At 45.6% G+C, this 71,882-nt stretch overlaps 3 protein-coding genes across 8 annotated transcripts; 2 read left to right on the top strand and 1 right to left on the bottom strand.

The window, feature by feature from the left end:
• The first annotated feature begins 40,618 nt into the window (after positions 1 to 40,618).
• Positions 40,619 to 41,316, top strand: LOC125537089 (uncharacterized). Its single transcript, XM_048700384.2, has one exon. It carries the CDS (start codon positions 40,619 to 40,621, stop codon positions 41,144 to 41,146), a length of 528 nt encoding a protein of 175 aa, XP_048556341.1. The 3' UTR covers positions 41,147 to 41,316.
• A 3,802-nt stretch (positions 41,317 to 45,118) lies between these two features.
• Positions 45,119 to 54,398, top strand: ABCB29 (ABC2 homolog 12). Of its 6 annotated transcripts, none has more exons than XM_087544163.1 (16): positions 45,119 to 45,613; positions 46,547 to 46,705; positions 47,356 to 47,711; positions 47,807 to 47,890; positions 48,014 to 48,103; positions 48,231 to 48,934; positions 49,931 to 50,645; positions 50,860 to 50,946; positions 51,042 to 51,149; positions 51,241 to 51,507; positions 52,305 to 52,388; positions 52,761 to 52,977; positions 53,141 to 53,226; positions 53,459 to 53,646; positions 53,744 to 53,873; positions 53,958 to 54,398. In XM_087544163.1, the coding sequence occupies exons 7-16, from the start codon at positions 50,037 to 50,039 to the stop codon at positions 54,120 to 54,122; spliced, it is 1,941 nt and encodes a 646-aa protein (XP_087400289.1). In that variant the 5' UTR covers positions 45,119 to 45,613; positions 46,547 to 46,705; positions 47,356 to 47,711; positions 47,807 to 47,890; positions 48,014 to 48,103; positions 48,231 to 48,934; positions 49,931 to 50,036; the 3' UTR covers positions 54,123 to 54,398. The 6 variants fall into 6 exon arrangements, with proteins under 6 accessions (XP_087400289.1, XP_087400291.1, XP_087400288.1 ...); XM_087544165.1 differs by having other exon boundaries at positions 47,969 to 48,103; positions 48,588 to 48,934; XM_087544162.1 differs by having other exon boundaries at positions 48,014 to 48,934.
• A 287-nt stretch (positions 54,399 to 54,685) lies between these two features.
• Positions 54,686 to 63,199, bottom strand: LOC125538036 (protein transport protein SEC23 D). Its single transcript, XM_048701346.2, has 14 exons — positions 62,637 to 63,199; positions 62,503 to 62,565; positions 61,849 to 61,902; positions 61,568 to 61,740; positions 61,262 to 61,448; positions 60,926 to 61,071; positions 60,699 to 60,853; positions 59,890 to 59,971; positions 59,687 to 59,802; positions 57,543 to 57,638; positions 57,068 to 57,191; positions 55,896 to 56,164; positions 55,504 to 55,715; positions 54,686 to 55,235 (listed from the first exon to the last, which is right to left on the bottom strand). The coding sequence occupies exons 1-14, from the start codon at positions 62,968 to 62,970 to the stop codon at positions 55,024 to 55,026; spliced, it is 2,223 nt and encodes a 740-aa protein (XP_048557303.1). The 5' UTR covers positions 62,971 to 63,199; the 3' UTR covers positions 54,686 to 55,023.
• Between the last annotated feature and the right edge of the window lie 8,683 nt (positions 63,200 to 71,882).

The following is a 71,882-nucleotide window of genomic DNA, read 5'->3' as shown; positions in this document are numbered from 1 at the left end:
TGTTGGAAGATTAATATGATGGAAGATAGACCCGGGGGGCATAGGTTTCACTAGTGGCTTCTCTCAAGAGCATAAGTATTATGGTGGGTAAACGAATTATTGTCGAGCAATTGATAGAATTGAGCATAGTTATGAGAATATCTAGGTATGATCATGTATATAGGCATCACGTCCGTGACAAGTAGACCGAAATGATTCTGCATCGACTACTATTACTCCACACATCGACCGCTGACCAGCATGCATCTAGAGTATTAAGTTCATAAGAACAGAGTAATGCTTTAAGGAAGATGACATTATGTAGAGGGATAAACTCATGCAATATGATATAAACCCCATCTTTTTATCCTCGATGGCAACAATACAATACGTGTCGTTTCCCTTCCTGTCACTAGGATCGAGCACCGCAAGATTGAACCCAAAGCTAAGCACTTCTCCCATTGCAAGAAAGATCAATCTAGTAGGCCAAACCAAACTGATAATTCGAAGAGACTTTCAAAGATAAACCAATCATACATAAAAGAATTCAGAGGAGATTCAAATATTGTTCATAGATAAACTTGATCATAAACCCACAATTCATCGGATCTCGACAAACACACCACAAAAGAAGATTACATCGAATAGAGCTCCAAGAAGATCGAGGAGAACTTTGTATTGAGATCCAAAGAGAGAGAAGAAGCCATCTAGCTAATAACTATGGACCCGTAGGTATGAAGTACACTACTCACACATCACCGGAGAGGCCATGGAGTTGATGTAGAGGCCCTCCATGATCAATGCCCCCTCAGGCGGAGCTCCGGAAAAGGCCCCAATATGGGATCACTCGGGTACAGAAGGTTGCGGCGGTGGAATTAGGTTTTCGTGGTGCTCCTGGATGTTTGGGGGGTACGTGGATATATAGGAGGAAGAAGTACGTTAGTGGAGCAACGAGGGGCCCACGAGGGTGGGGGGCGCGCCCAGGGGGTAGGCGCGCCCCCCTGCCTCGTGGCTTCCTCGTTTGTTTCTTGACGCCCACTCCAAGTCTCCCGAATCACGTTTGTTGAGAAAAACACGTTCCCGAAGGTTTCATTCCGTTTGGACTCTGTTTGATATTCCTTTTCGGCGAAACCCTAAAATAGGCAAAAAAACAGCAATTTCTGCTGGGCCTCCGTTTAGTAGGTTAGTCCCAAAAATGATATAAAAGTGTAAAATAAAGCCCAATTGACATCCAAAACAGATAATATAATAGCATGGAGCAATCAAAAATTATAGATATGTTGGAGACGTATCAAGCATCCCCAAGCTTAATTCCTTCTCGTCCTCGAGTAGGTAAATGATAAAAGAAGAATTTTTGATGTGGGATGCTTTCTAACATATTTCTCAATGTAATTTTTCTTTATTGTGGCATGAATGTTCAGATCCTAAAGATTCAAGATAAAAGTTTAATATTGACATAAAAATAATAATACTTGAAGCATACTAACTAAGCAATCATGTCTTCTCAAAATAACATGGCCAAAGAAAGTTATCCCTACAAAATCATATAGTCTGGCTATGCTCTATCTTCACCACACAAAATACTTAAATCATGCACAACCCCGATGACAAGCCAAGCAATTGTTTCATACTTTTGATGTTCTCAAACATTTTCAATCTTCACGCAATATATGAGTGTGAGCCATGGATATAGCACTATATGTGTGGAATAGAATGGTGGTTGTGGAGAAGACAAAAAGGCATATCAACGGGCTATGGAGATGCCCATCAATAGATATCAATGTGAGTGAGTAGGGATTGCCATGCAACGGATGTACTAGAGCTATAAGTATATGAAAGCTCAACAAAAGAAACTAAGTGGGTGTGCATCCAACTTGCTTGCTCACGAAGACCTAGGGCATTTTGAGGAAGCCCATCACTGGAATATACAAGCCAAGTTCTATAATGAAAAATTCCCACTAGTATATGAAAGTGATATCATAGGAGACTCTCTATCATGAAGGTCATGGTGCTACTTGAAGCACAAGTGTGGAAAAATGATAGTAGCATTGTCCCTTCTCTGTTTTTCTCTCATCTTTTTATTTGGGCATTCTTTCTTTTTTTTGGCCTCTTTTCCTTTTTTTCGTCCAGAGTCTCATCCCGACTTGTGGGGGAATCATAGTCTCCATCATCATTTCCTCACTTGGTACAATGCCCTAATAATGATGATCATCACACTTTATTTACTTACAACTCAAATTTAGAACAAAATATGACTCTATGTGAATGCCTCCGGCGGTGTACCAGGATGTGCAATGATGCATGAGTGACATGTATGAAGAATTATGAACGGTGGCTTTGCCACAAATACGATGTCAACTACATGATCATGCAAGCAATATGAAAATGATGAAGCGTGTCATAATAACAGAACGGTGGAAAGTTGCATGGCAATATATCTCGGAATGGCTATGGAAATGCCATGATAGGTAGGTATGGTGGCTGTTTTGAGGAAGGTATATGGTGGGTTTATGGTACCGGCGAAAGTTGCGCGATACTAGAGAGGCTAGCAATGGTGGAAGGGTGAGAGTGCGTATAATCCATGGACGCAACATTAGTCGAAAAGAACTCACATACTTATTGCAAAAATCTATTAGTTATCGAAACAAAGTATTACGCGCATGCTCCTAGGGGATAGATTGGTAGGAAAAGACCATCGCTCGTCCCCGGCCGCCACTCATAAGGAAGACAATCAATAAATAAATCATGCTCCGACTTCATCATATAACGGTTCACCATACGTGCATGCTACGGGAATCACAAACTTCAACACAAGTATTTCTCAAATTCACAACTACTCAACTAGCATGACTCTAATATCACCATCTCCATATCTCAAAACAATTATCAAGTATCAAACTTCTCATAGTATTCAATGCACTTCTATGAAAGTTTTTATATTATTCCTAAAAGAAAATTTCCATGTTGTTCTAAAGGACTCTCAAAAATGATATAAGTGAAGCATGAGAGAACAATAGTTTCTATAAAACAAATCCACCACCGTGCTCTAAAAGATATAAGGGAAGCACAAGAGCAAAAACTATATAGCTCAAAAGATATAAGTGAAGCACATAGAGTATTCTAATAAATTTCAAATCATGTGAGTCTCTCTCAAAAGGTGTGTACAGAAATGATGATTGTGGTAAACTAAAAATCAAAGACTCAAATCATACAAGACGCTCCAAGCAAAACACATATCATGTGCTGAATAAAAATATAGCTCCAAGTAAAGTTACCGACAGACGAAGACGAGAGAGGGGATGCCTTCCGGGGCATCCCCAAGCTTAGGATTTTTGGTGTCCTTGAATTTTACCTTGGTGTGCCATGTTCATCCCCAATCTTAGGCTCTTGCCACTCTTTTTTCCATAATCCATCAAATCTTTACCCAAAACTTGAAAACTTCACAACACAAAACTCAAATAGAAAATCTCATGAGCTCCGTTAGCGAAAGAAAACAAAACACCACTTCAAGATACTGTAATGAACTCATTATTTATTTATATTGGTGTTAAACATAATGTATTACAACTTCTCTATGGTTTATAAACTCTTTTACTAGCCATAGATTCATCAAAATAAGCAAACAACACACGAAAAACAGAATCTGTCAAAAACAGAACAGTCTGTAGTAATATGTAGCTAACGCAAACTTATGGAACCCCAAAAATTCTAAAATAAATTTCTGGACGTGAGGAATTTATATATTAAACATATGAAAAAATAATTAACTAAATATAACCTTCGAAATAAAAATGGCAGCAATTCTTGTGAGCGCTAAAGTTTCTGTTTTTTACAGCAAGACCAAAAAGACTTTCCCCAGGTCTTTCCAACGGTTCTACTTGGCACAAACACTAATTAAACACAAAAAACACAACCAAAACAGAGGCTAGATAAATTATTTATTACTAAACAGGAGCAAAAAGCAAGGAATAAAAATAAAATTGGGTTGCCTCCCAACAAGCGCTATCGTTTAACGCCCCTATCTAGGCATAAAAGCGAAGATAGATCTAGGTATTGCCATCTTTGGTAGGCAATCCATAAGTGGCTCTCATAATAGATTCATATGGTAATTTAACTTTATTTCTAGGGAAGTGTTCCATGCCTTTCCTTAATGGAATTTGGAATTTAATATTCCCTTCCTTCATATCAATAATTGCACCAATCGTTCTAAGGAAAGGTCTACCAAGAATAATAGGACATGAAGGATTGCAATCTATATCAAGAACAATGAAATCTACGGGCACATAGTTCCTATTTGCAACAATAAGAACATCATTAATTCTTCCTACAGGTTTCTTAATAGTGGAATCCGCAAGGTGCAAGTTTAAAGAACAACCATCAAAATCACAGAAACCTAGCAAATCACACAAAGTTTTTGGAATCGTGGAAACACTAGCACCCAAATCACACAAAGCATAGTACTCATGATCTTTAATTTTAATTTTTATTGTAGGTTCCCACTCATCATAAAGTTTGCTAGGGATAGAAACTTCCAACTTAAGTTTTTCTTCATAAGACTGCAACAAAGCATCAACGATATGTTTAGTAAACGCTTTATTTTGACTATAAGCATGAGGAGAATTTAGCACGGATTGCAACAAGGAAATGCAATCTATCAAAGAGCAATTATCATAATTAAATTCCTTGTAATCCAAGATAGTGGGTTCATTGCTATTTAAAGTTTTAACCTATTCAATCCCACTTTTACCAATTTTTGCATCAAGATCTAAAAACTCCGAATTTTTGGGACGCCTTCTAGGTAAAGGTGGCTCATATTCAGTCCCATCATTATCAAGATTCATAATGCAAAACAAAGATTTAATAGGATACACATCAATAACTTTTATATCTTCATCTTTATTTTCATAAAAAAATCCGGCTTAGCGACCATCTTATTAACTAACGTGGCCTGCTTATCCGAAACTTCAGCAATTAATTTTTCGAGATGAGCAATCTGAGATTTCAAACCATAAAATACCTTAGACATATCATCAAGGTCTTTATTCATATAACCCATAAAGCTTTTTTGTTCCTTAAGCTCGTTCCTAAAGAAATTATTATGCTCAAATTATAAAGTCATAAAACTCCTGATGTTGCTTTTGATCTCTTCTAACCTTTTAAGGTGAAGATCACCAAATCTAGGTAGAGTCATCGTGACAAGCAAGCAATCAACACACAAGCAAATAGGAAATGGGAAAAAAGGGAGGCGAATGGAAAAAGAGAGGGCGAATAAAACGGCAAGGGTGAAGTGGGGGAGAGGAAAACGAGAGGCAAATGGCAAATAATGTAATGCGAGGGATAAGAGTTTGTGATGGGTACTTGGTATGTCTTGACTTGGCAACGGCGCTAGAAATCCCTCGTTGTCGGGAGTCAAATCTTGACTTGACTTGGCGAGAATCTCCCCGGCAACGGCGCCAGAAATCCTTCTTGCTACCTCTTGAGCACTGCGTTGGTTTTCGATTGAAGAGGAAAGGGTGATGCAGCAAAGTAGCGTAAGTATTTCCCTCAGTTTTTGAGAACCAAGGTATCAATCCAGTAGGAGATCATGCTCGAGTCCCACGCACCTACACAAACAAATAAGAACCCCGCAACCAACGCGATAAAGGGGTTGTCCATCCCTTCACGGTCACTTACGAGAGTGACATCTGATAGATATGATAAGATAATATTTTTTGTGTTTTTATGATAAAGAGAAATAAAGATGCAAAGTAAAATAAATGGCAATAGAAATAACTAAGTGTTGGAAGATTAATATGATAGAAGATAGACCCGGGGGCCATAGGTTTCATTAGTGGCTTCTCTCAAGAGCATAAGTATTATGGTGGGTAAACGAATTACTGTCGAGCAATTGATAGAATTGAGAATAGTTATGAGAATATCTAGGTATGATCATGTATATAGGCATCACGTCCGTGAAAAGTAGACCGAAACGATTATGCATCTACTACTATTACTCCACACATCGACCGCTATCCAGCATGCATCTAGAGCATTAAGTTCATAAGAACAGAGTAATGCTTTAAGGAAGATGACATGATGTAGAGGGACAAACTCATGCAATATGATATAAACCCCATCTTTTTATCCTCGATGGCAACAATACAATATGTGTTGTTTCCCTTTCTGTCACTGGGATCGAGCACCGTAAGATTGAACCCAAAGCTAAGCACTTCTCCCATTGCAAGAAAGATCAATCTAGTAGGCCAAACCAAACTGATAATTCGAAGAGACTTGCAAAGATAAAAAAATCATACATAAAAGAATTCAAAGGAGATTCAAATATTGTTCATAGATAAACTTGATCATAAACCCACAATTCATCAGATCTCGACAAAAACACCGCAAAAGAAGATTACATCGAATAGATCTCCAAGAAGATCGAGGAGAACTTTTTATTGAGATCCAAAGAGAGAGAAGAAGCCATCTAGCTAATAACTATGGACCCATAGGTCTGAACTAAACTACTCACACATCACCGGAGAGGCCATGGAGTTGATGTAGAGGCCCTCTGTGATCAATGCCCCCTCCAGCGGAGCTCCAGAAAAGGCCCCGAGATGGGATCTCTCGGGTACAGAAGGTTGTGGTGGTGGAATTTGGTTTTTGTGGTGCTCCTGGATGTTTGGGGGTACGTGGATATATATAGGAGGAAGAAGTACGTCGGTGGAGCAACGAGGGGCCCACGAGGGTGGAGGGCGCGCCTATGGGGTAGGCGCGCCCCCCGGCCTCGTGGCTTCCTCGTTTGTTTCTTGACGCCCACTCCAAGTCTCCTGAATCACGTTTGTTGAGAAAATCACGTTCCCGGAGGTTTCATTCCGTTTGGACTCTGTTTGATATTCCTTTTTGGCGAAGCCCTAAAATAGGCAAAAAAACAGCAATTTGGGTTGGGCCTCCGGTTAGTAGGTTAGTCCCAAAAATGATATAAAAGTGTAAAATAAAGGCCAATTGACATCCAAAACAGATAATATAATAGCATGGAGCAATCAAAAATTGTAGATACATTGGATACATATCAACGTTCCGCTCTATCGGCTAGGGTAGTAAAGGGAGAACTACTACGATTGTGTCCTGGTTTATCCGGATGAGCACCTCAGTAGAGAAAGCCGAAAACTGACTGTCATGATGCGGCGTGAGCCGGTCACCTCTTTGGAGGTTAAAATCTCTTGCGATTTTTCCGCATTATGCGATGGATCAGCCTTCACCCGATCAGGTGTCTACAGCATCCTAGTCCGACTAACAAATACTAGGGGTTGTGCCTACGTTTCTATTGTCAAACTCCTATGGCTAAGTGAGGGTGATAAAGCCACATAGTCCGATTACTTGGTTCGTTGTGCTAAACACCTCCGTCAAGGACCAATCTCTTGGATCAAGAGTGTTTAGTTTCCATCCCGAACACCCATGTACTACCTACGTGGGGGCTGAAGCCGACGACTGGCCAACTCTCAGATTTAATAAAAATGACCGCACAGGAGGTAAAATTCCAAAATAAACATCAAGCATTATATTACACATTATTACTTGTTTTCATCATACAGGGTGGGATAACATGAAGGTACTCATTCAAAGATATCTTTTGAGCACTGACCCTCTACAATGCGGGATCCCTTGAGGACATCATCAAAATACCGCTCCGGCGTGTGGTGCTCCTTGCCAGCGGGCGGTCCCTCGGTCGCGAGCTTGACGGTGTCCATCTTCGCCCACTGTATCTTGACCCGGGCGAAGGCCATCCGCGCACCTTCAATGTAGACCGACCGCTTGATGACGTCAAGCCGGGGGCAGGCATTGACCAGCCGCTTCACGAGCCTGAAGTAGCTGCTGGGTCTGACTTCGGCAGGCCGTAGTCGCATTATTAAATCCTTCATGGCTAGTTCGGCCACCCTATGCAGTTCCACCAGCTGTTTTAGCTGGTCGCTAAAGGGCATCGGATGTTCTGACGCAAGGTATTGCGACCAGAATAGCTTCTCCATCAAGCTCCCCTCTTCGGCTCGGAAAAAATCCGCAGCATCGGCAACACTACGCGGCAGATCCGCAAACGCTCCTGGAGAACTCCAAATCCGGGTCAGTAAGAGAAATCTTCTCTTCACATACTTGCTCTGCATAATAAATGTGACGCCCCCAATTCAATCGTACACTAATCATACACGCAAACGTGTACGATCAAGATCAGGGACTCACGGGAAGATATCACAACACAACTCTACAAATAAAAATAAGTCATACAAGCATCATATTACAAGCCAGGGGCCTCGAGGGCTCGAATACAAGAGCTCGATCAGAGACGAGTCAGCCGAAGCAACAATATCTGAGTACAGACATAAGTTAAACAAGTTTGCCTTAAGAAGGCTAGCACAAACTGGGATACAGATCGAAAGAGGCGCAGGCCTCCTGCCTGGGATCCTCCTAACTACTCCTGGTCGCCGTCAGCGGGCTGCACGTAGTAGTAGGCACCTCCCGAGTAGTAGTAGTCGTCGTCGACGGTGGCATCTGGCTCCTGGGCTCCAACATCTGGTTGCGACAACCAGGTAGAAGGGAAAGGGGGAAAAGAGGGAGAAAGCAACCGTGAGTACTCATCCAAAGTACTCACAAGCAACGAGCTACACTACATATGCATGGGTAAATGTGTAAAGGGCCATATCGGTGGACTGAACTGCAGAATGCCAGAATAAGAGGGGGATAGCTAATCCTGTCGAAGACTACGCTTCTGGCCAACTCCATCTTGCAGCATGTAGAAGAGAGTAGATGGTAAGTTCACCAAGTAACATCGCATAGAATAATCCTAACCGATGATCCTCCCCTCGTTGCCCTGTGAGAGAGCGATCACCGGTTGTATCTGGCACTTCAAAGGGTGTGTTTTATTAAGTATCCGGTTCTAGTTGTCATAAGGTCAAGGTACAACTCCAAGTCGTCCTGTTACCGAAGATCACGGCTATTCGAATAGATTAACTTCCCTGCAGGGGTGCACCACATAATCCAACACGCTCGATCCCATTCGGCCGGACACACTTTCCTGGGTCATGCCCGACCTCGGAAGATCAACACGTCGCAGCCCTACCTAGGCACAACAGAGAGGTCAGCACGCCGGTCTAAACCCTACGGCGCAGGGGTCTGGTCCCATCGCCCATTGCACACCTGCACGTTGCGAGGGCGGCCAGAAGCAGAACTAGCCCCCTTAATACAATAGCAGGCTTACGTTCCAATCCGGCGCGCGCCGCTCAGTCGCTGACGTCACGAAAGCTTCGGCTGATACCACGACGTCGAGTGCCCATAACTGTCCCCGCGTAGATGGTTAGTGCGTGTAGGCTAGTAGCCAGACTCAGATCAAATACCAAGATCTCGTTAAGCGTGTTAAGTCTCCGCAAACGCCGAACAGGGCCAGGCCCACCTCTCTCCTAGGTGGTCTCAACCTGCCCTGTCGCTTCGCCACAAAGATCCACTCGCGGGTACTCCTACGAGCCGACCCGTCTTTTAGTCATCACATGTATCATGTATAAGGTATATAGTATATACCTGCGATCACCTCCCGAGTGATCACGGCCCGATAGTATAGCATGGAAGACGGACAAGAATGAAGGGCCACTGATGATAAACTAGCATCCTATACTAAGCATTAGGATTGCAGGTAAAGGTAACAACAGTAGTAGCAAGGACAGGCTATGCATCAGGATAGGATTAACGGAAAGCAGTAACATGTTACACTACTCTAATGCAAGCAGTAGAGAGTAGAGTAGGCGATATCTGGTGATCAAGGGGGGGCTTGCCTGGTTGCTCTGGCAAGAGAGAGGGGTCGTCAACACCATAGTCGTACTGGGTAGCAGCGGCGTCGGTCTCGGTGTCTAGCGAGAGAAGAGGGGGGAGAAACAATAAATATAATGCAAACAAATGCATGACGATGCATGACATGGCAAAGCGTAAAGCTAGGTGTGCCCTAATGCGGTACGAGGTGGTACCGGTGAAGGGGGGAAACATCCGGGAAATTATCCCCGGTGTTTCGCGTTTTCGGACACATGAACCGGAGGGGGAAAGTTGCGTGTTCGGTATGCTAGGGATGTGTGGCGGACGAACGGGTTGCGTATCCGGATTCGTCTCGTTGTTCTGAGCAACTTTCATGTTGAAAATATTTTAATCCGGGTTACGGATTAAAAGATATGATTTTCTAAAGATTTTATTAATTTTCTGGAATTTAATTAATTATTTAAATTAATTCGAAATTTGGATTTATGACATCAGCATGATGTCATGCAGACGTCAGCAGTCAACAGAGTTGACTGGTCAACCTGACCAGTGGGTCCCATTGGTCAGTGACACATTTTAATTAAACAATTTAATTAACCTAATTAGTATTAATTAGGGGGTGGGCCCCACTGTCATACTAATTAATTAGCTAATTAACTAACCAGGTTAATTAGATAACTGTTGTTTAATTAGTTTAATTATTTGATTAGTTTAATTAATCAAAATTAATTAAGTTAATTATTTATTTATTTATTTATTTTTATTTTTATTTTCCTTTTCTTTTTTTCTAAAAAAGATACGTTCTGGGGGGGCCCTTTGTCATTGGCCCAGGGGGCACTGGCCCAGTGGTCAGTGGCCCATTGGGGCTAGCGGGTGCGGGCATGCGGTGATGCGGGCACTCGCCCGAACGGGCGCGCCTGGGAGTCGCCACGGTGCCGGCGCCGGGCGTCGTGCTCGCCGGCGGGCGCGACGCAGTGCACGGGGGGCGGCGGCAGTAGGTGGCGGTGCAGGGAGCGGCGGCAGTCAGGGCGACGAAGGCGAGGGGCACCGGCAGCGGAGGCAGCAGCAGTAGCCGGAGCAAGGGAGGTCCAGGCCGGCGTGGCATGCGCGGCCGTGTGCGCAGGCGCGCGAGAAAGGTAGGGGGTCGCGATGGCCGGCGGGGGCGCTCCGGCGAGCATGCGCAAGAAGCACCAGCGGCCACAGTCGGGCTGAGTAGGGCAGCATCGGGATTGGGCCGCAGAGCCACGGCGACGGCGAGCGCGGGGCGTGGCAGGGGCGCGTGAGCATGGTGCGGGCAGGGCTAGCGCGGGGAGGCGCGGTGGCTGCGACGCACGGGCGCGCGCGCGGCCACGCGAGTGCGTGCACGGGCACGGGACGGCGCCGGCGCGAAGTGACCGGGAGAGGAAAAGGGGGAGCTCACGGGGTAGGGTAGGGTTCGGGGCAGCGTTGCTCGGGGCGGAAGACGGGGATGGATGAGAGCAGGGTAGGCCGTCCGGCGAGGAGGTCCGTCGAGGAGGAGGGCGGCGAGGCGGTGTTCCGGCCGACGGGATCCGGGGGCGACGGGGTCGGGCCTCTCCCCGATCCAGATCCAGAGCGAGGGGTGGGGGAGAGCGAGTGGGGAGTGGGGGGAGTGTCGGTCGTGGGGGGATAATGGAGGCGGGGTGGGCCTCCTGGTGGCCTGGGTGTGCGGCCGAATGGGCCGGCCTACTGGGCCGAGGCCTAGGGGGTAGGGGGGTTTCTCTTTCTTCTTTTTTTATTTGTTTTCTGTTTTGTATTTTCTTTACTTTTACTTATTTACTTTTCTATTTTATTCCATTTTAAATCATTTAGGCATTTTCTAAAAATATGTTTGCTGCACTATAATTACCCTCGTAATATTCGGCAACCACCGAACATTTTGTTTCAACTTTTAAAAACTTTTATAATTTAACTTTATTTTAAATTTTGAATTTGAATTTTGGACCGGTTTTGATCTAACGATTGATTAGCAACAGTAACGTAGGTAACATGGCACCATTAGCGTGGGATTACTGTAGCTTAATTACCCGGGCGTTACAAATCTCCTCCACTACAAGAAATCTCGTCCCGAGATTTAGGATGTAGAAGGAAACAGTGCGGGGTATTCATCACGCGGGCGGTCCCCGCGTTCCCAAGTGGCTTCGTCTTCAGAGTGATTCGACCACTGGACTTTGAGGAACTTAATCGCCTTCTGACGTGTGCGGCGTTCAGCTTGGTCGAGAATGCGGACCGGATGCTCTTTATAGGAGAGGTCCTGCTGCAATTCGAGCACTTCATGATCCACTACTCGGATTGGATCCTTGAAGCAACGGCGGAGTTGTGACACGTGGAACACGTCGTGAACCTGGGAAAGGTTCGGCGGAAGTTCCAGTTGATATGCCACTTTTCCACGCCTTTCGAGAATAGTGAATGGGCCAATATAGCGAGGAGCTAGCTTGCCCTTGATCCCGAAGCGGTGAGCACCCTTCATTGGTGTAGCTCGAAGATAAGCCTTTTCGCCAGGTTGATAGACCATGTCTTGGTGATGACGGTCATACTGACTTTTCTAACGTCACTGAGCAGTCTTGAGATTCTCGCGAATAATGCGAACTTGTTCTTCGGCCTGTTGGATAATATCCGGACCGAAGAGTGGACGTTCCCTAGTTTCTGACCAGTTCAGAGGGGTCCGACACTTTCGTCCATATAGCACTTCAAAGGGGGACATCTTCAGACTAGCTTGATAGCTATTATTATAAGAGAACTCGGCATATGGAAGAGATTCCTCCCATTTCTTGCCGAAGGAAATTACACAAGCTCGAAGCATGTCTTCGAGAACTTGGTTGACACGTTCAACTTGTCCTTGCGACTGAGGATGAAACGCAGTACTGAACGACAGATGAGTTCCCATAGCTTCTTGGAAACTTGCCCAAAATCTTGAAGTGAATAAGCTGCCACGGTCTGAACTGATAACCAGTGGAATACCGTGAAGTGAAACAATTCTGGACATGTAGAGAGTAGCAAGCTGACTAGCAGTGATTGTCTCTTTGACCGCCAGAAAATGCGCAACTTTAGAAAGCCGGTCAATGACGACAAGAATAGCATCATTACCTTTCTGCGATTTGGGAAATCCAGTGACGAAGTCCATTTCAACATGGTCCCATTTCCATTCAAGAATAGAGATAGGTTGCAGAGTTCCAGTAGGCCTTTGATGCTCTGCTTTGACACGGCGGCAAGCGTCACACTCCGCAACATAACGAGCAATGTCCTGCTTCATATTAGACCACCAGAATCTTTGGCGGATGTCTTGGTACATCTTTGTACTACCAGGATGAATAGACAAAGGCGTATCATGAGCTTCTTTCATAACCTCTTTAGTCTGATCCAGGTTTTTCCTTGAACATGGTACCACTAGGCGGCCTTTGAAGTACAAGGCGCCATCATCGGCGATAGAGAAGAAGGAGGGCTTTCCTTCTGCTAGATGACGTTTAATCTTTTGGACTTCAGAGTCATAACCTTGAATAGTCTTTATACCAGCTACGAGATCTGGTACGACAGCCAGGGTATTTAGAGAACCCTTAGTAACAACACGAAGATTCATCTTCTGAAACTCTGGGGGAGGGGGGCGAGTGCTCCAGGAGGAACAATATGAAGGTTCAGCTTTCTAAATTCTTCGACAAGCGAGGGCTGAACTTTGTGAACCTGGAGGTGATTGCAGTAAGACTTGCGGCTCAAGGCATCAGCCATTACATTAGCCTTGCCGGGGGTATAGGATATACCCACATCAAAGTCTACAACAGTCTCCATCCATCTCTGCTAACGGAGGTTCAGATCTGGCTGAGTAAACAGATACTTCAGACTTTGGTGGTCGGTGAAGATTTCGCAACGATTACCGAGAAGGTAATGTCGCCACTGCTTCAGTGCATGAATGACAGCAGCAAGCTCGAGGTCGTGAACTAGGTAGTTTTCTTCGTGAGGGCGCAGTTGACGAGAGGCATAAGCAATCACTCTGCGCTCTTGCATTAGGACACAGCCTAATCCTTGACGGGAAGCGTCACAGTAAATGACGAAGTCCTTCTTAGTATCAGGTGGAGCAAGCACTGGGGCAGAAGTCAACTTGTCTTTGATCGCCTGGAAACTTTCCTGACACTTATCTGTCCAGTCGAACTTGACACCCTTATGCAACAGATTAGTCAGAGGCCTGGCAATCTTGGAGAAGTTCTCGACGAATCGACGGTAATAGCTGGCGAGACCGAGAAAACTTCGGACTTGCTTGACATTCTTCGAAGGAGTCCAATCGAGAATAGCCTGAACTCGTTCAGGGTTGACAGCAATACCATCCTTGGAGATGACATGCCCAAGATAGGTTACTTCGGGGAGCCAGAATTCACACTTGGAATACTTAGCATACAGTTGGTGCTCTCGAAGCTTTTCCAGCACAAGACGAAGATGTTCAGCATGTTCTTCCTCGTTCTTGGAAAATACAAGGATATCGTCCAGATAAACCACGACGAACTTGTCGAGGTAATCCATGAATATATAGTTCATCAGACGAGAGAAGGTGGCGGGAGCATTCGTTAAGCCGAATGACATGACGGTGTACTCGTATGATCCATACCAAGTCATGAAGGCAGTTTTTGGAATATCCTCTTCACGAACACGGATCTGGTGGTAACCCAACCTCAAGTCGAGTTTGGAGAACACTGATGAGCCAGCCAGTTGATCATAAAGATCATTGATCCGAGGAAGAGGATATTTATTCTGAATGGTAGCTTGGTTTATAGGACGGTAGTCTTGGACTAATCGGTTTGTCCCATCCTTCTTCTTAACAAAGAGAGAAGGTGCTCCCCAAGAGAGCAACTTGGGCGAATGAAACCTTTGATAAGTGATTTGTCGATTTCCTCCTTAAGATCAATGAGTTCATGTGGCGGCATCTTGTAGGGACGTTTGGCTATAGGGGTGGTGCCGGGTTTCAAGTCGATGATGAATTCGACAGCTCTAGCAGGGGGAATCCCTGGAAGTTCTTCTGGGAAGACGTCTTGGAATTCATGAACGACGGGAATGTTTTCAATGCCCTCGAGTGGTGCAGCGTTCAACGCATTCAAGGCATAAAGACGTGCCACGGCGTTCTGAACTAGATGAGCTTGGTAAGCAATTATTTCATCACAAGGGTGTAGCAGATGGACGACCTTAGTGGCGCAAACTATAGAAGCAGTATGCGCTTTCAGCCAATCCATTCCCAGAATGAGGTCGATGCTACAAGACTTCAGTATGATGGGAGAGGCAAGGAATTCCAGTCCTTCGATTTCAACGGGGACGTCATTGCAAATCATGGAGGTTCGACATTGGCCCGCGAGAGTGTGTACTAATAGCGAAGTGTTCAGGTCCTCGCTTTTAATGCCATGCATGAATGCAAAATCCTCTGACATGAATGAATGTGATGCACCTGTATCAAATAAAACAGATGCTGGTGCTGAATTTACAAGGAGTGTACCCATCACGGTAGCGGGCTGGTCTAGAACTTCATTGAGATCAACGTGGTTGGCATGAACACGACCATAAGACTTGGCATTGTTGTTTTGGGGCTGGTTGCTTCCACGGCCAGTTGCTGGGAGGGCTAGTTGATTCTGGTTCTGATTGCAATCCCTAGCATGGTGACCTGGTTGACCACACTTGTAGCACAGACCATTATTGGGAATGGGAACAGGAGCTTGGGGTGGCGGAGCTGGGAGCCTTGGCTGCCTAGTTGGAGGAGTAGGCAGACGAGGGGCAGCATAGGACTGCCTTGGGGCAGGTGCAGTTGGCTGGTACATGCTGTTGGGAATCCATATCTTACGCTTCTGCGAGGACGGGCCCGAAGATGAGCCCGTGTCACGGTTGCGCCTGTGAGAGCTCTGGTATTCCTGCAGACCAGTTTCGACATTGATGGCCTTGTTCACCAGGGTGGCGAAATTAGCAAAGTCATGCACTAGAAGTGCGAGCTTGATGTCATCTTGAAGGCCATCACGGAACTTCTCCTGTCTGCGTGCATCAGTTGCAATGTCTTCTTCAGCATAGCGGGACAAGTCAAGAAACTCCCGCTGATAAGCTTCAACAGTCTTGTTGCCTTGGATGAGGTTGCGAAACTCGCGCTTCTTATGGTCCATGACTCCCTGAGGAATGAAGCGAGCACGGAAGTCAGCTTGGAATCTGGCCAGGTGATGATTGTTCCAACTGGCAAAGTACGCCTGTGGCTGTCCCACCATTGAGTTGTGGGTCCCTTCAGGAAGAAGGAAGCAAAGGTGACATAGCTGGCAGGGGCTACATCAGTAGACTCCATCTCATAGGTGATGTCACGGAGCCAGTCATCAGCATCCAGAGGCTGAGTTGAGCTGCGGTACACAGTTGGGTTCAGGTGCATAAAATCCTGCAGAGTTACTGGGGTTGGCTGTTGGTTCATATTGGGGCGAGGAAACTGAGCCATCATATTCTCCATGAACTGACGATTCATCTCAAGCTATTGGATCATACCAGCCATGTACTCAGGCGTTGGTGGGAAGTTGCCACCACGACCACGACCACCTGGTCTAACCATCCTGCTAATATATAACAGGGGTAGTTCAGCATAGAGAAATTGCGAGGGCAAGAATCATTCATGATGAAACATGCATAATGAAGGGAACACGATAGATACTGCATAGTAGTTGGCATATCTTACAAAAGTGATCATGCATAGAGTTCGGTACACAGAGTTCAGTACACAGACTAAGATCATCATATGCGGCACGCAAGCTCGCGGCGAATGCACCTAACACTAACAAGCAAGCCTACATCAGTCCCACGCGGTACTGCGAAGGTAGCTGTAGCCTGAAAGATGGTAGTGTGGCATCGGGAACTCCACGTCGGCAACCTGGGGTCCGCGGGTACTCTGGTGCAGAACCCGACGCTTAAGTGGCAGAAGAGGACCAAGTGCGGGAGAGTAGCCTCCCACATCTGGCCAACCGACGCCCTGGGGCATCACGGTCCTGGCTGGGTAGATCGCAGAACGCGGCAGCTCACCAGATTGGACAGAGGGGTGCAACAGCGTCAGAGCACGATACAGGTGCTGACGGGTGGTGTACAACTCGTGGCGAAGAGCTCGGTTAGCTCTATCCAGCCCATCAGCATGCAGAACCAGGTTATGATGGTAGAAGGGCTCTCGGGTGACAGTGGAGTAGGCAGCAGTGTAGTATCCCTCCGCACCAACATCGGATGCGATAGCAATGTGCCTGAAGGGGGAGGTGTCCAACTCCTGATACTCTCCATGAAGACGTGTCAGAGCAACATAAGCAGCATCGTGGACCACCATGTCGATGGTCACTCCAACACCATGAGCAGTGTGCAGCACGATAGTGGAGTCATACTCCCGAGAGTAGAGGTGGACGATGGCACGGCACTGCTCCTGGTTGAAGTCCAGATACTCCTCATAGACGGTGTACTCAGGGTGCCAGCGATAACCCAGATAGGTCATCATCTCAACCAACACAGCAGGTGATCCTGAGGCACCAATGGCCGTCGTGTGGCGCACGACCTGTCTCGTGGGTTCCATCTGAAAACAAAGATGTTTTCACAGGAGTCAAATGACAATGTGGATAATGTTCAATATACTACTCTAATGAATAGCTAGGGCTTATCCAACTTTGGGGTGAACGTCGTCACGGGATCCTAATGTTAAAGTTAGTAAAATCGTTTAACCCGAGTAGAAGAGAGTTTAGAGTCCCAGAGTAAGGATCGAGGGGTAAAAGATCCTAATACCACCCAGATGGCGACATGGGCCCGTAAGGCACAGCCATGTTAGTAAAAGTTTTTGTAATGTCTAGACTCTACTTTGGCCAAGGAGTGTGGAAGGGGGATTCCTACAGGCAGTCGGCTCTGATACCAACTTGTGATGCCCCCAATTCAATCGTACAGTAATCATACACGCAAATGTGTACGATCAAGATCAGGGACTCACGGGAAGATATCACAACACAACTCTACAAATAAAAATAAGTCATACAAGCATCATATTACAAGCCAGGGGCCTCGAGGGCTCGAATACAAGAGCTCGATCATAGACGAGTCAGCGGAAGCAACAATATCTGAGTACAGACATAAGTTAAACAAGTTTGCCTTAAGAAGGCTAGCACAAACTGGGATACAGATCGAAAGAGGCGCAGGCCTCCTGCCTGGGATCCTCCTAACTACTCCTGGTCGCCGTCAGCGGGCTGCACATAGTAGTAGGCACCTCCCGAGTAGTAGTAGTCGTCGTCGACGGTGGCGTCTGGCTCCTGGGCTCCAACATCTGGTTGCGACAACCAGGTAGAAGGGAAAGGGGGAAAAGAGGGAGAAATCAACCATGAGTACTCATCCAAAGTACTCGCGAGCAAGGAGCTACACTACATATGCATGGGTAAATGTGTAAAGGGCCATATCGGTGGACTGAACTGCAGAATGCCAGAATAAGAGGGGGATAGCTAATCTTGTCAAAGACTACGCTTCTGGCCACCTCCATCTTGCAGCATGTAGAAGAGAGTAGATGGTAAGTTCACCAAGTAACATCGCATAGCATAATCCTAACCGATGATGCTCCCCTCGCTGCCCTGTGAGAGAGCGATCACCGGTTGTATCTGGCACATCAAAGGGTGTGTTTTATTAAGTATCCGGTTCTAGTTGTCATAAGGTCAAGGTACAACTCCAAGTCGTCCTGTTACCAAAGATCACGGCTATTCGAATAGATTAACTTCCCTGGAGGGGTGCACCACATAACCCAACACGCTCAATCCCATTCGGCCGGACACACTTTCCTAGGTCATGCCCGGCCTCAGAAGATCAACACGTCGCAGCCCTACCTAGGCACAACAGAGAGGTCAGCACGCCGGTCTAAACCCTATGGCGCAGGGGTCTGGGCCCATCGCCCATTGCACACCTGCGCGTTGCGAGGGCGGCCGGAAGCAGAACTAGCCCCCTTAATACAATAGCAGGCTTACGTTCCAATCCGGCGCGCGCCGCTCAGTCGCTGACGTCACAAAGGCTTCGGCTGATACCACGACGTCGAGTGCCCGTAACTGTCCCCGCGTAGATGGTTAGTGCGTATAGGCTAGTAGCCAGACTCAGATCAAATACCTAGATCTCGTTAAGCGTGTTAAGTATCCACGAACGCCGAACAGGGCCAGGCCCACCTCTCTCCTAGGTGGTCTCAACCTGCCCTGTCGCTTCGCCACAAAGATCCACTCGCGGGTACTCCTACGAGCCGACCCGTCTTTTAGTCATCACATGTATCATGTATAAGGTATATAGTATATACCCGTGATCACCTCCCGAGTGATCACGGCCCGATAGTATAGCATGGCAGACGGACAAGAATGAAGGGCCACTGATGATAAACTAGCATCCTATACTAAGCATTAGGATTGCGGGTAAAGGTAACAACAGTAGTAGCAAGGACAGCCTATGCATCAGGATAGGATTAACGGAAAGCAGTAACATGTTACACTACTCTAATGCAAGCAGTAGAGAGTAGAGTAGGCGATATCTGGTGATCAAGGGGGGGCTTGCCTGGTTGCTCTGGCAAGAGAGAGGGGTCGTCAACACCGTAGTCGTACTGGGTAGCAGCGGCGTCGGTCTCGTGTCTAGCGAGAGAAGAGGGGGGAGAAACAATAAATATAATGCAAACAAATGCATGACGATGCATGACATGGCAAAGCGTAAAGCTAGGTGTGCCCTAACGCGGTACGAGGTGGTACCGGTGAAGGGGGGAAACATCCGGGAAATTATCCCCGGTATTTCGCGTTTTCAGACACATGAACCGGTGGGGGAAAGTTGCGTGTTCGGTATGCTAGGGATGCGTGGCGGACGGACGGGTTGCGTATCCGGATTCGTCTCGTTGTTCTGAGCAACTTTCATGTTGAAAATATTTTAATCCGAGTTACAGATTAAAAGATATGATTTTCTAAAGATTTTATTAATTTTCTGGAATTTAATTAATTATTTAAATTAATTCGAAATTTGGATTTATGACGTCAGCATGATGTCATGCTGACGTCAGCAGTCAACAGAGTTGACTGGTCAACCTGACTAGTGGGTCCCATTGGTGAGTGACACATTTTAATTAAACAATTTAATTAACCTAATTAGTATTAATTAGGGGGTGGGCCCCACTATCATACTAAGTAATTAGCTAGTTAACTAACGAGGTTAATTAGATAACTAATGTTTAATTAGTTTAACTATTTGATTAGTTTAATTAATCAAAATTAATTAAGTTAATTAATTCTTTAATTAATTAATTAATTAATTTTATTTTTATTTTCCTTTTCTTTTTTTCTAAAAAAGATACGTTCTGGGGGGGGCTTTGTCATTGGCCCAGGGGGCACTGGCCCAGTGGTCAGTGGCCCATTGGGGCTAGCGGGTGCGGACATGCGGCGATGCGGGCACCCGCCTGAATGGGCGTGCCTGGGAGTCGCCACGGCGCCGGCGCCGGGCGCCGTGCTAGCCGGCAGGCGCGACGCTGTGCACGGGGGGCGGCGGTAGTAGGTGGCGATGCAGGGAGCGGCAGCGGTCGGGGCGACGAAGGCGAGGGGCGCCGGCAGCGGAGGCAGCAGCAGTAGCCGAAGCAAGGGAGGTCCGGGCCGGCGTGGCATGCGCGTGTGTGCGCGACCGTGTGCGCAGGCGCGCGAGCAAGGCAGGGGGTCGCGGTGGCTGGCAGGGGCGCTCCGGCGAGCGTACGCAAGAAGCACCAGCAGCTGCAGTCGGGCTGAGCAGGGCAGCATCGGGGTTGGGCGGCAGAGCCACGGCGACGGCGAGCGCGGGGCGTGGCAGGGGCGCGTGAGCATGGTGCGGGCAGGGCTAGCGCGGGGAGGCGCGGTGGCTGGGACGCACGGGCGCGCGCGCGGCCACGCGAGTGCGTGCACGGGCACGGGACGGCGTCGGCGCGCAGTGACCGGGAGAGGAAAAGGGGGAGCTCACGGGGTAGGGTAGGGTTCGGGGCAGCGTTGCTCGGGGCGGAAGACGGGGACGGACGAGATGCAGGGGAGGCCGTCCGGCGAGGAGGTCCGTCGAGGAGGAGGGCGGTGAGGCGGTGTTCCGACTGACGGGATCCGGGGGCGACGGGGTCGGGCCTCTCCCCGATCCAGATCCAGAGCGAGGGGTGGGGGGAGAGCGAGTGGGGAGTGGGGGGAGTGTCGGTCGTGGGGGAGGGGATAATGGAGGCGGGGTGGGCCTCCTGGTGGCCTGGGTGTGCGGCCGAATGGGCCGGCCTGCTGGGCCGAGGCCCAGGGGGCAGGGGGGTTTCTCTTTCTTCTTTTTTTATTTGTTTTCTGTTTTGTATTTTCTTTACTTTTACTTATTTACTTTTATGTTTTATTCCATTTTAAATCATTTAGGCATTTTCTAAAAATATGTTTGCTGCACTATAATTACCCTCGTAATATTCGGCAACCACCGAACATTTTTGTTTCAACTTTTAAAAACTTTTATAATTTAACTTTATTTTAAATTTTGAATTTGAATTTTGGACCGGTTTTGATCTAACGATTGATTAGCAACAGTAACGTAGGTAACGTGGCACCATTAGTGTGGGATTACTGTAGCTTAATTACCCGGGTGTTACAATAAAGGCCTTACCCGCCGCGATTTTCCTGGCCTCCCGGATTTCCTAGAGGGCGCCCTGGGCTTCAATCCGGGCATCGTGTGCGCTCTGGCGGGCCTTGGCAAGTTCGGAATCTTGATCCGCAACATGGCACTCCAAGGACTCGTATTTATTCATGGCGTCCTGGAGCTCCTGCTGGACCTCACCGACCCTGGCCTCATGCTTTTCACGGGCGGCTTGTTCCTTTGCCGCTCTCTCCTGGGCTTCGGCCAGTGCCTTCTTGAGGGCCTCCACCTCGGTCGCCGCCCCTAATAAATATCATGGCACTATGTCAGTATAAAAACATTCATCCTTTTCGGATATACACAAGGTCATTGCATACCTTGCTTATCTTCCAGCTGCTTTTTCACACGGCCGAGCTCTTCCTCGGCCCGCTCCAGACCCTGCTTTAGTCCGGAGACCTCAGCAGCATGAGAGGTTGCAGCCAGCAACGATGCCTGCTTATTCACATAAGACATTTTAGTTAGTCTCCTACAAAAATCACTTGATCCTCTATCCAGCTTTTCTTTCCGAACACCGGAGAGAATCTCAGGGGCTACTGTCTATACTATGACATTATTTTTATACAAATGCGTCTCTTACCTCAAAGCCTGTTAGAAGGCTTGTGCAGGCTTCGGTCAGTCTGCTCTTGGCGGACTGAACCCTCTCGACCACCGTACCCATGAGGGTACGGTGTTCCTCAACAATGGAAGCACTTCGCAGCGCTTCCAATAGAGTATCTGGTGCCTCTGGATGGACAAAGGTCACCAGTGGAATTGACGCACCTCCTTCTTTCGAAGGAGGCTGCCTGCCGGATTCCGAAGCCGTATAGGTCTCCGGTATCGTATTCGGCTGGGGGCCGAATTGGAGGTGGCCCCCATCGCCAGTCTCCATGGGGATCTGCTCCCCCATGTGTTCGGCGGCCGAGGTGTTATCCTCTAGCACCACCATGATGGCCTCCTGGGCCTCCCCCTGAGCCGGGAGTGTCCTTCGGGACAGCACTTCAGCGTCTTCCACAGTCTTGGGAGAGGAGGCCGCCGGAACGGACCGGCTGTCCATTACCTTCGGATCTAGCGAGTTTCCCGAAGATGAGGATCGCTCGAGTTTGAAACAAGCCGGACTGTAAGTGCATGATTCAACATGTTAAAACTATAAAGTAAAGGAGCTGGATATTTGTGTGCATCTTTGAGTACTTATGATTCGGCCAGGGGCTTATCCCGGGGGCGCCACTCGGAGTTGCTGTCAATGTCCCATGCGGGTCTATCCGTGGCGGAGGCCTTCCCCTTCTTGGACACCTCTGCCTCCAGATGCGTGGAGGCCGCCCTTTTCTTCCTTGCCCCATCAGGGGAGAATCGCTTTCCTCCTCTTCCTCGTCGTCGGTGGCGGGAGGGGAGTGGGTGTCGGCATCTTCGGACGTCGCGTCTGAAGTACCCTTATGGCGGAGACCACCCCTGGTCCCCTAGGCCTTCTTCTTGGCCTTCTTCTCCGGCGCTTGATAGGGCGCCGGAACTAGCATCTTCGTCGGACGCGGGATAGTCGGTTCTTCAGGCAATGGAGCCGAACACTGAATCTGCTCTACCTTCTTCATCCAGCCCTGAAACAATAAATAGGGAAGCTTAGACATCTTCTTTGAGTATGCAAGTAAAGGGTACACCTTGAAATACGGAAAACTTACCGCACTAGCGGGATGGGCCAGGTCATGCCCGCGGTCCTCGGTCATCGCCGGCCACGTCTCGTTGGCCTTGAAGAGCACCTTCCAGATGTCTTCATGCGTAGTGCCGAAGAACTGCTGCAGGGTTTGGTGCTTGGCTGGATCGAACTCCCATAAGTGGCAAGTCCGGCTTTGGCACGGTAGGATCCGGCGAGCAAGCATCACCTGGATCACGTTGACAAGTTTGACGTTCTTGTCCACCATGCGCTTGATGTGCGTTTGAAGTGCTGTCAGTTCATCTGATGCAGACTAGTCCAGGCCCTTCTCTAGCTAGGAGGTGAGCCGCATCGAGGCGCCGGACTGGAATTCGGGAGCCGCGGCCCAAGTGGCGTCGCGAGGCTCTGTGACATAGAACCACTGCTATTGCCACCCCTTGACGGTCTCCACGAAGGTACCTTTTGGCCATGTGACATTGGGCAGCTTGCTCACCATGGCGCCTCCGCACTCTGCATGTTGGCCGTCCACCACCTTCGGCTTCACGTTGAAGACCTTCAACCACAGTCCGAACTGGGGAGGGATACGAAGGAAGGCTTAGCACACAACAATAAATGCCGAGATATTGAGGAAGGAGTTGGGGTCCAGATTGTGGAAATCTAGTCCATAGTAGAACATGAGCCCACGGACGAATGGATGGAGAGGAAATCCCAACCCGCGGACGAAGTGAGGGATGAACACAACCCTCTCATGGGGCTCTGGGGTGGGGACGATCTGTCCCTTGGCCGGAAGCCGATGGGCGATTTCCTGGGCTAGGTACCCGGCCTCCCGGAGCCTGGTGATGTCCTTCTCCTTGACGGAGGACACCATCCACTTGCCTTGCGCTCCAGATCTGGACATGGCTGGAGTGCTTCTTGGAGGCGGAAAGGATAGAAGTTTGGGCGTTGGAGCTCGAGAATGGATGGGCAGGGAGGAAGAGCGCGTGGGTGAAAGAGGTGAATCCTTATCCCTTTATAAAGGCAATGAATATCAAGCGCCTCCCCACTCGCCTTAAAACTCGCCTATTCCCCAAGGGTCATGCCGGCACCGTGGTTGGGTTACCCACACCTGTATTGATGAGAATCCTGTAATAAGGGGACACGGTCTCTGCTTTGACAAGACGTGCCGATAAAACCGCATCTTGAAAAATGTAGCGGGAGGCTAAAAAACGGTTCGAAATAATGACCGGGCTATGACATGATGTCATGCTACAAAAGTTGTCAGTGGATCGAACTCATAAAATATTATACTCTTTGCGGATATATGTGGTGTTTGTTTTACATAGCCGGACACGTTCTCTGTGTTCGAGAGCTGTTTTGGAGTATTCGGAGGAGGAACCCGCCTTGCAATGTCGAAGACAACCTGCGCGCCGGACACCTCGTCATCGAAGCCTGGTTCAGGGGATACTGAGGGAGTCCTGGATTAAGGGGTCCTCGGGCGTCCGACCTATGTGACATGGGCCGGACTAATGGGCCATGAAGATACAAGATAGAAGACTTCCTCCCGTGTTCGGATAGGACTCTCCTTTGCGTGGAAGGCAAGCTAGGCGGCCGGATGTGCTATTTCCTTTCTATGTAACCGACTTTGTACGACCCTAGGCCCCTCCGGTGTCTATATAAACTGGAGGGTTTAGTCCATAGAGGCAATCACAATCTGACAGGCTAGACTTCTAGGGTTTAGCTATTACGATCTCGTGGTAGATCAATTCTTGTAACCCCCATACTCATCAATATCAATCAAGCAGGACGTAGGGTATTACCTCCATCAAGAGGGTCCGAACCTGGGTAAAACTTTGTGTCCCTTGTCTCCTGTTACCATCAACCTTAGACGCACAGTTCGGGACCCCCTACCCGAGATCCGCCGGTTTTGACACCGACAAGGGGGAAAGGAGAAAGAGAAGAGAGGGAGATGGAAAAGGGGGGCCACGCCCCCACCCCTTGTCCAATTCGGGTTGGGCTTGGGGGGCGCATGCCACCCCCTGTGGCTTCCTCCTCCTCTTCACTATGGCCCATTAGGCCCATTAACTTTCCCGAGGGGGGGCTTCGGTACTCTGAAAAATCCCCGAACCTCTTCGGAACCATTCCGGTGTCCGTATATAACCTTCCAATATATGAATATTTACCTCTCGACTATTTCGAGACTCCTCGTCAGGTCCGTGATCTCATCCGGTAATTCGAACAAACTTCGGTCACCAAAACACATAACTCATAATACAATCGAACGTTAAGCGTGCGGACCCTACAGGTTCGAGAACTATATAGACATGACCGAGACACATCTCCGGTCAATAACAAATAGCGGAACCTGGATGCTCATATTGGTTCCTACATATTCTACGAAGATCTTTATCGGTCAAACCGCATAACAACATACGCCATTCCCTTTGTCATCGGTATGTTACTTGCCCGAGATTCGATCGTCGGTGTCATCATACCTAGTTCAATCTCGTTGTCGGCAAGTCTCTTTACTCATTCTGTAATGCATCATCTCGCAACTAACTCATTATTCACATTGCTTGCAAGGCTTATAGTGATGTACATTACCGAGAGGGCCCAGAGATACCTCTCCGATACACGGAGTGACAAATCCTAATCTCGATCTATGCCAACCCAACAAACACCTTCGGAGATACCTGTAGAGCATCTTTATAATCACCCAGTTACGTCGTGACGTTTGATAGCACACAAGGTGTTCCTCCGGTATTCTGGAGTTGCATAATCTCATAGTCAGAGGAATATGTATAAGTCATGAACAAAGCAATAGCAATAAAACTAAATGATCATAATGCTAAGCTAACTGATAGGTCTTGTCCATCACATCATTCTCTAATGATGTGACCCCGTTCATCAAATGACAACACATGTCTATGGTTAGGAAACTTAACCATCTTTGATTAACGAGCTAGTCAAGTAGAGGCACACTAGGGACACTCTGTTTCTCTATGTATTCACACATGTACTAAGTTTTCGGTTAATACGATTCTTGTTGGGGAACGTAGTAATTTCAAAATTTTCCTACGCACACGCAAGATCATGGTGATGCATAGCAACGAGAGGGGAGAGTGTGATCTACGTACCCTTGTAGACCGACAGCGGAAGCGTTAGCACAACGCGGTTGATGTAGTCGTACGTCTTCATGGCCCGACCGATCAAGCACCGAAACTACGGCACCTCCGAGTTTTAGCACATGTTCAGCTCGATGACGATCCCCGGACTCCGATCCAGCAAAGTGTCCGGGAAGAGTTCCGTCAGCACGACGGCGTGGTGACGATCTTGATGTACTACCGTCGCAGGGCTTCGCCTAAGCACCGCTACAATATTATCGAGGATTATGGTGGAAGGGGGCACCGCACACGGCTAAGAATATGATCACATGGATCAACTTGTGTGTCTAGGGGTGCCCCCTCCCCCGTATATAAAGGATCAAGGGGAGGAGGCCGGCCGGCCCCTATGGTGCGCCAAGGAGGAGTCCTCCTCCTAGTAGGAGTAGGACTCCTACTAGGAGGGGGAAAGAAGTGGGGAGGGAGAAGGAAACGGGGGCGCCGCCCCCCCCCCCTCTCCTAGTCCAATTCAGACCAGGGGGGAGGAGGCGCGCGGCCCACCTTTGGCGGCCCCTCTCTCTCTCCACTAAGGCCCATATGGCCCATTACTCCTCCCGGGGGGGTTCCGGTAACCCTCCGGCTCTCCGGTTTTCTCCGAAATCACCCGGAACACTTCCGGTGTCCGAATATAGCTGTCCAATATATCAATCTTTATGTCTCGACCATTTCGAGACTCCTCGTCATGTCCGTGATCACATCCGGGACTCCGAACTAACTTCGCTACATCAAAACTCATAAACTCATAATATAACTGTCATTGAAACCTTAAGCGTGCGGACCCTACGGGTTCGAGAACAATGTAGACATGACCGAGACACGTCTCCGGTCAATAACCAATAGCGGAACCTGGATGCTCATATTGTCTCCTACATATTCTACGAAGATCTTTATCGGTCAGACCGCATAACAACATACGTTGTTCCCTTTGTCATCGGTATGTTACTTGCCCGAGATTCGATCATCGGTATCTCAATACCTAGTTCAATCTCATTACCGGCAAGTCTCTTTACTCGTTCCGTAATACATCATCTCACAACTAACTCATTAGTTGCAATGCTTGCAAGGCTTATGTGATGTGCATTACCGAGAGGGCCCAGAGATACCTCTCCGACAATCGGAGTGACAAATCCTAATCTCGAAATACGCCAACCCAACATGTACCTTTGGAGACACCTGTAGAGCACCTTTATAATCACCCATTTACGTTGTGACATTTGGTAGCACACAAAGTGTTCCTCTGGCAAACGGGAGTTGCATAATCTCATAGTCATAGGAACATGTATAAGTCATGAAGAAAGCAATAGCAACATACTAAACGATCGGGTGCTAAGCTCATGGAATGGGTCATGTCAATCAGATCATTCACCTAATGATGTGATCCCGTTAATCAAATAACAACTCTTTGTTCATGGTTAGGAAACATAACCATCTTTGATTAATGAGCTAGTCAGGTAGAGGCATACTAGTGACACTCTGTTTGTCTATGTATTCACACATGTATTATGTTTCCGGTTAATACAATTCTAGCATGAATAATAAACATTTATCATGATATAAGGAAATAAATAATAACTTTATTATTGCCTTTAGGGCATATTTCCTTCAGTCTCCCACTTGCACTAGAGTCAATAATCTAGATTACACAGTAATGATTCTAACACCCATGGAGCCTTGGTGCTGATCATGTTTTGCTCGTGGAAGAGGCTTAGTCAACGGGTCTGCAATATTCAGATCCGTATGTATCTTGCAAATCTCTATGTCTCCCACCTGGACTAGATCCCGGATGGAATTGAAGCGTCTCTTGATGTGCTTGGTTCTCTTGTGAAATCTGGATTCCTTTGCCAAGGCAATTGCACCAGTATTGTCACAAAAGATTTTCATTGGACCTGATGCACTAGGTATGTCACCTAGATCGGATATGAACTCCTTCATCCAGACTCCTTCATTTGCTGCTTCCGAAGCAGCTATGTACTCCGCTTCACATGTAGATCCCGCCACAACGCTTTGTTTAGAACTGCACCAACTGACAGCTCCACCGTTTAATGTAAACATGTATCCGGTTTGCGATTTAGAATCGTCCGGATCAGTGTCAAAGCTTGCATCAACGTAACCTTTTACGATGAGCTCTTTTTCACCTCCATATATGAGAAACATATCCTTAGTCCTTTTCAGGTATTTCAGGATGTTCTTGACCGCTGTCCAGTGATCCACTCCTGGATCACTTTGGTACCTCCCTGCTAGACTTATAGCAAGGCACACATCAGGTTTGGTACACAGCATTGCATACATGATAGAGCCTATGGCTGAAGCATAGGGAACATCTTTCATTTTCTCTCTATCTTCTGCAGTGGTCGGGCATTGAGTCTTACTCAATTTCACACCTTGTAACACAGGCAAGAACCCTTTCTTTTCTTGATCCATTTTGAACTTCTTCAAAACTTTGTCAAGGTATGTGCTTTGTGAAAGTCCAATTAAGCGTCTTGATCTATCTCTATAGATCTTAATGCCTAATATGTAAGCAGCTTCACTGAGGTCTTTGATTGAAAAACTCTTATTCAAGTATCCCTTTATGCTATCCAGAAATTCTATATCATTTCCAATTAGTAATATGTCATCCACATATAATATCAGAAATGCTACAGAGCTCCCACTCACTTTCTTGTAAATACAGGCTTCTCCAAAAGTCTGTATAAAACCAAATGCTTTGATCACACTATCAAAGCGTTTATTCCAACTCCGAGAGGCTTGCACCAGTCCATAAATGGATCGCTGGAGCTTGCACACTTTGTTAGCTCCCTTTGGATCGACAAAACCTTCTGGTTGCATCATATACAACTCTTCTTCCAGAAATCCATTCAGGAATGCAGTTTTGACATCCATCTGCCAAATTTCATAATCATAAAATGCGGCAATTGCTAACATGATTCGGACAGACTTAAGCATCGCTACGGGTGAGAAGGTCTCATCGTAGTCAATCCCTTGAACTTGCCGAAAACCTTTTGCGACAGGTCGAGCTTTGTAGACAGTAATATTACCGTCAGCGTCAGTCTTCTTCTTGAAGATCCATTTATTCTCAATTGCTTGCCGATCATCGGGCAAGTCAACCAAAGTCCATACTTTGTTCTCATACATGGATCCCATCTCAGATTTCATGGCTTCAAGCCATTTTGCGGAATCTGGGCTCACCATCGCTTCTCCATAGTTCATAGGTTCATCATGATCTAGTAGCATGACTTCCAGAACAGGATTACCGTACCACTCTGGCGCGGATCTCACTCTGGTTGATCTACGAGGTTCAGTAGTATCTTGTTCTGAAGTTTCATGATCATCATCATTAGCTTCCTCACTAACTGGTGTAGTGTCATAGAAACAGGTTTCTGTGATGTACTACTTTCCAATAAGGGAGTAGGTACAGTTACCTCGTCAAGTTCTACTTTCCTCCCACTCACTTCTTTCGAGAGAAACTCCTTCTCCAGAAAGTTTCCAAATTTAGCAACAAAAGTCTTGCCTTCGGATCTGTGATAGAAGGTGTATCCAATAGTTTCCTTTGGATATCCTATGAAGACACATTTCTCCGATTTGGGTTCGAGCTTATCAGGTTGAAGCTTTTTCACATAAGCATCGCAGCCCCAAACTTTCAGAAATGACAACTTTGGTTTCTTGCCAAACCACAGTTCATAAGGCGTCGTCTCAACGGATTTTGATGGTGCCCTATTTAACGTGAATGCGGCCGTCTCTAGAGCGTATCCCCAAAACGATAGCGGTAAATCAGTAAGAGACATCATAGATCGCACCATATCTAGTAAAGTACGATTAGGACGTTCGAACACACCATTACGCTGTGGTGTTCCGGGTGGCATGAGTTGCGAAACTATTCCACAATTTTTCAAATGTACACCAAACTCGTAACTCAAATATTCTCCTCCACGATCAGATCGTAGGAATTTTATTTTCTTGTTACGATGATTTTCAACTTCACTCTGAAATTCTTTGAACTTTTCAAATGTTTCAGACTTGTGTTTCATTAAGTAGATATACCCATATCCGCTTAAGTCATCTGTGAAGGTGAGAAAATAACGATATCCGCCACGAGCCTCAACGTTCATCGGACCACATACATCTGTATGTATGATTTCCAACAAATCTGTTGCTCTCTCCATAGTACCGGAGAACGGTGTTTTTGTCATCTTACCCATAAGGCACGGTTCGCAAGTACCAAGTGATTCATAATCAAGTGGTTCCAAAAGCCCATCAGATGGAGTTTCTTCATGCGCTTTATACCGATATGACCCAAACGGCAGTGCCACAAATAAGTTGCACTATCATTATCAACTCTGCATCTTTTGGCTTCAACACTATGAATATGTGTGTCACTACTATCAAGATTCAATAAAAATAGACCACTCTTTAAGGGTGCATGACCATAAAAGATATTACTCATATAAATAGAACAACCATTATTCTCAGATTTAAATGAATAACCGTCTCGCATCAAACAAGATCCAGATATAATGTTCATGCTTAACGCTGGCACCAAATAACAATTATTTAGGTCTAATATTAATCCCGAAGGTAGATGCAGAGGTAGCGTGCCGGCTGCGATCACATCGACTTTGGAACTGTTTCCCACGCGCATCGTCACCTCATCCTTAGCCAATCTTCGCTTAATCCGTAGTCCCTGTTTCGAGTTGCAAATATTAGCAACAGAACCCGTATCAAATACCCAGGTGCTACTGCGAGCATTAGTAAGGTACACATCAATAACATGTATATCACATATACCTTTGTTCACCTTGCCATCCTTCTTATCCGCCAAATACTTGGGGCAGTTCCGCTTCCAGTGACCAGTCTGCTTGCAGTAGAAGCACTCAGTTTCAGGCTTAGGTCCAGGTTTGGGTTTCTTCTCTTGAGTAGCAACTTGCTTGCTGTTCTTTTTGAAGTTCCCCTTCTTCTTCCCTTTGCCCTTTTTCTTGAAACTAGTGGTCTTGTTGACCATCAACACTTGATGCTCTTTCTTGATTTCTACCTCCGCAGCTTTCAGCATTGCGAAGAGCTCAGGAATAGTCTTATTCATCCCTTGCATATTATAGTTCATCACGAAGCTCTTGTAGCTTGGTGGCAGTGATTGGAGAATTCTGTCAATGACGCAATCATCTGAAAGATTAACTCCCAATTGAATCAAGTGATTATTATACCCAGACATTTTGAGTATATGCTCACTGACAGAACTGTTCTCCTCCATCTTGCAGCTATAGAACTTATTGGAGACTTCATATCTCTCAATCCGGGCATTTGCTTGAAATATTAACTTCAACTCCTGGAACATCTCATATGCTCCATGACGTTCAAAACGTCGTTGAAGTCCCGATTCTAAGCCGTAAAGCATGGCACACTGAACCATCGAGTAGTCGTCAGCTTTGCTCTGCCAGACGTTCATAACATCTGGTGTTGCTCCAGCAGCAGGCCTGGCACCCAGTGGTGCTTCCAGGACGTAATTCTTTTGTGCAGCAATGAGGATAATCCTCAAGTTACGGACCCAGTCCGTGTAATTGCTACCATCATCTTTCAATTTTGCTTTCTCAAGGAACGCATTAAAATTCAATGGAACAACAGCACGGGCCATCTATCTACAATCAAGCATAAACAAGCAAGATACTATCAGGTACTAAGTTTCATGATAAATTTAAGTTCAATTAATTTACTTAAAGAACTCCCACTTAGATAGACATCCCTCTAATCCTCTAAGTGATTACGTGATCCAAATCAACTAAACCATGTCCGATCATCACGTGAGATGGAGTAGTTTCATTGGTGAACATCACTATGTTGATCATATCTACTATATGATTCACGCTCGACCTTTCGGTCTCCGTGTTCCAAGGCCATATTTGTATATGCTTGGCTCGTCAAGTATGACCTGAGTATTCCGCGTGTGCAACTGTCTTGCACCCGTTGTATTTGAACGTAGAGCCTATCACACCCGATCATCACGTGGTGTCTCAGCACGAAGAACTTTCGCAACGGTGCATACTCAGGGAGAACACTTCTTGATAATTAGTGAGAGATCATCTTATAATGCTACCATCAATCAAAGCAAGATAAGATGCATAAAATATAAACATCACATGCAATCAATATAAGTGATATGATATGGCCATCATCATCTTGTGCTTGTGATCTCCATCTTTGAAGCACCGTCGTGATCACCATCGTCACCAGCGCGACACCTTGATCTCCATCGTAGCATCGTTGTCGTCTCGCCAATCTTATGCTTCCACGACTATCGCTACCGCTTAGTGATAAAGTAAAGCATTACAGCGCGATTGCATTGCATACAATAAAGCGACAACCATATGGCTCCTGCCAGTTGCCGATAACTCGGTTACAAAACATGATCATCTCATACAATAAAATATAGCATCATGTCTTGACCATATCACATCACAACATACCCTGCAAAAACAAGTTAGACGTCCTCTACTTTGTTGTTGCAAGTTTTACGTGGCTGCTACGGGCTTAAGCAAGAACCAATCTTACCTACGCATCAAAACCACAACGATAGTTTGTCAAGTTGGTGCTGTTTTAACCTTCGCAAGGACCGGGTGTAGCCACACTCGGTTCAACTAAAGTTGGAGAAACTGTCACCCGCAAGCCACCTATGTGCAAAGCACGTCGGGAGAACCGGTCTCGCGTAAGCGTACGCGTAATGTCGGTCCGGGCCGCTTCGTCCAGCAATACGGCCGAACCAAAGTATGACATGCTGGTAAGCAGTATGACTTATATCGCCCACAACTCACTTGTGTTCTACTCGTGCATATAACATCAACGTATAAAACCTAGGCTCGGATGCCACTGTTGGGGAACGTAGTAATTTCAAAATTTTCCTACGCACACGCAAGATCATGGTGATGCATAGCAATGAGAGGGGAGAGTGTGATCTACGTACCCTTGTAGACCGACAGCGGAAGCGTTAGCACAACGCGGTTGATGTAGTCGTACGTCTTCACGGCCCGACCAATCAAGCACCGAAACTACGGCACCTCCGAGTTTTAGCACATGTTCAGCTCGATGATGATCCCCGGACTCCGATCCAGCAAAGTGTCCGGGAAGAGTTCCGTCAGCACGATGGCGTGGTGATGATCTTGATGTACTACCATCGCAGGGCTTCGCCTAAGCACCGCTACAATATTATCGAGGATTATGGTGGAAGGGGGCACCGCACACGGCTAAGAATATGATCACGTGGATCAACTTGTGTGTCTAGGGGTGCCCCCTGCCCCCGTATATAAAGGATCAAGGGGAGGAGGCCGGCCGGCCCCTATGGTGCGCCAAGGAGGAGTCCTCCTCCTAGGAGGGGGAAAGAAGTGGGGAGGGAGAAGGAAAGGGGGGCGCCGCCCCCCCTCTCCTAGTCCAATTCGGACCAGGGGGAGGAGGCGCGCGGCCCACCTTTGGCTGCCCCTCTCTCTCTCCACTAAGGCCCATATGGCCCATTACTCCTCCCGGGGGGGTTCCGGTAACCCTCCGGCTCTCCGGTTTTCTCCGAAATCACCCAAAACACTTCCGGTGTCCGACTATAGCCGTCCAATATATCAATCTTTATGTCTCGACCATTTCGAGACTCCTCGTCATGTCCGTGATCACATCCAGGACTCCGAACTAACTTCGCTACATCAAAACTCATAAACTCATAATATAACTATCATCGAAACCTTAAGCGTGCGGACCCTACGGGTTCGAGAACAATGTAGACATGACCGAGACACGTCTCCGGTCAATAACCAATAGCGGAACCTGGATGCTCATATTAGCTCCTACATATTCTACGAAGATCTTTATCGGTCAGACCGCATAACAACATACGTTGTTCCCTTTGTCATCGGTATGTTACTTGCCCGAGATTCGATCGTCGGTATCTCAATACCTAGTTCAATCTCGTTACCGGAAAGTCTCTTTACTCATTCCGTAATACATCATCTCGCAACTAACTCATTAGTTGCAATGCTTGCAAGGCTTATGTGATGTGCATTACCGAGAGGGCCCAGAGATACCTCTCCGACAATCGGAGTGACAAATCCTAATCTCGAAATACGCCAACCCAACATGTACCTTTGGAGACACCTGTAGAGCACCTTTATAATCACCCATTTACGTTGTGACGTTTGGTAGCACACAAAGTGTTCCTCCGGCAAACGGGAATTGCATAATCTCATAGTCATAGGAACATGTATAAGTCATGAAGAAAGCAATAGCAACATACTAAACGATCGGGTGCTAAGCTAATGGAATGGGTCATGTCAATCAGATCATTCACCTAATGATGTGATCCCGTTAATCAAATAACAACTCTTTGTTCATGGTTAAGAAACATAACCATCTTTGATTAACGAGCTAATCAAGTAGAGGCATACTAGTGACACTCTGTTTGTCTATGTATTCACACATGTATTATGTTTCCGGTTAATACAATTCTAGCATGAATAATAAACATTTATCATGATATAAGGAAATAAATAATAACTTTATTATTGCCTCTAGGGCATATTTCCTTCAATTCTAGCATGAATAATAAACATATAAGGAAATACAAATAGCAACTTTTATTATTGCCTCTAGGGCATATTTCCTTCACTACCTTTCCCTCTCGTGGGAGAAAGGAAAAGGGGAGGCGCCACCCTCCCCTGCCTTTCCCCACACTCCAAATAAGAAAAGGGGGCGCGGCTTGGGAGGGACCCCAAGTAGGATTCCTTCTACTTGGGCGCCTCCTTTGGCTGCTCCTCCCTCCCTCCCACCTATATATATGTGGGAGGGGCGCCTAGGACACACCAGATCAATTGTTAGCCGTGTGCGGCACCCCTTCCACCGTTTACACCCCCGGTCATATTTTTGTAGTGCTTCGGTGAAGCCCTGCGGAGATTACTTCACCATCACCGTCACCACGCCATCGTGCTGACGGAACTCATCTACTACCTTGATGTCTTGCTGGATCAAGAAGGCGAGGGACGTCACCGAGCTGAACGTGTGCAGAACGCGGAGGTGCCATACGTTCGGTACTAGATCGGTTGGATCGCAAAGAAAGCTCGACTACATCAACCCCGTTGTGAAACGCTTCCGCTTACGGTTAACGAGGGTACGTGGACACACTCTTCCCCTCATTGTTATGCATCTCCATGGATAGATCATTGCATGTGCGTAGAATTTTTTGTTTTTCCATGAAACGATTCCCAAAACAATCTTGCGGTGTCCTCACCCGGTGACAAAAGGGGTAGCGAGGTAGGTATTGTATTGTTGCCATTAAGGATAAAAAGATGGGGTTTATATCATATTGCTTGAGTTTATCCCTCTACATCATGTCATCTTGCTTAAGGCGTTACTCTATTCTTATGAACTTAATACTCTAGATGCAGGTAGGAGTCGGTCGATGTGTGGAGTAATTGTAGTAGATGCAGGCGGGAGCCGGTCTACATGTCACTGACGTGATGCCTATATTCATGATCATTGCCTTAGATATCGTCATTCCTTTGCGCTTTTCTATCAATTGCTCAATAGTAATTTGTTTGCCCACCGTATACTTTCTTCAAGAGAGAAGCCTCTAGTGAAACCTATGGCCCCCAGGTCTATTATCAATCATATATTTTCATATCTATAAAACCAAAAACCAAAAAATACATTGCTGCAATTTATTTGTGTTTACTTTATTTTGCCTTTTACTTATCTTTTATATCTATCTCTATTAGATCTCACTCTTGCAAGTGATCGTGAAGGGATTGACATCCCCTTCTTCGCGTTGAGTGCAAGTGTTTGTTAGTTTGTGCAAGTGCATATATTGGGGACTTGCTTGTGCCTCATACTGGATTGATATCTTGGTTCTTAACTGTGGGAACTACTTATCTCTACTTTGCAGCATCACCCTTTCCTCTTCAAGGGAAAAATCAATGCAAGCTCAAGAAGTAGCGTGCCTATGTACATGATCATTGCCTTGGATATCGTCATAATTATTTGCTCGTCTATAAATTGCCCAACAGTAATTTGTTTACCCACCATATGCTATTTTCTCGAGAGAAGCCTCTAGTGAAATCTACGGCCGCCGGGTCTATTTCCTATCATCTTATTTTCAGATCTATTCATCCAAAAATCCAAAATAACCTTGCTGCAATTTTTCTTTACTTATTTTATTTTGTGTTTTTGCTAGATCTATTCCACTCTCATACAATTTAATCTATCTCAATACCGAGGAGGGATTGACAACCCCTCTTACATGTTGGGTTGCAAGTTTTTATGGTTTGTGTGTAGGTGATGTTTACATAGTGCTGCTTGGTTCTCCTAATGGATTGATAACCTTGGTTTCATAATTGAGGGAAATACTTACCCTTGTTGTGCTACATCATCCCCTCCTCTCCAGGGAATTATCAATGCAGATACAAGCAATCACTTGGTCACCAATGCTCAGAGTGCGTTCGTTAAGAAACGAAGCATCAATGACAACTACATGTATGTGCGCAATCTTGTTAAATGCCTCAACAAGAGCAAGACACCTTCACTCCCGTTGAAACTTGATATCTGCAAAACTTTCGACTCTGTGCGCTGGGACATTTTGGACCTCCTACAGCGGAGACGGTTTCCGAGCATCTTCCGGGACCAGATTACGGCGCTCCTTCGCACATCCTTCTCTCGTGTCCTCGTAAATGGGGTGTCGGGTCCTCCAATTTCGCATGGACAAGGTTTCCGCTAGGGTGACCCGCTCTCCCCACTATTATTTTCCATTGCCATCGACCCGCTGCAGCAAGTTCCGGATTTGGCCACCAGGCACAGATGCTACACAAGATTAGGGGACGCATGTCTACCTTCCGGACCTCGCTCTACACTGATGATGCGGCAGTTTTTGTCAAGCCTATAAAGGAGGACGCGACCAACCTTGCTACCATTCTGAAAGGCTTCGGGGAGGTTAATGGCCTTTGCACCAATTTCTCGAAGAGCTCCGTCGTCCCCGTTCGGTGCCAGAACCACAATCTTGATGCCATCCTCCATGGGCTCCCTGCAAAGCGAGCCTCCTTCCCGCTGAAATATTTGGGGCTGACCTTATCGATGTGGAAGCTCAGACGCACCGACTTCCAATACCTGGAGGATCAAGTTGTGGGAAGACTTGTGCCATGGGAAGGGAGATATATTGCAACTCTGGGCCAAGTTGTTCTGGTCAAATCGAACCTGACAGCGCATGTTGTTTTCACTGCTACTACCCTACCCATCCCCCAGGGCACCCCAAACAACATCAACAAAATTGAGCAACCCTTCCTTTGTCAGATGGGCCTAGTGCAAAGTCAGTTGGGAGCGTGTCTGCAGACCCAAGGACCTTGGGGGACTTGGGGTGCTGCATTTAGAGAAATTCTGCTGAGTTCTCTGCTTGCGGTGGCTCTAAATCAAATGGACCGAGCCAACGAGGTTGTGGGTTGGCTTGGGTAATCCATGTGATGATGAGGACAAATACTTCTTCTACGCGTGCACGACCATCACCATTGGCAACGGTGCTCGTGCGCCCTTTTGGGAATCCCCGTGGCTAAATAGGTGCAAGCCCATGGACATCGCGCCCCTGAACTTTTAGGTATCATCGCGTAAATAGTGGAAAGTCAGGGAGGCTCTGCATAATGACGCATTGATTAGCAAAATCAACCTTGTGGTCGCGTCCTCTCTTGAACACCTGAGACAATTTCTGGCGCTATGGATTTCACTCCACGGTCTCCGCCCGACGAACATGCTAAGGATTCCATCTTGTGGAAGCATACAACCTTAGGAGAATACACTGCCTCTTCCGCCTACAATGCGCAGTTTCTATCCATCATTTGTTTTGAAATGCGCAAGGTAGTTTGGAAGACCTGCCCACCGAATGTAAAATTCCTTGCATGGTTAAATTGAAAACAAGATTTGGACGGTTGGCCATTTGGCCCGGAGGGGGTCGATGGCCAAATTGTGGCCCTTGCCCTCTTTGTAGGAGGGAGCAGGAAACCGTCGAGCATCTTCTTTTCAACTGTTGCTACACGTTGAGACTATGGGGATTGATGAAGGATTGGCTTCAACTCATCAGCTTGAATGTTTTAGTTTGGGCAAACTGCAGGAGCATCAAAGATTGGTGGTTCGACATGGTCTTCACCCAAAGGATCCATGGAAGGACAATGCCTTCCCTCACTATGCTAGTATGCAAGACAATCTAGGATGAAAGGAACGCACAGATTTTCTGAAGCAAGTACGCACCCCCAATCATCCTCCTTCGCACCATACGGGGGGGGGGGGGGGGCGGGGGCGGTGGGACTTGGGCGGCCGCGGGTGCGAATTATTTGGGGCACATTCTGCAGGGAGAGTAAAGATGGTGTGTCATGCACCCCTGGTGGGGGGCTATTTTTCTTTCTTTGTCTTGAAACTTTGTCGGACTTCTTCCTCTCTTAATTAATGAAAAGGGGCAAATCTTTTGCCCCACGTTTCAAAAAAAAGGAAGTGGGACATCTCTTCAAAAAAAGAAGCTGGACACCATATGTGTCATTGGTAGAATGGTAACTAGGACATTTCTAACCGACCCCCTATAACCGGTTAGAGGAGTAGAAATTCGGGTTTACTCCTCTAAACAGCACCTAGCCGATCCTCAATCAACATCAGTGGAGTAAAAATTATACTCAGCCACGACGAATCTCCCTTATTTACTCCATTGTTCGGCGCCCGAGTAAAAGCCGCGTCTCTCCTTCGCTGCCTCCCCGCTCCCCTCCCCTGCCGCATCTGCGCCGACGCCGCCCCTCCCAACCCCCGCCAGCACCCGCCCGCCGCCACGGACGCTCTGTAGGCTCCCCCGCCACTTGGATTTATGCCTTCTCATCCCGTCGCCCGCGCAGAACCGGTGGATCAGCGGCTGCCGCCACCGCCGCCGGATTTGGCGCTTCCGGCCACCGGCGGCTGCGCCTTGCCATGGATTGACCAGGAACCGGATAGCGCAGCCCCGGCAACGCCTCCACGCCGCATGCGGGTATAGGCTACGCCTCAAGTCACTCAAATCTCTCCCGTGAGCGGTTCGCCGACAAAGACACGCCCAACCGTCATCCGGGCTCGGCGTTGGCCCATTGGCTCATTGGCTAACCATTGTCAGTCATAAAGTGCGATGACTGCCTGCGGCAGGTGGTGCATCGAGTTTCTACCATGCCGGAACATCCCGGATGGGTGTTCTTCAAGTGCAAAAAAGATGGGGTATGTGCTTGCTTTGATTGAGTTGTTCATCGGATTCGGCACAATTTCAGTAGCTCATTGTTTGCTCAAATTTGTGTGTACGATGGATACAAGTTTTGGTATTGGAAAGAAGAATACATCGATGTGTTGATAGCACGAAATTTGATAGATGCTCGTGCACTCGTTGCTAGAATAGATACTAGAGATAAAATTATATGCGAAGCAACGTCTACTTCTTTATAATCGAAGAAGAAGAAGAAGTGTGCAAGCTTGAGAAGCGGCAGATCAACAATAAAGACATAGAGAAGGTATTAATCCAATTAGTGGGGGAGTTATGGACGTTGGATATCTTTTAAAATGTCTAATTGTGGTTTTTGTTTTCTTTGGTTTTGGTCTAATTGTGGTTTTTGTTTTCTTTGGTTTTGCTCTCGTGGCGAAGACTTGGTGAATTATGTACTTCAATGTACTCCCTCCATTACACAATGTAGTGCGTCCACGCTTGCCGAGATTTAAGCTTGATCATAAATTTGACCGACGAGACCGATCGCGGCAGGAGCAAAAATTATACCACCGAACTCATATTTCGATACGAATTCAATGGTATAATTTTTACTCCCGCCACAGTCGGTCTCATTAGTTAAATTTATGGTCGAACTTAAATTTTGGAAAGCGTGGACGCACTACGTTATGGAATGAAGGGAGTATCAAAATGTGGTTGAATGAAGTAAAATAACAAAGAAATATGTATCGGTGGCCGAAAATGAAATGCATTTGAATTTCTTTTACTCCGTTATATATAAGGAATCGGTTAGGTCCGATCAAAAATTAATGATGCAAGTTTACTTCACTAGACACTCCATTATCTATTAGGAATTGGTTAGAAATGCCCTTACTAGATGAAGTTCCGAACTACTAGTTCGGATCAGATTATCCAACATTCAACAAACGACTGTTTCTGCGGATAGAGAGCCGAGAGAGGCCAGGTGTCTCAAGTGGCCCCTACCGTTCGCGTTTGATCCGTGCCATATCGCCATGCATGCGCCCGCTCGAGCGCAAAAGCCGAGGCCGCGCACCACCGACCCCCACGGAGACCCGCTCTCGATCAGCTCGATCGGCGCCATTATCTTAACTGCCATCTCGCGATTACGGATATATAGCCGGCGGCCGGCCACCGCTGCCGCACGTACGTACGTCGCGTACGCTGCCGTCCACCACCACCACTGTGCTTCCCCTTGCGCGCGACGACCGTTCGTCCGTCCACTCGGCCATGGCGCCCCCACCGCTCCACCTCCCGCCCTACTTAGCCCCCACCTGGCCCTCCGGGCGCCCCCGTCCCGCGCCATCATTGAGATCACCGTCCTCGCTCCACCCTTTCTCCGACCTCCTCACCGAGGCGCTCGGGGCCGAGAGCTTAGACCCCGACGACGTCGCCATGGACGACGACGCCGCGGTCGATGGCTGGGCCCAGTCTTGCAAGAGGCAGCAACACCACCTCCAGGAAGTCGACGACGAAGCCGACCAAGGGTTCGTGATGCCGAGGCGGACGAGGAGCGGGAGGGCGTTCCCGCCGCCGATATCGGTGATCGGCAAGGGCGGGCGGCCGTGGCTGACCCTCCGGGCGCACCGGGAGGACGGCCGGCTCGTGCTGCGGGAGATGCGGCTGCCATCGCAGGAGCTGCTCCAGTCATGCAAGGAGGACGGGAGGTTCAAGCTGTTCATGCACCCGGAGGCCGGTGGCCGATGCGTCGCCGGCGCCGCGGGATCACGCGCCACGACGGCCGTGGCGCAGGACTAGGAAATCAAGCGCACTTTGAGGAGCCGATCGACCAGATTGATCTGTAAATTAGTGCCTCTGTGACATCATTCGAGTTCTTCCTCTCCTTCCGTTAACGTTGGTCGTGATAAATCTTGCCTTTCCCGTACTGGAACAATCGCAGCAAATCATCTCTCACGCGTTCAATCTGATCTGTTTCGTTCCATGAGAAATTGAGAACTGAAATACTGCATAGAGACAGTTCAATAACTGAAACACAACAAACACCAATCACATAAACAAACCATGCAAAAATACCATTTTCAGTATTACACTCAAAATCATAACGTAACTCAACTAATAGTTTTTATCCCAAAAGATTCTAATTTCAACTCTTACAATCAATGGGTCCACTCTTGCTATCACAGTGGCTACCCCCACGTCGCCCTCCCGCTAGGGCGGCTCGGGTGGAAACCCTAGCCCCCGCCGCCGGGCACGTCCATCCTCCCCCTCCCCTTCGCCGCTGCTAGAGAAGGTCGTCGGGCGAAGCCCCAGGCGGCTGATGGCGGCGGCGGAGGCTCTCTTCTCTTCCCTCACGCGCCAGATCGGTGAGGCGGGTCACCCATGGCGTCGGGACGCTTTCCCCCGATCTGTGTCGCGGCGGCGCGGCGTCTTAGGCGACGGCGCAAGGCGGCGGCGTGGTGCTGGGCGGGGGCGGCGCAGCTGCTAGGCTCCAAGGAAGATCTGGTGGCGCCGGCTGTTCCATGGGCTCGCGGGGTCATGGCGGCCTTGGTCGCGGTGGCCGGCGGCTCGGCCTGTCGGCAACGGCTGGATCCCGGGACAGCGGCCCTGGAAGGTGGCGGCGGGTGAAGCTCGGGCTTCCCGCGGCGGCATGGCGTGGCATTGTCCCTATCCAAGGCGAATCTGCATCGCCGATCTCGTGGTTTTGCTGCGAATTGATTCAGATCAGAGACGGTGATGAGCGTGCGGGATCCATCTCGGCGGCTCTTGCGGTTTGGCGAGGTGGGATGGGGGCCCTCCTCCCAGGCTCCAATGGTGGTGCATTCAGGCAGTGACTGGTGTGCCAGGGCTCCTACGGTGACACTGCTGTTGCGGTTGGTCGCCGGATCTAGGCAGCTAGATCTGGGGTTTTGAAGGCGGTCGAGACAGTGCACAGGTTGTCGGGTAGATTTCTTGGGACGGATCCAGGTGAAAACTTGGTCTTCGGTCGTTGGTCGGAGCCAGTGATGACGATGCCTTTATCATCGTTTCCTTCATGAAGGCATCATCGAGGTGAAGCTCCCAACCCCACCCAATACCTCCGGGGGAAACCCTAGATCAGCTGATCGGATGACGACGACATTCATGTGTCGTTACCCCCTTGGGGGCGGCATTCTTGGAGTTGCATTCGGGCTCGAGGGACCAGCGGATGGCTTCTTCGGTGGAGCGGAGTTTATTTCTACATATTCATGGTGGCGGTTCTCAGTGGCATGGAGCGGTGAAGGCTTGGCGTCAAATGTGTGGCGATGGACACGCGCAGGAGGTCGACGTTGTCTGGCGTCGTGGTGGCGTCGATGGCAGAGATGCCTGACAATGTCGATACGTCAGTACATGCTTTGAGGATGGATCGAGGGAAGACGAAGGTGACGGTCCTTTGCAGCGTGTGCGTGTGGTACTTACTGAGAGTGCGCCGGACCGGAGTGTTACCCAGTCCCGCCTATGTGGCTTTGCATGGGGCATCCGGCGTTAGATGTCAGGCTTTTGTGCGATGTCTGTTTGGTATTTGACCCGGACATTCGGCACACCTTCATCAAGAGGATAGGAGTAACAATAGGTGTCATCTAGATGGTGGCCTCGGACTTATTGTTCAATTTCTTTGTAAGGTCTTTGTGAATAATAAATAATATGGCCGCATGCATCTTCCAGATGCAGAGGCCGGGTGTGATTCCTTCTTTTCTAAAAAAACTCTTACAGTCAAGGTTCACCTGTAAATGAAAGCTACTCCCATACACCTTAAATATTTACTCAAGGTCAACTCAACAAAAAAGTACTCAAGGTAAAAAAACATAATTGATGGGCATTTTAAAAAAATACACATATAGCGTATCATTTCATTTATAGAGAGTGAAAAGAGTACAAGGGGTGGATATCCATACTACCTGCGCACTAGAGCGTAGTAGCAGATGCCCTAGAGTAGGAGGAAAGGGTTGCTCAGCCCAAAGGATTTAGTCACTAAGTTACAGGGATGATGCAATCGATGTTGCGGGTGCCTTCCTTTCCCCAACGCTATGCCTCCTCCTCGATTGAGCTGATCATGGCATGACAGATGGTTGAGCGTTGTCGAAGATGCATGCATTATGATGCTTTTAGATGGTTCAGCCGGTGAGCATGACAATCGAGTCCAGGCCCTTACGCATGCAAGATGGGGGTAACATCCATGCCAGGCGACCACCACTCGAAGAAAACGATCGTGCCAACGGGCATAACTGATGGGCATTATCTATGTGAAGAGGACCTAAGCTACTTTGAGTTTATTTGTGGAACAAGCCGTGTAGGTGGATCCAAAGTGTTTTTAGAAGTGGCTTTCATGTAATTCACTTTAGTATTAATATAAAAAATTAGGGGAAAGGGTGCATATAGACGACATACATCTTTAGAGGTAGCTATCATACCGCTTTAGATAAAGAAAATAACGTTATTATGTTCCCAAAAGTTTCACAAAATCGTCTAAAAAAATCAGGTATCAATTTCATTAACAACGCCAGGTAGCTGGGCCCTAAAGGTTTGCTTGTAATACTTTAGTGTTTATTTCCGACCAACAAAGTTTGGCCAATCTCGACTTCCTTGAAGAGTCTGTAAGGTTTGTTTTCCGGTCTGGCCAGATCTAGGGTGTTCTGTAGGCCCTCTTTGGCATTTTTTTCTATGGGGCTTTGCTTTGCAGATAGGTCGTGGGCGTGTTCTGGTCTACATCGATGGCATCTCGACTGTTGCTTCTCCAAGCTTCTAGTTCTCAACAAGTTTATCAGCTGAGATAGAGGTCCAGTCAGCATCGAACTTTTACTCACAACACCTCGATGTTGGATGTCAGAGGAAGAAGACTTGATATTTTCGCAAAAGAAAAGGATTTAAATTTCATCCTTGTAATTTATTAAATAAAATCGAGCAATACCTGATAGAGATCAATAAATGGTCATAGAGAAAATTGGCCCATGTCACAAGTTAGAAAAAAGAGACCCACAAATTTATTGAATACTCTGTAGTAAAGAATTTTTTTAGTCACCTCAAAAATATGAATTTGTTTAGTCATACTTCTTTTGTAACGGAGGTTTAGTAAATTCTAATCCAGTGATTGAAATGTATGAGTCCAGTCGTGTCATCAATATACTCTTCGTCCTATGTCCAATATGAACTTTTCAATTCTAGGCTACTGAGCATAACTCACATAATTAGATTTTTTGTGTTGGAACCTGGTTCAAGTTTTAAATTTAACACATGTAATCGCATTTTTCAAGATGTATTATAGACTTTTCAGCCATACTTTTTAAACGGTATAGCATGAGCGTCAACTACGAGGCGTGTAAGATGACTATGTCAATCTCAAGATTCTCTCAAAAAAATGCTCATATAGATAATCTATAAATACGTGTGTTCATAAAGATGAGTATGCATGTCTGTATATAAGCATATGTTATGATTATAATGTATTTCTTCAAAAGAAATAGACTCGATTCGTACCAAAAGTGCACTTTATCTACAATGAACTTGTTCTAAGGTTCACGTCATAATCCTAAACAATGATTTGATTCTCATGAAACTCTGAAAATGTTCTCCTTCTTAAAAAGATTTAACACGGTACAACACATATATTGATATATCTTTATCTTTGCCTACTAATAAACCAGCGGTTGCTTCAGGTCGTCCGTCGTCGGCGTTTTTGCAAAAAAGTCCCCCTGTTTCTGTGAAATTTACCCGTGATCCTTTTTAAAGTGAAAAAACGTTTCGAGCCCAGATCTGGCCCGCCCAGGCCCGAGCGCCGCCGCCGCCGCCACCAACGCCCGCAGAGCGCCGACCCCGAGCTCCTCCTCCCCGGCCTCCCTCGCGCGTCGTCCGGCGACCGGCGCCGCTGCCGGCGACCACCCAGGTCATGCCGCCGCTCCCCTGCCTTCTCTCTCTCTCTCTCTCTCTCTCTCTCTCTCTCTCTCTCTCTCTCTCTCTCTCTCTCCTGTCTCTCCTTCTCTCCAGGAGCTCAGCACCAGCGCCACGGATGCCCAGTCCTCGAGCTCACCTTGGAGGTTCGAATGCTGCCACGGGACCTCCACCGGCCAGATCCGGCGCCTCCCTCCCGTATCCGCGCGCCCTCCACCTCCTCTACCGGATCCGGCGGCGCCAAACCCGCCATGACCTCCACCATGGCGCCCGTCGTGATCCTGTGCATCCTCCCCGTCGTCGCACGAGGACTTGGACGCCTGGCTCGCTGACAAACTCCCCCAAATCCTACAGGAGGTTCAGGTACTACATCTACCTGATTAATTTCTGAATTCCACTTCTTTTTTGTGCCTGTATGTGCAATTGAGGGAGACTCTTCTTGATGATCTTGTGTGACAAATCTTACACGGTCAGTTTGTATGTGTGATACGTTGTGTGATCCAGCGATAAAATTCAGTTCGTGCTGCTATGTATCAGTCAAGAGAATGGCACAGAAAAGAGAGAATGAGGACAATAGAAAGTGAGTGAGAGAGTGTGAGTGATTAATGAAGGGGTATAGGCTTTGTACTACTACATACAGTACATTGTACAAAGAAGGAAGTGGGTAGTGTGCTATCTTTGTCGTGAAAAGGGAAGATTTCTTTCCTGAATCATGTACTGGTGGATTGATGATCTAGTGATCATATGAGTGATTAATGAAGGATAACATGCATATTCAGTTCACCTCTCAATTTTTATGGCGCCAAGCTTGATCTTTATCCATCTAACTGACTGAAAGTATCTTCTAATCACTATTGAATGCATATGTTAGTTAGTTTGACTGTATACACCACACAAAGAGCAAAAAATGAATTCTAGGGGGATCTGCGTCCGGTGGCTGCGGACGAGCGGCGCTGGGTAAAATTGGAGTGGAGGTCTGTAACTAAGCTCACCTTAATTAGGGGCTCCAGATGCATCATCGGCATACTTAATTTCTTCAGACATCTCACCTTTTCAAGATCTCTTAGTCAGTTCCCGTCCATAGGAAGAGCTGGTAAATGCTCCTTTATCTGCTCACAGTTTCCCTTTTCTTGAGTTGCAATATTAAAGTTTGGTTTCAACGCTTGAGCCCAAAGTCCTGTGCAGTGTGTCTTCAAACTTGGTGCGTGATGTTTGTGCAATTTTGGTTGTTCTTTTGTACAGATTTTAATATGATGTTCTGCACATTGACGTGTGTATAACTGTGTTCTTGTGCAGCCAGAGTGTTCATGGGAGCCTTTGGCGGGCTGATTGGCCTCCCCAGCCCATGTCCATGAGTTGACTCCATCAGCCTCTGCCCCGATCACCGGCCTGGACCAGGAGCATCTTCTACGTTGCAAGCAAAGATGATGAAACACCTGGACCATCTTGCACGCGGTAAGAAAATGATTTATTCATCAATCAATGGTGGGTAGCAAGTAGCTCGAAGTAGACAACAACTTTGGACACTTTTGCCTGTTTCCACTGCCTGTTAATGTATCAGGATGTGTGGCTTAACTTACATAGACTAACTGTGCTCATGAAATAGTTGGGTTTATGTTGCATCGTTGCTGTTCAACCTTCTCTAGAACCTTAAACAATAGGCTATTTTAATCTTGTTGTTCAAGTAACATGTTAAACTTTCACGGAAGCCAATTCAAATGGTTTTAGTATAGCTGTACAACCAGCTGCTAGAAAAGGAAATTACCTTCCATGTAGCCATCGGGTTCAGGAAAGGAGTCGAATTTGCCAACTATTCTCTTCCTATCGCCATCTTCTCTGTTTTGCTGAAGGGTTAACTCTCAACACCCCTGCATGAGCCCCAAGGCACCACATGATTCCTATGATACACCAACATTCGGCCGGTCCTACATTGATGAACTAATCTTCGTATGATATGTGACATTGGGCAATTTTCTTTATAGCCCGCGGTAGCAGGCAGTGTACTTAATCTAGCTTCAGTTATAGAAAAATATGACAATGTAATTTTGATCCAGATCTTGACTCCAATCTCAGGACAGGAAAAATGCAATTTCTTTTATATGCAGCTTGCAGTCTTTGCGACGCGGTGGCATAGAAATCAAGGTCCTATGCATACTAAATGTGCAGCTTGGCATGGCTCTTGGCACACACACAGTCCATCAGATGAACAGAGCACTCTTGGAGTACTCCTGTATTTCCTACAACAATATTACTTACATTTAGTTTGGTGCCGTCGTGGAAATTCAGATAGGCGTTCCACAGCGTGTTCAGAATAATACTTTGCAAGGGACAGCAGCTCGACGTCGAGCAGCAGCAGCAGGTTCTGCAGCTTCGACGACCCCGATGAGTCCGCGGTCGTGCTCAACTCCTGCCAGGAGGGTGTGGAGGAGTTTCCCCTTGAACTCCATGACCTGATTCTAAGGTTCGTAATTTAGCCTATTTTTGGCTGTTGATTACTCCTTTGTTTCTTTGTACATGTTCTGATTAATGGTGCTTTGGAACTCTTGTGGTCCGTAGGTCATTGTTCTACTGGCACTCACTTCACCTGAACAGCTGGACGAGATGATAGTGGATATACTCAGTGCAGTATATTGCTATAAGGTTGCGTATTAGCTTCAAGTGATTTTACTCTTATTGGTATCTTGACAAAGCTTGAAGTATATGTTGGTGTCTTGATAGATACAAGCCTCCCTCTTCTGCCCTTCTTTTCTCCATCCTCTTCAGGTCGCCAGCACATGTGAATGGTTCTCGTCAAGAGCATGCTTGTGACATCATTACTATATGTGATGTAGGGCAAAATGATGTTGTCAGAAGGTAAAAACACATTTAATCATTTTCTATTTTTTTCCTTGCCCGTTTCCGCCGTCATATACACTGCATCTCCCACTGTAACGGACAGCCAAATTTGTATTCTTCAAAGTTTTAATCATCTCTATTGCAGCTAAGTGTTCAAGTGCATCTCTAGCCAAGTTCCCTTTGCTATTGTGTTGTATTTTGAGGAAAGGTGGCCGAGCAGCTCGTGGCATCCGTGTCGCGCCTGCTCTGCTGCTGCCTTGACCCGCCGTCGACGTCGCCGGTTGAGCCGCAAGGGTGCAAGATCATTGTGGGGCCCATTGCATGGGCGTTGAGTATGCTTGATTGCCATGTCGTAGGCGAAGGTGCTAGAGCTTGGTGGCGTGTTTGTGATGTTTTTTTCTCCCGTTGCAACGCATCGATTGATTTATTCATGCATCTGTCGATTTACTCTAAATTTTTTTCAGTCGTCAAACATTAACTGGATTGGTTCGTGGATATGTAGTGTGACAAGTCGTGTGAGATGAAGGTAGTGAACCATCTCAATGTGAAGCCAAGTATGTGGTGGATTTGCCATGGAAGATGGAAAACTGGTAAGGGTAAAAGTTTGAGCTGTCAAATTTTGTGTGATCGAGGTCTTGGACGGTCAAACCTAAAACGTTCAGTGAAGATTCAGATTACACATGGATTCCTTTTTGTTGCCTACAATGCTATAATCACGCTAACTATGCGCATGGTGTGTACCAGAGATGATTCAAAAATTGCTTGCAGATGGATGTCAAGGAGGCCGAAGCCCGTTGTGCCAAAACTAACACATTAGAATCTTTCAATTTGCTGCTACCATATTTCAAAGTAAGAACACGATGATGCAAAGGAATCTTATTGTGTAGCCATATGTAATCTCAATTTGTTGCTATGTATAAACTATGATAGGAGTAGGCCCATATAGATGTGTATCCATTTTTGCCTTCTACTGATCTATGACAAAGGGGGTGTGCTGGACTAAGTGGCCGTTACTATTGAAGCAAAGTAGTGGAACTCGCAAATTTTCAATGAATGGAGGTCATCTTTCATATGGATTTTATTATTAAATACTTGCAGATGTGTGTCACTTCCTTAGATCATGTTTGATTCTTAAATTTTTAGATATTTCATGTAACCATCAATTATGCTATTGGCAGTCCATGTACATTCTTTTTACCTGCTCTAAAAAATTATCTCGGTTTATAAGCATCATTTTAACGTACAAGTAAGATTATGAGTTGATCCGTGCTGAAAACAATTCAGTTGAGGTAACAAACATGTTAACAAGGGTGCAGGTTTTTCTATACATAATTTCAGAAGTACTCCCTTCATTCCTAAATATATGATGTTTTGGTAGTTTAATTTGAACCACCAGAACGTAAGGTAACAGAGGGAGTACTATTAACTTTTTTGGCTAATTTCCCGAACTAAATCGCTAAAGCTTTTTGAACCATTTATTTTTGAGCTACGGAGGAGAGCAAATATTATTCATGGTATATTGTAATTAAGAAAGAAGAGTGATTTAATGGTAAAAAAATACATGATAAGTATTGCACCAATAAAATATTTATGCCACCAGCCTAATTTTCGCACCTTGTATTCTCGCGTTGCAACGCACGGCCATTTTTGCTAGTATATTATATATATATATATATATACCTTCACTTTTATGAATGTATGCACACATTTTATCACTACGAGCATTTTCGTGAGACTGAACCGGCACATTCATAAAATCGGCACAGTCGTGCTGGACCGAAACGTTCTCTCTCCTTCTCAATTGACCGATTTGCAAATGTGGAAAACATAATTTTTGGGATTCAGGGTCAGTTCGTCCGGCGGAAGAGAACCTCTTCTTCCCGCACATTTCGCATCGCGTTCCAGGCTTGATAGCGCACAGCGCCGACGCGGCGAGGTATCGGCATGGACTATGGCCATGGCGATGGCGATTCCTGCACCTCTGCCAACCTTCTCCTCGCAATCCCGAACATTCACCCCAAGCATCTCACTGCGAAGCAGCAGAGCTATATCGCGCTCCCGAGCCCTAGCTCTAACCGCAACGACCGCGTGCTCCATCCGCCTCCGCGTGTGGGCCGCCAAAGACTGCTCGCCCCCGTCGTATCCGCTCTCTGAGGTTTTCCCCTACGTCGCCGCGGAGTGGCGGACCATCGCCAAGGGGTGGGCGTGCGCCGCCGCCGCCGTGTACTGCCTCTCGCGCACGGTGCCCGCCGCGGGGCGCCTTCCGCGCGCTCTGGCCGCCGGCGTAGGCGGGGGCGTGTCTGCGGAGGTTTCTAGGGGCGTGGTCGCGCTCGCGGCTTTCGCCTCTGCGCGCGCGGCCGCGGCGTACGTGCAGCAGGCGTTGCTCTGGGAGGCGGCGCTGCGGGCGGTGTGGCGCCTCCGGGAGCGCGCCTTCGAGCGTTTGCTTGCGCGTGACCTCGCGTTTTTCGATGGCAGAGAAGGGATGGCCGCAGGAGACATCGCGCACCGGATCACGGATGAGGCGGACGACGTTGCGGACGCTGTGTACTCTGTTCTCAATGTGAGGTTCTTGCACTCTGCTAGATAGACGTGTTTGATAAAATGTACGAAAGCTGTTTGGAGAAATGCTCCCTCAGCAGTTAGTATAATCGTTGATTGTAGAAATTCACTCCCTGTTTTGAACGTTCCTCATACTTGATAGTCATGGAATAGTGGATCGTTTTACTGCACTGGTAATTGTGCCATCCTAATATTTATTTCTCATTTTCATGCAGACAATTGTGCCGACAAGCTTGCAATTGATAGCAATGGGTACTCAAATGGTGGCAATAAATCCCCAGCTCTCATTAGTTGCAGCAATGGTAACAAATCTCATACTAGTTTGGACTGCTCTTTCATGGTAACTTATATAGTTATGTGTGCACTGTTTAATCTCCACTCTACATTACATGGATAGGTAATTCCATGCATGTCCATAGTCATTGCAAAGCTTGGTGAAAGACTCCGTCAAATATCCAAGGAGGCACATCTTAGCCTCGCCATGCTCGCAGCCTATCTCAACGATGTCTGGTTCAGTAGCACTCAATTAGTTCATGTATAACAAACATACAAGGCTATGCACGAAAAATTGTTGTTTACTTGAATGCTCTCTGTAGGTACTTCCATCGATGCTCACTGTGAAGGTAAACAATGGGGAGCACAAAGAGATGTTAAGATTTCATGAGTTGGCTTTTGTTGATCTGAAGAATAATTTGGGTAAGAAGAAGATGAAAGCTCTCATACCTCAAGCTGTTCGTACTACATACATTGCAGGCCTGGTAGTGCTTTGTGCTGGTTCAGTAGCAGTTTCTGGAACCACATTTGATCCCGAGGGGTTTCTTTCTTTCCTAACAGCACTTGCTCTTTTTGTTGAGCCTATTCAGGTATCACAATCGCTGCTGAGCATTTACATTTGTGAATTCTTACTATATGCTGTATCGTCGCTTATTTCCCCTGCATGAATGTTAGTGAAGTACAAATAAGTGTATAGAACATTTGGATGTTGTGTTAATATCATTTTCTTGCATCGGATTGATAATGTTCATAGAATTGGGGGTCCAACTAATTAATCATTTTTCCTCTGAAGGAAAAAGAATTGCGTGCACATCTTCTTTTACATTTGACGGGATGCATAGAGCATTTGCGCACCACCACCACCCCCCCCCCCCCCCCAAAAAAAAAACCCTGTTGCACCTGATGAGTTATTGTACCGGAATATGCAAAAACAATTGTTGTTGCTTTTTATTTCTGTACCTGTATAGAAGCAAATATCATATCATCAAGTTTTTATGATAAGTATAAGTATGATAATAAACTTAACTTTGACCATTAATTTTATCAACAAAAAGTGAGTTATATGCCATAAAAAGTACGTCATTGGATGCAAATTTCAAAGAACTTTCTAATGATATGTTTTTTATGACATATAATCCATATTTTCTTGACCATAATTATGAGTCAAAAGTGGCCTTGTATAAGGGAATGGAGGGAGTATCATTTTCTTTTGAGAATTTCATTTTGCGTTATTAACTCTCTTTTTGAGAATTTCTGAGTATGCTTTGTATCCTCATGCTTTATTGCATGTTTTTTTTTGCGGGGAATGTCTTATTGCATGTTGTCATGCACCACTTCCTTCCGACACTCTTGATTTGGTTCTCACGGGAATCTATTCCATGCGTAGGATTTTGGCAAGGCATACAATGAATATAAGCAAGGAGAACCAGCATTAGAACGCATATTTGATTTAACAAGGTTCATCCCTGAGGTAATCGCCATCTCTTGTTAAGGACTGCTTTTTATTAAAATTATAAGATCATCGAACAAATCATTAGTATTTTTTTCTAAGGTTTCTTATGTATGTGAGATATATGTATTATTTTCGAGAAATGCAATATTCCTAAAGTAATTTTCTTCTGGTTTGGATGATCATGGGGTTTTAGTTACATTTTTCTAGTGGGAAACTGCTTGAAGGTAAAAGAAGTCTATTTGGTTGTGTGAGAAACGAATTCCATAGCATATACCTTTGAGAAAGTATAATTTTGTGGTATTATGTTCTTGGATTTGAATTTCTGTTATCAAGGAAATTTTCTATCATAAGTCGCAACTCATACATCCATGCTGCTTTCATGTGCTGTAGGTGAGGGATAAACCAAGTGCAGTTCATTTAAATTCTGTTAAGGGAGATATTAAGTTCCATGATGTTACATTTAGATATGTTGCTGGTATGCCACCAACAGTAGATGGTGTGAATCTTCATATCAGAGCAGGAGAAACTATTGCTATTGTTGGACCATCTGGTGGAGGGAAAACCACTCTTGCCAAATTACTCCTCCGTCTTTATCATCCACAAAGTGGTATTGAACTGAACATCAGTAGTACAATTGGTGCAGAATCTGTAAACAGTCTTACACGTTTCACCTTTTTAGCTCAAGCTTGATATCATGAATTCTGGTTTTCTTGGTTATCTAAACTTCATGATTATCTTCTAAGATGGCTATCGATAAACTTCCCTTTTAGGACATATAGCTCTGGACAACCATGATATTCAAGACATTCAGTTGCAGTGCTTGAGAACACATATTGCGTTTGTTTCACAGGACCCGGTTAGTACCTGTGGTGTATCATTTCCTTTTGTGTCTTTGCGGTTTGAAAGCATCTCATTTGGGGTGTTCGAAAGGATATCTTGGTAATCTTTTGTTTGCAACTCCTGATGGAACTCTGTTTTGGTGGTATCTCAGCTTCCAACACACATAATTTAACATTTTTACATGTTGGACTAAACACATTTTGCACTGCCATTGTTTTCATGCATGTTCATTTCTTCTTATTTCATAGATGTTATTTTCCGGTACAATTGCTGAAAATATTGCGTATGGTGACCCTGTGGGAGATATTAATATGAGAAAAGTTGAGAATGCTGCTAAGATTGCCAATGCCAATGAGTTCATTAAGATATTGCCAAAGGGATATGACTCGTATATAGGACAGAGAGGTTCTAGTTTAAGTGGCGGGCAAAAACAAAGGTAAAATTCTCCCCAGCACAATGTCTGGCAGCTTTTTTGGCTGAATTGGTTTCGATGTTTCATTCAAGCCAACACCATGCGTATTTTCAATCCTCAGGTTATCTATCGCAAGGGCAATCTACCAGAACTCTTCCATACTGGTACTGGATGAAGCAACGTCTGCACTGGATAGCAGGTCTGAGCTGCTACTGAAAGAAGCACTGATGAATTTGATGGCAAGCCACACTGTAAGTGGCGTGTGCAGTAGGAGTATCGTTCTTCAGAGATTTCTATGCCTACCTGTTTTCATGATGTTCTCCCCGCATTTTCAGGTTGTCATCATTGCTCATCGGCTGGAGATGATCCTGATGGCTGATAGAATTGTTTTACTAGAGGGCGGTAAATTACGAGAGATCACGAGGTCGGCTTTCTTGTCCCTAGATGGCCGCTTCGGTTCACCACCAGATGTCCTCAGTCGAGAATTAGGAGAGGCTTGAGACTATGAGGGAAAAGTGGTTTGTTGCGCTGCAATGCGGACGTTGAGCCGCAGGCATGATTTGATGAGTGATCAAACGGTGGAAGCAGCATGTTTCCGTGGACGCCTGTCGGCCAGAAAAGCTCCCTTGTAATAAGCGCATTTGGGCTTCCAAATCGCTGAACGTCAGGATCAGGTACCAAACCAAGTGGTGCGGTTAACGATAATGCCACAAGAGAGAATCAGCAAATTAATGGTATGAGATGGTAGACTTGACTTAACGACAAGTATAAAATCATGACTTGATTTCAATATATTATGCCAACCTTAGTCCGCCAAATTGTTCGGACTGAAAGCCTTTGTTGTTATTGCTGCTGTTGTAATGTTAACTGCGGCAGCACAGCAACCACACAGGCACACAGCTACAAGTATAAAATAATGGAATTGCCGAAATAATGCGAATCAGAAAGTTGCAAACAGGCGCACAGCTGTGTTGCTCTCTGCGTATGCCTTGTAACTGCGAGCTGATAATATCAGCATAGTCCTGTGTTTCATGATAAATAGGACAATATTTACTTTTCTATATACAAAAAAGCACGCATACAAACATTATATAACAAGTAATAATGACGTACAAAGCAAAATCGTCACCAAAGTGTGTCTGCCTGTTTGGGCAATGTACAAAACACTTGTTCAAGACATGCATATTCAACATGGACTATGAACTCCAGAAATACGCAATCCTGCCATATTCAACAAGTGGTGATGGATTCATATCATATCAATGGAGTGGCCCTAGCAACATGGAGTGTCAAAAGTAAGGTAAGCAACACAATAGATCTTATCCATGCCAAGGTGCCCAGTATGACCAATCATCAATCTTGCATATTGAACAGCTTAAACAACAGCTGAGACAGGCCTCTCTATATTCCAAACTCGGCTACTCTGCTTCTAACCTCCTCAAGGAAGGATCTGAAACCTATAGAGCCAACCAGCAGAGTGCCATCCAGAGCCCGATCCTCAATCAGGTATTTCTCAAATGTTGTTGTATCATCACGTGCACCATGAATAAAAGCAAGCCTGGGAGTTAAGGTCCTTTCTTGCTTCAACCTATCGACCGTTGATCTCAACAGACCTACAAACATAAGTTCAGTGTTAGCATATGCATTGGCTGAAATAAGCCGTAACCATACATACTACTACATCCGTTCTCCTGTAGTTGAGGCCTTCAATATGCGTGCAGAAATTAAAAAGTCATAACAACAGAATTAGTACTCCCTACTAATATAAGACGTGATCTAAAACGTCTTATATTAGTTTACAGAGAGAGTACGATTTAGGGAGGAAATGCAGTAATCTCAGGACAACTAAGTGGCACTTAAAAAAGATGGTGCTGAACTCACAGTCCCGTGGAGGGGGAAAGGGAATTGAAGGGCTGGCTGTAGGCAAGTAATACACCAAAAGGTCAGTGTAGGCGTCAAGAAGGAATATTGGTCTCTCACTGGTGAATACACTGCGACTTAGAGACTGATGCACTTCTGCTTCTGTATCAAGAGAGGAGTACGAACTCAGTGTAGGACATATAGCTTGCCGAAGAGAAGCCGGTTCCAGTGCACTGTGAAGAAAAATAATAATGTTGAACATTATATAAGCAGTACTTGCGTAGCTCAAATAAACTACAGCAGTGAGATAATCTGGATTTTGTAAAAAAATGTGGAAAGGGAATTTGTGGAATTTTGTCGTTTCTTCCTGTGAGAACTTTAGGAACTGCATGGTAGCAAAATATATACTTCACCTGAAGAGGCACTGCAAATATGTCTGGTAATCTGGATGAATATGTTCATCCTGAACTTGAAGTAATGGGCTTACTAGAAATGCAAATACAAGCTGTGCCAGAGGCTGCAATTGTGAGCAGTTTGAGAAATCAACGTCAATATCAGAAACTCCAGAATCAGCAGGTCTGACGTTCTTGTATGCCTTGTTGTACTGGGCAATGAAAATCGCCAACCAATCATGGAGCCATAGCCTTGCTTCTACCACATCACTTAAAGAAGCCAAAATAACCTGGAAAATGAACTTTTTCAGTATCAAATGATCTTCTGCTCGATCTTTGGTGATAACTTTGGTTTTATTCGAGTCTAGAATATAATTAGGTTTGATGATCATGAACATTTCTCTCCTGTTTTTACGGTCACCAAGCTTAGCATTTATAACTAAAATACCACAGAATGCCAAAACTACAATATACATATAATACATTACGTCCCTGCAGAACGTATTCATTAAACAAGCTGATTCAGATAAGGATTTAAGCTAGGCTAGGATTCCTTATGGTGAATTAATAGATTAGCGTAGACTGCGGTCAAATTTAGCTTCTCTTCTTCCATATTAACACAGAGTCCTGAGAGCATTTTGGAAACCCAGAACTCAAAACTTGTTGGTTTGGCTCGACTTCAATACACCGGAAAGGCGGAAACCAGTGCCAGACAACCAGAGTAAACCTAGCTTCAGATTGCAGCAAAGAAGATAAAACAGGCCTACCAAAATAGGGACCTAATAGCTCCTAAGCCTGGAAGGGTTGAATAAATATCAATCTTCTAATTGTTGACGAACATTCAAATAAAACCATTAGATGAATATTCAAATAAACAGCTAAATGAATGTTTAAGTAAAATACAGAAACACTAAGCTTGTAACCAGCTGTATCCCAGACAAAAGTTTCCTACGCATAATTTTCTTGTAGAGTTGCACTTAATTGATGTAGTAATATGTTATAGTCCTACAGAGGCTGTGGCAACATTTGATTGCTATAACTTTCTTGTAGTGGCAATTAATTGATGTAGTAAGATGCTTTAGTCCTACAGTTAACAGCCTTCGTGCTTACGACAAACAGTTTATCCATCAAAATTGTACTGCCACCGTTACAATTTAGGGAGGAAATGCAGTAATCTGAAACAGAGGTTGTACCTGGTGTACAAGTATCGTCAATACCACATCTGGGTCAACAAAGTCATACAGGTCCCAGATATTAGCAGTTGTGTTGTACTGGATAGTCCGCACCCTTAGCCGCCTTTGCACTGAGAACTTAGATCTGGACGAGGTGTATTTTTAAGTTACAAAATATGAAAATATAGATAACAATGTGTATAAAACTGCTGCTAGCATGGAACATCTGCAAATTGACAAAAAGAAATTGCACACTGCAAATTGACAATTAGACAAACATTAGCAAGCAAGTAATTAACATGCAAGCCAGTATATCACAGGATCATCAAAAAATAACTTGGACAGCTCACACATAAGGACAATTGTCAGTATGCTTAAACCTATTGACACCAGAGGAATGGCATATCAAATATACTTTAACTTGTAAGAGCAAACAGTAACAATGTAACATACTACTCAGTATTCACAAATCTGTGACAGGCGATACGAAATTTACCTACTACCAGAATTGGAAGCATCATCTGATGTATCACCATGGTGTACTATCATCGTGTACTTAAATGCGATTTGGAGAATAGGAGGCCTTGACTTCCTGCAGTTGCAAACATCATGTTGAAATGGTTTAGGAGATAATATATTTATACTGATCATAGTTACAGTTCCCTTGTTTAGGCATGGAAGTTGTTATTGTTACTAAAAGACATACTCAAGAAAAGACCGGACTCAATCAACGGTTAGAATCTGTCTTATGATTTACTCTCTGGTTGGGGTTATACAGGCCCGCCTCATATTTCGAGTCTAACTTTGGCCAGTGATTTAAATAAGAAAATATGATCTATATATTGCATTCGAAAGATGTTTCCAACAGTTACTTTTTATGGAACATAGCACATATTTTCCTGGTTAAATCGGTGGTCAAAGTTAGACCCAGTACAATAGGGCCCTGTGTAACCGACCGGTGGTAGTAGTATCCTTTTTGTATTTGTATAGCATAGTTAGTAAGATCCCTGGTAGATAGTGCTTATACATTGTGTACTTTTTTTATCTTTTTAAGAGCAAATCCCAGACATCCTAACTGGGAATTAGGTTGAAACATCTAAAAGATGATAGGTTCATAGGGGGGAAAAGGACGGTTAGCTTTAATGCTGAAAATTCTAGTTTATTTCCCTTTTGACAATGAATGGTATAGTTTGTTGGGTTTTCTCCTTGTATAGCATAGTTATCAAGATCCCTGGTAGATAACATGCTTATACATTGTGCACTTTTTTAGTCTTTTTAAGAGCAAATCCCAGACACGCTAATTGTGAATTAGGTTGAAACATCTAAAGGATGATAGGTTTCATAGAGAAAAAAAGATGGTTAGATTCAATGCTGAAAAATCTAGTTTTGTTTTTTCCATTTTGACAATGAATGGTATAGTTCATCGGGTTTTCTCCTTCTCTTAGTAATGTGCTGAGCCCATCCTAGCATGTTTTGTTCTACAAATATCTATAATATTTAGAAGTGGAGAAGGAACGGCTAGGATTAACTAGACATAAGCAATAGAAAAGGAAAGCCTCAGATTAATTTGGCATATATAGGTTAAAAAGAAGCACGGATTGATTGGAAGGCGACATCTAAATAACCATAACCAAGATAGTTTAGAAGGACAACCGGACAAGGAGAAGAACTTGCAAATGTATCGTAAATCTATTCCTATGGTGCCATAAAGATCCCATCTTTTTTTGCGGGGCGTAAAGAAGATCCCTCGTGTGGTACAGATTAGTGATGCATATAAACTACATCAGGGCTTGCAGTGTAGGTAATTTTCCAAACTTACTATTGATAGAGGTATCACTAGTTCATTACTGTCCAATTTGTGTTCCAATAGATTAAGACTCATTGTGGGCTTATCAATTTGAGCAAGTGTGTAAGGCAAACACTCTATGTAATGGGGTGGCAACGTGATGAACAAATCAATCATAGAATTAGGCCTATCGTTTGTTTGCTCAGCATGTCCTATCACTATCCCCTGCACCTGGGGTTTCAGCCCTAGCTGCACACTTCTCCACGGTGCCCAATCGGTAAGTTCCTGACCTAGCCGAATCCTCCCATATTGCGTCTGTTCCAAAGGTTCAAGCGCTAACAACAGGTAAGAAAGGATTTGAAAATCCTAGTTTCAGCTATGGGTGTGGATCATGATGACTTTATTGGTGCAGTCAGTAACAAACAAAATTCATGTATCACAAGGCTTATACTTCTTCAACCAGACCAGCCAAGTTGTGGATAATCTGATACAGCATCCATATATAGTAGAATGAAAAAACAGGTCCAATGGCAGATTTAAGCTGGAGTACAGAATACATAAAATCATTTTCTTTTTTTTACCACAAAAAATGTCACCCTACCTGTAGGGAAGAAACAAATGTCTGATGCAAAGATCTGGCTACGGATTGGCATAATGACTAGCAAGGCCCAACACTGTAAATGGATGATAGAGTTTCCTATTTGGTTATCTCTTTGAACGGTGGAAATCTAAACTTCCAATTTGTCAGAGCAAAGAAGGAAAGTACCACATTGCTGCTAGTTAGTTCAAGTTCATCAAATTTTAACACATATAAGCACATAATCTACAAAAGTTAGAAACAGCGTGACCTTTACCTGGCAAACTGAGAATCCTTTTCAAACTCAAAGTCGTAAGTGTAGCTAGCAAACGAATCACAGCAATTTATGTGCTGAACATGCATGTATTGAGGATCTGGAAAGAAATGACCATACTGTTGGACATGAATTAAACAATATCAGCTGAAGGAACATATAAAAAGGTTCACTAGGTAAATTTGCATATCTCTCAGAGTACTTACAGAATCAGCAATCTTGATCTCTGGAGATGTTCTCAACCGCAGTACACATCCAAAGGCATATGGACGCTTTAGCATTTTGTATCTGAAAAGTAATAACGGTGGATAAATGCATGTTACTACTTCACAGCTATATTGTAATCAATGGCTCAAAGCATGTGAACAACATGTTGATCATATTTTCACATTCTGCACATATATTCGGCTATAGATTGTATTTACCATGTACCAGGCATCCAACTACGTCAAACCCAGTCTGCTCAATTTATAGTATGGACATTTGGGGTAGTGCACAACCAACAATCAGATAATTTATTAGACTATTTGGCATCAGGCAAGTCAACATGATCTAAATCTAAGGTTCAACAGTGAGTAGTAACAGAACCTGTTGCCCACAAAAGAATACTAGGAAGAAGCCTATTCAGATCTCACCGCCCCAGAAGGCCAGAATAAAGCCCCAAAGTTAGCCTTGGGTAACAAACCCCCTGGCACGGAGATTTAATAAACAGCCATCACACGTTGAAATCAGATTATAACAAACAAAATCACTAAATAGACCTGAATGTCCATAGATGTGATCCCAACATTATGGGGGTTCCAAGCACACCAATTTCTTGAGCTACACTAATGTACAAAGCATGAGCATATGTTATCCTATCAATCTGACTGACCTACAAAGAGGAAGCAAATAACATAAACAGACCAAACAGTGCTTGAGAACTGAACCACGTTAGGATATCTCCTAGTTGAGGAGATGCAATTGGACTGCTGAATAAAAAGAGCACAGAGCCAGAGATGATGACTGAACTTACATATCTTGTGGAAGTGTTGATTCATCTGTATTTGAATACAGAAACAATGAGCCACCACTCTCAACACTCAGAACTTTTAGGGAAGTAAGATCAGTGTATTCATTTGTAATCGCGAAAAGGTCCACACATGCACCTGCTTGAACAGCACTAGCAGCCTGTGATATGGCAATCAGGATACCTCCCAAAATATTCTCAGAATGCATTGATCAATATTTATGCGAACCTACCAGATTTTTGTAGAAACTTGTCTCTTCGGGCAGTAATGTATTATTTGAATCCACCACTTTACCAGTATTGTGGTCCCCATTGCTTCTTGCGTCCAGTTGGCCAGCCCCATAATTCGGAGGCCCAGATAAAAACGCAAATATTCTAGCTGTTTCAAAAATTACCAGGAAAATGCATAATATTAGAACGCAAGGCCATGTACTTTAAAGAGAATAAGTATGTTTTCTACTAATAAAGCCTTTAAAGAGAATATGTATATCTTCTACTAATGAAATAACAGAATAGTAGTGTAATCAATACAATAAGATGTCAAGTTCCCTGCAAAAAAAATTGCATACCAAGTTCAAAGGTAGTTCCATTTTCCACACTTAGGTAGTTGACAAGAGCATCAATTGCTACCCCAAACCCACGGGTATGATGCAATGCGTGATCTTGAACTTGTGATGCAGTAGTTGCCCTTTCCCATGAAGCTATTGGTTTAATTGTTTCTAGTGCTTCAGCAATGCGGTCTTTGAAAGTGCCAACCTGTTGAGATGTAATTAAAATAAGCGCATATAGGAGAAACCAATGCTCTAGGTATACAGGTTGAGTAAATGATTGAACTGAAAATTGAAGGAATTAAATTAAGAGGATAAAGTACATACAGGAGCCAAAAATGAACAAAATGGCATGACATCTTTAAGGTCCACGTGCAAGGTGCCGTCAGAATCAGGAGGGATAAAAACGTTTTTCACAATTGTTATTGGACCTTGAACATCATATAGTCCTATCTTGCTGCTAAACGTTAAAATCCCAAATAATGATCCTGGAGAAAGAGCTGCAAGGCATCAATAGATCAGTGTACATGTAGCTGTATCATGTATGTCCTTTCAATAACAGAGTTGTATAAATAGATTAGCTCCTAAAGCTTGTGAGTGGATCTCACCTTCAAGAGCTGCCAGAAGAGCACTTTTGACTAGCTCCAAAAACTCCTCAGAAGCTAAAAACAACATGAAGAAATAAATTATGAGAAGAAGACATAAACAAGTGAGCTCTAAATAAAACAAAACAGAAGGTCTCAAAACTCTATAGAGTTATTCTCATGAAAATCTGAAATATTTTGATCGGGACAACAGGCGCAAAAGGTGGGACCTATCTTAGCTAGACGAATTCAAGCTAAACCAGGATGGATTTGGATTCGTTTATCCATGCATCATGTTAGTGGAAAACAAAATCTACCAACATAACAGGATCTTGGATTGGTAGAGCTGCTCACTATAATGCTGCAATGATTTTCCCTTTTACACTACAAAGGAAGCAACAACAAAAAAAGGCGTCCAGGGGTGCCACAAACACCACACAGGAACCCCACGATCATATCGATCACTTATTGGACCAAACTAGGGCTGGTTTATTCTCCATTCATATGTGGTACAATCTTATTCGATGTTCATATTTTGCCATATTTAGCAAGCTTAAAACTTAACGGCCATCCATTTCCCTTGTCAATTTATCACTCTTTTGTGTGGAGACGAAGGCGAGGGTACAACAAATAATCTAGAACCATAAGGCGAAATGTTTTGAGATCATCACATCTTACAGGATAAGTCGATCGCTGCCACGTACACGGGCGTCGTCGCAGCCGCTGCCTCACCCTCCTCACCTGGAAAAAAAACACAAGCCCGTCATCTCACTGCACCACATTGCACCAGATCAGAACTGCGGAAGCCCTACCCGGGAGGAGGAGGTCGACAAAGGCGGAGCGCAACTCGGGCGGGTCGTGGCTGCCGTCGCGCGCGTAGCGCGCGGCGGCGTCGGCGGAGAGGTCGTTGTCCTCCGAGCAGATGGGGCACGTCCACGACCAGCGGTGCAGCGAGCAAAGGGTGCTGAAGTAGGCGAAGCAGGACGTGCAGCGAGGGATGAGGTCGCCCTCGTCGCCGGTGACCGGAGAGGAGCCGCGCTCGTCGGTGGAAGAGAAGGGCGTGACGGCGACGCCCCACGGTAGGCCCGAGGACTCGAGGAGCGCGTTGTCGGAGGGGAAGTACGCGAGGCTCGGGCGCACCGCCATTGCTGCGCCGCGCGGTTTGGGATGTGGATCTGGTGGACTGGTGACGGGAGAGAGATCTGACGAGGGAGACGGAACCGCGGCTGCTCAAAGGTGTCTGTGTGTGCAGTGTGGGTTTGCGCTGAACTCTTCTGCTGCGGCAGACGATCAGGACCGTCAACTTGCTAACGTACGTCTCGAAGGCTAGGTGAGCGTTGACTGTGCTGCTAGAGCTAGACCAGAGTCTACTCCTCTACTCTAGGCCATCTCCAACCCGTCCATCCAAATAAACATCTCAAAATATCCACACATACATTCACAACATATTCACGGAAGGCTGTTTGGTTCCTAGTCACACATTGCCACACTTTGACACATCTAATCTTAGGATATGTTTGGTTCCTGTCACGGAGTGGAACGGTATGGGTCGGACCTGCACCGGAGCCTTGTTCCTGCGTTTGGTTCGTAGGTGGAATGGGAACCAAGTCGTTCCCACCAGGCGAATATTCGCCTAATATCCGGAACACGCTGAGACCTCCAAATCGAAGGAATCACGCGAAACTGGTCATCGCTCTTCGTCTTTCCTCTCACTGCCCCGAAAGCCTATCGCGTCTCTCACTTCCTGACCTGCGCCGCCTCTAATCCTTTCCCTTGATCTGCGCCGCCGGCTTCTTCTCTCCCTCGATCCGCGCCGCCGACTTCTCCTCTCCCTCGCCTCCTCCTTTCTGGACTGCGGCGACGGACGAGGCGCGGCGGAGCGGCTGTCTTAAAGCTGAGCGGCTGGCAAGAGGCTACTCCAGCGGCGGCAGGGACCAGGCCTCCGGGGGGCGCGGCGGCGATCTGATCCAAAGGCCGGCGGTGGTCTGATCTGCTGGTGAGAGGGCAATGATTTTGTATGGTGCGGCCACGGCTGGACCTGCCCCGGGGCGGTGATAGGCAGAGATAAATGTGAAGGAGCAGGGAAGAGCAGAGGTGATCGAGGAACAGGGAAGAACACTGATCAATTTTTGTAGCTCAGCGACAATTGGTGTGTGTTGCTCGGCGAGGACCGGTCAGATCGCCAATGGCATTGTGGAGCTTCACCGTAGCATTAGCATGTTCATATCTTTTTCTTTCTATCTTTCATATATTCTTATTCTTGTTCGGACTGACAATGTATGATCTTGTACATATTTTTTTGGTGCAAGAGGAGATAGTTGTTGATATCTTTGATGTCATATGTACATGTATTAATTTACAAGGGGTGAGAAGAACCAAATCCATTTGGTTTCATTTCTCCAACCAAACATCAAGATGTCACCATTCCATTCCACACATTATCCTCAACCAAACACGCGAACGGAACCAACCCATTCTGATGGAATGGGACCATGACATTCTATTCCACTTCGTTCTTCAACCAAACACACCCTTAGGCAAGTTTGACCAAGTTAGGTATGTGTTTGGTTCTAGCCACACTTGAGGCAAGGAATTTTTTAGGAAAAACTTTGTTTTTGCCACTCTAACTTTTGCCAACTTTGCTTATGCCACTCTAGAATTTCATCTCTCACTTTTGCCACTCCTAGCTTTCGATAATATATCACAAATGCCATTCTGTTAGGTCAATGGACGTTTTGACCAAACAGAGCAGAGAAAAGACCAGATTGCCCCCATTTAATTTGTTTTGCTTTTGCCACTCTCGTTTTATTCAACTATTGCTTTTGCCATTATATTAACCCCATGACCAGCAGCATACTAAAGAGGACATTTTGGTTGACATTTGAAAATCTAACCATCACACATAATTGCACAATATTTAGAGATCATGACCAACACCACCGTAAAGTGAAAATTTTGGCATGGCCTATTTGAAAATCTAACCATCACACATAGTTGCACAATATTTAGATGAGAAGTATGCACATTAATAAGATCATGACCAGTAGCATAGTAAAGAGGAAATTTTGGCATGACCTCTTTGGAAATTTAACCATCACACATAATTACAGGATATTTAGATGAGAAGTGCAATAATAACATCATGACCAACAACATAGTAAAGAGGTTAAGGCATTCTAAATATCAACAAAATACTTCATAGAAATCAAATCCATCATCTAATCTAAACAGCTGGTTCACATGCATATGGACCACCCCAAAAGCATCTCCACACAAGTTGAGACATAGTACAGCCAAGTCTAGCAACATCATCAGCTAAACAACAAGGTTCACATATGCATAGTGCTCCACAAAATAAATGTAGTTGCGCATCATCCTAAACAGCAAGGTTCACAGCTTCTTTTTGCTTGTGCTCTTCGCCGAAGGACATTTTTTGCTTCTTGTGTTCTTCGACGGAGGACATTTGCTTCTTGTGTTCTTTGCTGGGCTATCATGGGTAGCAGAAGTCTTCTTAGATGCTTCAAGAACTGGGCTAGACTTTGCCCTTTTACCACCTCTTCTCTTGTTTGTAGAACCATTTTCAGCATTGAGAATGAATGCAAATAAGTGTTGAGATGCATATTTAATAGGCAAAAATAGACTTCTATGCATTGGCTTGTTCGAAACAAAATTAGACGCACCAGAGTAGGCAAAATGCATATTTACAATAGACAAAATTAGACCATTATGAATTGTTGGAAGCAAAACAAAGAATATTAACCTTGTAGTGCCCATAGTCTCAGCATCTATGGCAACAGCTTCTGCGTCTTTGATGTCTACTGGCTCAACATTTTTCCTTTCCCTAGCAGATTTGAGATAGAGAAATTTAGTTAGACTATACATTTCTTTGAATTTAAATTTCGAATGTACAATTCTTTGCTAGAAAGTACCTGTTTCTTGTCTTGCGTTCGGGATGAAGTTTTGGACATGTCTTCAACAAATGCCCAAGTTCTTTGCATTCTGGGCACTTGTGTCTTCTCTTTGATATGCTCTCAAAGGCTGACTTTATCCTTTGTGTCCTAGATCTTGTAAGTGCATCTAGTGCCGCCCCAGTTGGTTTTGGAGTATTGACAACAAACCTAGTTGAGGGACTAATGTGTTTGTGAGAATTGCAGGATAACACAGGTAGAAGTCCCTCATTGATTCGGTTTTCCTACCAGAGATGACCCCTACAATGTATGAAGACATTGATGTCAAAGGTGGTATATGAAGATATTCACATTGAAGACTATGACAAGAGAAGACACCGCATGAAGCCTATGGAGCTCGAAGACTTAGATCTTTCACAGTTCTTTTTCTTCTGTGTTGAGTCATAGGAACCACCGTACTGTTAAGTGGGGTCCAAGAGAACCAGTCAGAATGACTGAAGTGATGCTTAAACACAACCTATGTCTTCGAGTGAAAACTATGAGAGTGAATCTTGTCCAGAGTCGGACAAGTCAGCTTTGCTTGTAGCCCAAGTAAAGTTGCCGTGTGAGTTTGAAATCTAACCGTTGGAACACGTGTCAGTTCCTTAGTGACCCAGGGTCATTTCGGACAAATTAGGTCGGGTTGCCTAGTGGCTATAAATAGCCCACCGCCTACAACCATAAACGGTTGGCTGCTCAGATTCAGAGTACGGCTTTTGTCATTTGAGAGCAACCCACCTCGAAGCCTTTGAGAGAGAATTCCTTGCGAGGATAAAGCCCTAACCACCTAGAGCCAAAGAGAATTAGTTATCACTTAGGTCTTCTTGTCTGTGTGATCTGAAGACTTATTACACTTGAGGACTGTGCATCCTCCAGCCGGTTAGGCGTCGCGTTCTGAGCATCCAAGAGACATTGTGGATCGCCGGTGAACGAAGTCTGTGAAGGTTTGGGAGTCTACCTTGAAGACTTGCCAGAGTGATTGGGTGAGGTCTATGTGACCTTAGCTCAAGGGGAATATGGTGAGGACTGGGTGTCCTGAGCTGCGTGTTCAGGACTGGGTGTCCGGGACTGTGTGTCCTCAGGTTTAAATACCTAGCCGCCCTAACCAGACGTACAGTTGTCACAGCAACTGGAACTGGTCCAACACATCATTGTCTTCAACGAGTCACTGGTTTCATCCTTCCCTTCTCTTTACGTACTGTTACTCCTTATGAAGTCATTGTATGATTGCACTATCTTTTATCTTCACTGAGTGACTGATTATTCTGTTTGGCTTTATAATATCTTCCTACCTGATCCTTACTATATTGCAGTTATTTGTCATTGTGCTTTCACTCTATTGAATACTTGACTATGGCTTGCCTAGTGTAGTCTACCTTCCGCTGCAGGGTAATAGGTTTATTTCTACTGTTTGTCTTCATAACTTCCATGTTTTGAAGACTTTCATAAAAATCGCCTATTCACCCCCCCTCTAGTCGATATAACGCACTTTCAATTGGTATCAGAGCAAGGTGCTCCCTTGTTCTGTGTGATTCGGTTTAACCACCTGGAGTTTTAGCTATGTCGACTGCAGGGATAATTAAAGTCTCCACTGCGTGCCCCGTCTTCGATGGAACTGAATATCCCTACTGGAAGAATAAGATGCGCATGCATCTTGAAGCCATTGACGTCGACCTATGGTATGTCGTCAAGAACGGCGTTCCCAAGGCTGGAGAAGATGTCACTGCTGCTGATGTCAAGAAGTTCGTTCAACTGGACTCTACTGCCAAGAACATCATTTGTGGTCATCTGACCAAAGGACAGTATGGCCGTGTGAGTGCTTTGGAAACATCTAAGCTGGTCTGGGACTGGCTCTCCAAGGTCAATGAAGGCGTCTCAACCCAGAGAGATCAGAGAATCAGTGTCCTTCGCAACCTCTTCAACCGCTTCAAGCGAAATGACAATGAGAATGTACAGCTCACGTTTGATCGACTCACTGACATCACAAATGAGCTTCAAGCCCTCGGCGCTACTGAGATCACCAAGCATGAAGTCGTCAAGACACTACTGAGATCACTTGACAGTTAGTTTGACACCCTAGCCCTGATGATTCAAGAACGGCCTGATTTCAAGACACTCGATCCGTCCGACATACTTGAGAGGCTCAACACACATGAGTTTTAGCTCTTTGAGAAAAGAGATATCTACGGTCCAAACTATGGGCGAACTCGTGCCTTGAAGGCAAAAGCTGTCTCCTCATCTGAAGAAGAATCTGACAGCAGTTCTGATGATCCTGAAGACATTGGAAAGGAACTTGCTATGCTTGTGAAGAAGTTCCAAAAATTCACCAAGAAGAAAGGCTTCAGAAAGTCTTCACGGTCAAGCTCAAGGAATGATGAAGCTTCTGCTCATGACTACAAGAAGAAAACATGCCACAAGTGTAAGAAAACTGGACACTTCATCTCTGAGTGTCCGCAGTGGGACAATGAGAACAGAAAGAAGAAGAAGAGCAAGGAATATGACTCTGACGACAAGAAGAAGAAATACTCAAAGTCTTCCTCCAAGTCTTCCTCAAAGTCTTCATCACACAAGAAGAGCTCATCTGGCAAGGCACGTGCGTTTGTTGGCAAGGAAATGGATTCAGAGGAGGAGTCCGCTTCTGAGGAGGCGGAGATGGAGTCTGAGGAGGAGTCTGATTCTGGCGTTGCAAGTCTGGCTACAACATACATTGCCAAGTCCATCTTCAACATTGAAGACAATGACTTCACCACCGACACCGATGCAAATGACAAGGACCACTCTGCTCCTACCTACTGCTTCATGGCACGCGGTGCCAAGGTAAACACACGCACTACTCACTATCAAACATCTAGTGACGATGACTCTGATTGTGGTTCAAGACCCAGCTACAAAACACTTGCTAAAATTGCAACTGAACAACAGAAAGCCATGGATCATATTCAAAAACTGTTAGACAAAAGCGATGATCTGTTGGGCGCTGAAATGACTCGATCTGAGTCCTTAATTAAAGACATAAAAAATCTTCAGATTAAGTATGAGGAACTTGAAAGTCGTCATGAAACGCTCTCAACAACTCATGAAAAGCTTTCCTATGATTATCTTCAAAGGAAGCAAGATCTTGAGAAATTGAGAGCGGCTCATGAAGATCTTCAAAAGGAAAATGAGTCACTTCGCGCCGAACAGATCAGTTCCGCTCAGGAAGGATTTGAACCACCATGTCTTAAATGCATTGAGCGTGATAATGCTACTTCTGTTGCTGAATGTTCTACTGCTGCTACTGTTGCAATATCTTCAACTATTGATGTCGTAACTAACCCCTCTGCTGAGGATACCACTGCTATTGCTGATGAGAATGCTAGGTTAAAGACATTGCTTGAAACAGGGATGTACAAAAGTCTTAAAGGGCATCAGACACTATGTGATGTCCTCAAAAAGCAGATCTTGAACCGAAACCCGAGGAAAGAGGGTGTTGGGTTCGTAAGGAAAATGAATGCTGATGGCTCTTACTGGAAACCTGAGCAGTACCCCAAAACCACATGGGTTGTTGCAAAGGAATCTTCAGTAGATCTATCCAATCTATCTGGCTTCACTTGTGCAAACCCCATTGTCATTGATGAATCCTTTGATGCAAACTATAAATTGTTTAAGAATCAGAATGGTGAAGTGTTTGCCAGGTACATTGGTACTAACTGCAGGAATGGACCGCCTATGAAGAAGATCTGGGTTCCGAAAAAGTGTCTGGAGAATCTTCCTGTGAATGTCATCATGACACCACACGTGAAGAAGACAAACCTCAGACCACAGGCTTCATACGGTCCAAAGGCTTCATACAGACAGAGGACTCACCTGAGTCGCACTAACGCAAATGTTTTGCAGGGAAACCATACTCAGGCCTATGAATATGAGCGCGGTTCATCAGACCGCCATGTTCATAAGACCAAGAACTATTCTGCTTATTCTTATGAGTACTATTGTCCACCTGCAAGACTTTTTGCTAGGGCTCCAAAGCCAAAGTTCTCAGATGCTGCACTTAGACTTATTGCTTCTAAGCCACCCTTGAAGATGTGGGTGGCTAAGAAAGCTTAACTCTCTCTTGCAGGGAAAGGTCTCCAGCAGAAAACCAAAATCGTCTGACGCTATTGCTGGGGACCTGAAACAGCTTGTAGGGCGCAAGATCAAATGCCCAAATGGTCTTATTATGTACTTTGTTCCTGAGTCGCTTGCTACCTGCCCTATCAGTCCTAATCTCGATCTAAGCTTTAATAATCCACTGGTTCGTCAAATGTTTTTGCTTCACAACTCTCTTTGTGAAGCCTATCCCCCTAACTATACTGTAGGGTACGACACCAGCGTCTTCAGAATGGATTATTGATAGTGGGTGTACCAATCACATGACTGGCAAAAGAAGCCTTCTTATGGACTCAACCTTACGTCCATCCGACAAGAGCCACATCACATTTGCTGACACTGGTAAAAGTAAGGTATTGGGTCTAGGTAGAGTTGCAATCTCAAGGGATCAACACATGGATAAAGTCATGCTTGTTGAATCCCTTAGCTTCAACTTAATGTCTGTCTCAATGCTTTGCGATTAGAACATGATCGTAATATTTGGAAAATATCGTTGCCTTGTACTAATGGAATCTAACAAGTCTCTAGTGTTTGAAGGGTATCAAAAAGATGATCTGTACGTAGTAGATTTCTCCGCAGGACCACAACTTGCCGTATGTCTTCTAGCAAAAGCTTCAGAATGCTGGCTCTGGCATCGGAGGCTTGGGCATGCTGGCATGAGGAACCTCCACACCCTGGCAAAGAAGAAGCATGTCATAGGCATCGAAGGCGTCAAGTTCAAGAAAGATCACTTGTGCGGTGCCTGTGAGGCAGGAAAGATGACGAGGGCCAAACATCCCTCGAAGACAATCATGACCACTACTCGACCCTTCGAACTGCTTCATATGGATCTTTTCGGTCCCACTCATTACTCAACTCTTACTACTACTGCTTGCCTCTATGGCTTCGTTATTGTTGATGATTATTCTAGATACACTTGGGTGCACATAATCCTTTACAAGACTGAAGTGCAAGATGTCTTCAGACGCTTCGCAAATCGAGCTATGAACAATTATGGCGCCAAGATAAAGCACATCAGAAGTGACAATGGCACTGAATTCAAGAACACTGGCTTTGATACATATCTTGATACCTTGGGCATCACACATGAATTCTCAGCCCCATACATGCCACAGCAGAATGGCATCGTCGAACGCAAGAACAGAACACTCATTGAGATGGCCCGAACGATGCTAGATGAATACAAGACTCCAAGAAAATTCTGGCCTGAAGCCATTGATACTGCATGCCATATAATCAATCGTGTTTATCTTCACAAGCTTCAGAACAAGACATCATATGAACTCCTTACTGGCAAGAAGCCAAATGTCAGTTACTTCAGAGTATTTGGCGCCAGGTGCTGGATCAAGGATCCACATCACACTTCAAAATTTGCACCAAAAGCACATGAAGGTTTTATGCTTGGATATGGAAAGGATTCGCACTCCTACAGAGTCTTCAATCTCTTTCATTATAAAGTGGTTGAAACAGTGGATGTGTGATTTGATGAGACTAACGGTTCACAAAGAGAACACCTGCCGAATGTGCTAGATGAAGTTCCATCCAACGAATCAATCAAGCTAATGGGAACTGGAGAAATCATACCCACTGAAGCTCAACCTGAAGAGGAACTTATCATCTCCGCACCTGAAGACAATGCTCAGCCTGAAGACAATCCCACTAACAATGACAATGATCATGTAACACCCTCGATGCGACTATAGCTCCCACGTGTCGAGGCACGACTTAGAGACATAATTGCATTGAAGGCATATGTCGCAAGTTAGGCAATCTCCACAACATCCCATGTAATATGAATAATAAAGGGGAGATAACATAGTTGGCTTACACTCGCCACGTCAATCAAGTACATAAATAACATTACATCATCCAAACACTCATGGCCCGACTACGGCGCCAAAATAAAAGATAACCCAACATGCGACACGGCCCCGATCACCCCCAACTGGGCACCACTACTGATCATCAGGAAAGGAAACATAG

The sequence above is a fragment of the Triticum urartu genome, chromosome 2A, assembly GCF_056163025.1.
Source record: "Triticum urartu cultivar PI428250 chromosome 2A, HENAU_Tu73, whole genome shotgun sequence".
NCBI classification, from domain to species: domain Eukaryota; kingdom Viridiplantae; phylum Streptophyta; class Magnoliopsida; order Poales; family Poaceae; genus Triticum; species Triticum urartu.
This window is presented reverse-complemented; position numbering and strand designations above follow the sequence as displayed.

Coding starts and splice junctions, on each gene's coding strand:
- LOC125537089 (XM_048700384.2), top strand. CDS start 40,619: ATGGCGCCCCCACCGCTCCACCTCCCGCCCTACTTAGCCCCCACCTGG.
- LOC125538036 (XM_048701346.2), bottom strand. CDS start 62,970: ATGGCGGTGCGCCCGAGCCTCGCGTACTTCCCCTCCGACAACGCGCTC. Junction 57,639..59,686: donor AAGGATTCTCAGTTTGCCAG/GTAAAGGTCACG, acceptor TTGCAACTGCAG/GAAGTCAAGGCCTCCTATTC. Junction 55,236..55,503: donor CTTTCCCCCTCCACGGGACT/GTGAGTTCAGCA, acceptor TTATGTTTGTAG/GTCTGTTGAGATCAACGGTC.
- ABCB29 (XM_087544164.1), top strand. CDS start 50,037: ATGGCCATGGCGATGGCGATTCCTGCACCTCTGCCAACCTTCTCCTCG. Junction 51,150..51,240: donor TCGCAGCCTATCTCAACGAT/GTCTGGTTCAGT, acceptor TGCTCTCTGTAG/GTACTTCCATCGATGCTCAC. Junction 53,874..53,957: donor ATTTGATGGCAAGCCACACT/GTAAGTGGCGTG, acceptor CCGCATTTTCAG/GTTGTCATCATTGCTCATCG.